A 72,089-nucleotide genomic window follows, 5' to 3' on the forward strand; every position below is an offset into this window, starting at 1 on the left:
ACTTTCATTTTAGAGTTGGTGGCTGGAACTGTTTAAAGACAGAAGTCTTTCTCTCTCTCTCTCCACAAAATCTCCCTGCAAACTTTCTCTGATACCTTCAGAACTTCCTTCACTAATATACAGCAAGTATGCCTGGATTTGCTAACAATATTTAAAATGGATTTAGATTTATGAAAAGACTGTTGCTTACTTGGAACTGAAATAGTGATAAGTTAGAAAGTGGAGATGTTTCTCTTCATGTTTAAAGATTGTTCAACCTTTAAAGAGTTAAACTGCTTCATTTTGTTTGAGTTATACTTAAATTGTGTTATGGGTAAAGCTTAGTTTGATAAAAGATCCTGAATTTTTCAGCAGAATTGCTCCTGGCGCGAAGCACCCTTTCCTCACATTTATGCCAAAATAGAAACATTGTTGGGGTCTAGTCTGGCTTCACAATACACCTTAGGGCTCGGCTGCAGGATCCTAACAAAAACTGGGGGCTCATTCAGGATCCTAACAGAACTGCCTCTAATGCTACTCCACCCCTCCCCAAGGAAGGGGACCAAAACTGTACACAATATTCAAAGTGCAGTCTCACCAATGCTTTGTACTGTAGCAGCAACATTTCACTATTTTTATATTCTATTCCTTTAGCAATAAAAGCCAAGATTCCATTTGCTTTCCTTATCACCTGCATAAGTTACCCCTAATCCCATCTGATCTAACCTTATGTATTAACCTTTTATGTGGCACCGAGTCAAATGCCTTCTGGAAGTCCAGATATACTACATCTATAGGATCCCCATTATCCACCTTGCCTGTTGCATCGAGCAAATTAGTCAAACATGACTTCCCCTTTATAAAACCATGCTGACTCGGATGGATTGCATTTTGATTTTCCAAATGCTCTGTCATTACGTCCTTAATAATGGATTCTAACAATTTCCCAATGAGATGTTAAACTAACTGGCCTATAGTTTCCTACATTTTGCTGCCAGGTGTATCCATCATTTAGGGGCTTTCAATATCTAATCAAGGGACCTCTCTACAGAGAGCCACCTCCTTGCCCTTGCTGTTATCACCTCATCCTCATTCCCCACCACCTCCACCCCGAGCCACTATTCCCAACATCACTCACCTGTGCTTTGGGATCCCAGACTTTGAGTGGGTGCAGCAGTCACCAACTCCCTGGTGGCACTGCTGAGTAAAGAAGTGATACTGGCCTCTGTTTGGTTGCCTGCTCTTGGTGGATGGGATGCACATGAAAGTGTCCTGGATCCTGAGGGAAGGGCCTGCTATTGGCCTGAAGAGTACCTGAGGGGCACAAGATGCAACGGGATTCCCTGAAAAGAGGCAACGGAGGGGGCTTACTGGCTCTCCAGCCGCTAGCTGAGAACACTTGACTCCAAAGGATTCTGTCTCTGGACCAGCGTTTGAACCCACAAACTTCAGATTCATCCACAGAAGTGAATGAATCAATCTACGTGTGAAGCCTTTATAATGTACAGCGTGCTAACCATCCACCTGGCAAGTCTAGTAGCAATACTGTTGTGTCGGAGCAGAGGGTTCAAGGTATCACTTGATGTTATATCCTTAGGGGTTCCATCAGTGTTGTCTTTATTACCTTGCTACATTGTGCAGCGCTTACACTGTCTCTGCTGCATTGCAATGAAAAAACATATGTTTTGAAAAATACACAATATAAAGAAAGTGACATATTTGACAGGAATTAATTCCATCTCATCACTCTGCTGACATTTATCTGCCACGCTGAGTCTTACTTCCTTGGTCTGTCATCAGCAACAGTCAGTCACATCGGTATCTGTCTCTGCTGGAATAACACTGAGTTTCCAAATATTCTGCATGTAATGTGGGGATTTTAGTAAGACACGCTTATTTTGAACCTTCTTTCAGGCTTAAAAATAGTGTAATGATGTGGAAAGTTGGATGTGCCGTGCCAACCAAATCCCAAAGGGAAACCTAACAAGCCACCACAACTATTTTCAATTTGTATTTTGTTACAAGAAGTTGCATATGCTGAAGTCAGAAGACAATTCCAACAACACCTTTGGAGGTTCTAAATGGTAAATTGAAGCATTATTAACAAAAAAAAACTTAAACACACACAATTACAGTTACACAGTAAAGATTTGACTTACAAACATTTCACCAAAAGGTTTTTACTTGGTTAGACACACAAACAAGCACCCCTTTTAGGCCACAGTCCTTATAAATGTTTAACCTGTGAAACATCCGTTAACTTTACTGCAAAGCACAACCCACCATTGCTGTAGGGGACGTATTTCACAGGGCTTCCTTCTCTCTCTCTCTCTCTCTCACACACACTCAACTGTGGAAATGCACGGCTTTCAACAAAACTCCGCTGTCTGGAACAAACAAACATTTCTCTTCTGGGTGGCTGAAGACTGTTTCACTTTGCTTCTTTTCACAGTTCTGTCCCAGCACAGCAGTTTCTTCAGGATCTTACATGGCCACTTGCCTCAACACAGCTTTCAACCTTTCCCTTAAACATATTTTTTCTTTTATATCTTCAAAACATTTCTCATAACATCTCTCTGAACTTAAATATCTTTAAAATATGAAGATCTTTCATGTTTTCTGTTGCCCCCACTCTTGGGCCAAATAATATTTAATGACCTTTCCAAAGTTAATTTCTAACCTTTCCTTAAGTTGTAAAACCTTTTAGCTCCGTTTGAAAGTTAACATCTAAAAATCCAACTCCTCACTTATCTCCTAATGCAAATTTCTAGTCATGTTATGTGTACTTGTAGCACATCTATCTTCGGTCATCTCCACTTCAAATACCTGCATTTATGCCTCCCTTCTTCGATGCTTTAAACCTTGCAGCGCAACTGACTTCAGTTTAATTAAATTAGCCACATACACACACACACACACACACAAACACACACCCACAGGGCACCCACAACCCTGTTTCACAGAATACCACAGAAATATTAAGAAAAACTAATATGTTCTTCATCACAATAGCGATGACAATCAGTTATAATTTTGCACTTTGCATATCAGCAAGCTGAAACCTATTCTCTCAAACATACACAGAATGGGTGGGTGTCCATTGTAGGTCAGCCTCGGTGATGGTATCTAATTAATTCTTTGGCTCCCACTTCCTGTTCTGCAGAAACTTTCTTATCACTTCTGAAGCTGCTTTTAGCTGATGAGAAAGATATGAGATGAGAGAAAGCCAAAATCATCCACAGAATAGAATCCATAGAATCCCTATAGTGCAGAAGGAGGCCATTTGGCCCATCGAGTCTGCACCGACCACAAACCCACCCATGTTCTGTCCCTATAACTCCCCTTATTTGTCCTGTTAGTTCCCCCTGACACCAAGGGGCAATTTATTCTGGCCAATCCACCTTACCCGCACATCTTTGGACTGTGGGAGGAAACCGGAGCACCCGGAGGAAACCACGCAGACATGAGGAGAACGTGCAGACTCCACACAGACAGTGACCCAAGCCGGAAATCAACCCGGGTCCCTGGAGTTGTGAGGCAGCAGTGCTAACCACTGTGCCACCTTGCTGGCATTTATACAGATGGGATCTTACAATGCTGCTGATAGTGTACCCCGGCCATGGGTATCCTGGTGACAAGGGGTGTGTTGATGCTTTAAACCTTGTGGCCCAACTGTCGTCAGATTAATTAAATTAGTCGCCCACACACACACGCACACACACACACAAACACATACACACACACACATACACACATACACATTCACACACACTCACACGCACACAAGCACACACAGACACACACACACACACACGCACACTCACACATGCACACACACACGCTCACACACTCACACAAAAACTCACACACACAACACACACACTCACACTCACACACAGACACACACACGCACACACGCACACACACCCACATGCACACACACACACACATACACTCACACACTCACACACTCAAACTCATACACTCACACATAAACACACACACACACATACACTCACACACTCAAACTCATACACTCACACATAAACACACACACACACATACACTCACACACTCACACACTCAAACTCATACACTCACACATAAACACACACACACACTCACTCACGCACACACAGACACACAACAAACACAACACACACACTCACACACGCTCACACACACACACTCACTCACCACACATGCACACACACACTTACACGCACACACACATACACAACACACACACACTCACACACACACTCATACACACTCACACACGCACACACAGACACACACACTCACACATGCACACACACACAACACACACACATGCACACACAGACACACACATGCACACACACTCACTCTCACACACTCACACATAAACACACACACACACACTCAGACATGCTCACACACACACACTCACGCACACACACACACACACAACACACACACTCACACACGCACACACAGACACACACGCACACTCACGCATGCACACACACATGCTCACACACTCACACAAACACTCACTCACACTCACATGCACACACAGACACACACGCACACACGCACACACACCCACATGCACACACACACACACACACACACACACACACATGCACACACACATGGCCACTTGCCTCAACACAGCTTTCAACCTTTCCCTTAAACATATTTTTTCTTTTATATCTTCAAAACATTTCTCATAACATCTCTCTGAACTTAAATATCTTTAAAATATGAAGATCTTTCATGTTTTCTGTTGCCCCCACTCTTGGGTCAAATAATATTTAATGACCTTTCCAAAGTTCATTTCTAACCTTTCCTTAAGTTGTAAAACCTTTTAGCTCCGTTTGAAAGTTAACATCTACAAATCCAACTCCTCACTTATCTCCTAATGCGAATTTCTAGTCATGTTATGTGTACTTGTAGCACATCTATCTTCGGTCATCTCCACTTCAAATACCTGCATTTAAGCCTACCCTCTTCGATGCTTTAAACCTTGCAGCCCAACTGTCTTCAGTTTAATTAAATTAGTCACATACACACACACAAACACACACCCACAGGGCACCCACAACCCTGTTTCACAGAATACCACAGAAATATTAAGAAAAACTAATATGTTCTTCATCACAATAGCAATGACAATCAGTTATAATTTTGCACTTTGCATATCAGCAAGCTGAAACCTATTCTCTCAAACATACACAGAATGGGTGGGTGTCCATTGTAGATCAGTCTTGGTGATGGTATCTAATTAATTCTTTGGCTCCCACTTCCTGTTCTACAGAAACTTTCTTATCACTTCTGAAGCTGCTTTTAGCTGATGAGAAAGATATGAGATGAGAGAAAGCCAAAATCATCCACAGAATAGAATCCATAGAATCCCTATAGTGCAGAAGGAGGCCATTTGGCCCATCGAGTCTGCACCGACCACAAACCCACCCATGTTCTGTCCCTATAACTCCCCTTATTTGTCCTGTTAGTTCCCCCTGACACCAAGGGGCAATCCACCTTACCCGCACATCTTTGGACTGTGGGAGGAAACCGGAGCACCCGGAGGAAACCACGCAGACACGAGGAGAACGTGCAGACTCCACACAGACAGTGACCCAAGCCGGAAATCGACCCGGGTCCCTGGAGTTGTGAGGCAGCAGTGCTAACCACTGTGCCACCTTGCTGGCATTTATACAGATGGGATCTTACAATGCTGCTGATAGTGTACCCCGGCCATGGGTATCCTGGTGACAAGGGGTGTGTTGATGCTTTAAACCTTGTGGCCCAACTGTCGTCAGATTAATTAAATTAGTCGCCCACACACACACGCACACACACACACAAACACATACACACACACACATACACATTCACACACACTCACACGCACACAAGCACACTCAGACACACGCACACTCACACATGCACACACACACGCTCACACACTCACACAAAAACTCACACACACAACACACACACTCACACTCACACACAGACACACACACGCACACACGCACACACACCCACATGCACACACACACACACATACACTCACACACTCACACACTCAAACTCATACACTCACACATAAACACACACACACACATACACTCACACACTCACACACTCAAACTCATACACTCACACATAAACACACACACACACTCACTCACGCACACACAGACACACAACAAACACAACACACACACTCACACACACACGCTCACACACACACACACTCACTCACCACACACGCACACACACACTTACACGCACACACACACACACAACACACACACACTCACACACACACACATACACATTCATACACACTCACACACGCACACACAGACACACACACTCACACATGCACACACACACACAAACACATGCACACACACACAACACACACACATGCACACACAGACACACACATGCACACACACTCACTCTCACACACTCACACATAAACACACACACACACACACTCAGACATGCTCACACACACACACTCACGCACACACACACACACACAACACACACACTCACACACGCACACACAGACACACACGCAACTCACGCATGCACACACACATGCTCACACACTCACACAAACACTCACTCACACTCACATGCACACACAGACACACACGCACACACGCACACACACCCACATGCACACACACACACATGCACACACACCCGCCCATACACACTCACACACGCACACACTCACACATAAACACACACACACTCACTCACGCACACACAGACACACAACAAACACAACACACACACTCACACACACACGCTCACACACACACACTCACTCACCACACACGCACACACACACACTTACACACACACACACACACACAACACACACACACTCACACACACACATACACATTCATACACACTCACACACGCACACACACACTCACACATGCACACACACACAAACACATGCACACACACAACACACACACATGCACACACAGACACACACATGCACACACACACACTCTCACACACTCACACATAAACACACACACACACTCACACATGCTCACACACGCTCACACACACACACTCACGCACACACACACACACACACACACACACACACGCACACACAGACACACACGCACACTCACGCATGCACACACACATGCTCACACACTCACACAAACACTCACTCACACTCACATGCACACACAGACACACACGCACACACGCACACACACCCACATGCACACACACCCGCCCATACACACACACACACACACACCCGCCCATACACACTCACACACTCACACTCACACATAAACACACACACATACTCACACATAAACACACATACACACTCACACACTCACACATAAACACACACACACACACTCACACACTCACACATAAACACACACACTCACACTCACGCACACACACACACATGCTCACACGCACTCACTCACGCACACACACACACACACACACACACACACAACAAACACAACACACTCACACACACAAACACATGCACACACACACGCACACACACTCACACGCTCACACTCACAAGCACACTCACAAGCACACACTCACATGCACACACACACTCACAAGCACACAGTCACATGCACACACACACTCACATGCACACACTCACATGCACACACTCACACGCACATATACACACACACACACACACACACGCACACACACACTCACACCCTCACACACACACTCACACCCTCACACACACATGCACTCTCACACATATACACACACACTCACACACACACACTCTCTCACACACACACTCTCACACACACTCACACACACACTCTTTCTCACACACACACACACACACACGCACACACACACACGCTCTCACACACGCTCACACACGCTGACACACACACTCACACACACTCACACATGCTCACTCACACACACACGCTCACACACACGCACACACACACACACTCACACACACGCTCACACACTTACACGCACACACTCACAGGCACACACTCACACACACTCACACATGCACACGCGCACACACACACTCACACACATGCACACACACCCGCCCATACACACTCACACACTCACACGCACACACTCACACATAAACACACACACATACTCACACGCACACATAAACACACATACACACTCACACACTCACACATAAACACACACACACACACACTCACACATAAACACACACACACTCACACACACGCACACACACACATGCTCACACGCACTCACTCACGCACACACACACACAGACACACAACAAACACAACACACTCACACACACAAACACATGCACACACACACACACACGCACACACACTCACACGCTCACACTCACAAGCACACTCACAAGCACACACTCACATACACACACTCACAAGCACACACTCACATGCACACACACTCACATGCACACACTCACATGCACACACTCACACGCACATATACACACACACACACACACGCACACACGCACACACACACTCACACCCTCACACACACACTCACACCCACATGCACTCTCACACATATACACACACATACTCACACACACACACTCTCTCACACACACACACTCACACACACACTCTTTCTCACACACACACACACACACACACACACGCTCTCACACACGCTCACACACGCTGACACACACACTCACACACACTCACACATGCTCACACACGCTCACTCACACACACACGCTCACACACACGCACACACACACACACACACACACACACACACGCTCACACACTTACAGGCACACACTCACACACACACACGCACACACACACACACGCTCACACACTTACACGCACACACTCACAGGCACACACTCACACACACACACGCACTCACACACGCACACACACACACCCACACACACTCACACACACGGAAAACCCTTTTGACAACGGTGGGACCATAAGATTCTGCCACCGGTCCCGCCCACTGCCTCCCGCTGCCGCGAAACACACTGCGGAGAGGGGGGAATTCCCACCCTGGAACTCTCTTAATTTTAATGTGTGATTTACGTTTCTTTGCTGCACCTTTAATTTCTTGGCCAGATTCTGTGCATTTTTTCAGGGGACCTCTTCTTGTTTTGTCCTCTTCCTTGAGATTTCATAGAATCCCCACAGTGCAGAATGAGGCCATTTGGCCCATCGAGTCTGCACCAACAACAATGCCACCCAGGCCCTATCCCTGTAACCCCACATATTTACCCTAGCTCGTCCCCCTGACACTAAGGGGCAATTTAGCATGGCCAATCCACCTAACCCGCACATCTTTGGAGTATGGGAGGAAACCGGAGCACCTGGAGGAAACCCACGCAGACACGGGGAGAATGTGCAAACTCCACACAGACAGTGACCCGAGGCTGGAATTGAATCCAGAGCCCTGGAACTGTGAGGCAGCAGTGCTAACCACTGTGCCACCCAGAAGAAAACGTTAAACTTTGTTTGATTATCAATTATAAACTCACTTTACTCATAAAGTCCTGGGGTGAGATTCGAACCCAGAGCCTCTGGCTCAGAAGCAAGTACTCTGACCCACCGCGTCACGAGATGGGACGAATTGGATGCTGGGGTACAAGCACCTTTGTGTCTCATTTTTATACAGTGGAAATGATAAATTAGACACAGAAGAGGCCAAGTTTCTGCCCTTTGCAGATGTTTAACTTACAGCTGTTATGTGGGAAGTGGGGTTGCCAATTCTGGTTGGCTGTCTGACCTCAAGATTCAACACATGTTCTGGTGCCCCCAACCCCTCACCCAAACATCCTACATTCCCTTCCCCAGTGTTTTGATTATCAACAACAACAAAACAATCAGAGATTTTTTTGACGCCCTTATCACTTTTCCCTGGTCTTCTTCCAACAGTGTCCTTTCAGTGGTGGATTCCGCAGAGGAATCATGGAGGGTTGGCAGAGATATTTTAACATTTCCCGATGACCATGGAACAATGAGAGAGCGAGGACACAGCAGAGCCTGAACACAAGTCACTTTTTGCCTTCACCTGTCTGCATCTCTGGGAAAAAAAAAACACAGAAAAGGAGGAATACTGAGACTCCTGTCCAGCTAATCGAGCAATGTCAGGTCCTTTATCAGCTGATTTCGAAGTAAAGCCCTCTCTGCTTTCACGTGGCAAAATGAAAAAGTGCTGCCGGCACAGTGGTTAGCACTGCCAGCTCGCAGCGCCAGGGACCCGGGTTCGATTCCGGCCTTGAGTGACTGTGTGGAATTTACACGTTCTCCCCACGTCTGTGTGGTTTTCCCTCCAGGTGCTCCGGTTTCCTCCCACAGTCCAAAGATGTGTAGGTTAGGTGGATTGGCCATGCTAAATTGCTCCTTCGTGTCCAAAGATGTGCAGGTTAGGTGGATTAGCCATGGTGAATGCATGGAGTTACGGGGATAGGGCGGACGGGGTGCTGTGGGTCTGGGTAAGATGCTCTTTCGGAGAGTCGGTCCAGGCTCGATGGGCCAAATGGCCTCCTTCTGCACTGCAGAGAATCTATGGATTCTTTGTCCTCAGGAGGGAAGAAGGTAGATAGAGAGGCAAAAAACAGGAACATCAGAGACAGACCGCACGGAGAACGAGAGAAAGGAAGGTGGAAGGCAGGAATGAGACTGAAGGCTGATAACGGCAGGAAAAGGAAGAGTGACAACTTGTGCGAGAGAGAAATCAAAAGGGGAGAAATGAGACTGCACAAATGGATTTCAAGTTCTAGTTCATAACAAGGCCTGGCAAAGATATTGACGGATTAAAGATCTTGTGAAAGGCATTCCTGGACGAGACATCGTGATACAATCTATCACTCAGCATTTCTGCAGCACAATATTTAAAACTTGCCATTGCTTATCTGCAGATGCAAAATCTATTATGAGCTTGCAGGGACTGAAAGGTTGATCACTCCCGCATTCACAGATAAGTCTGAAGATGATTTTCCAAACTGTATGCATATTCCTGCCATTATTAAACAGCGAGAAGGTTCCCTCCCAAAAATGTGTTCCATTTCGCACAGTGCACAAGGGATTAATGTGTCCTTGATACTTATTGTATCACAGGGTGCACAATGAGAATATTTCTGAAGGAGAACAGATGTGACTTTGATATAAAGCAACTTTTATTATATTCCTGTGTTCTTTATGGTTTTGATCTCGAAATCCCTAAACACGCCTCGTATAAAACTATGATAAAGGACCCCTTGTCATTCACTATGCTGCCATTCATAATTTTTCTGATGTGAACAGCATGCACTTATTTATCACCCTTAATATAGAAAAATGTACCAAATTATTTCACAGAGGCATGATCAAAATGGATGCTGATCTAAAGGTGTACGCATTAGCAAGAATGGCACAAACTAGATGTAAGACGTGAATTTTCACAGAATGTCTTCAGAGGAGAAAAAGGCGTTGGATTAGACATTTAATATAAAGAACAAAGAACAATACAGCGCAGGAATAGGTCCTTTGATCCACCAAGCCTGCATCAATTCCTATTCCTTATATAGACCCATTGCTTATTGCCGATATGCGGTTTCTATGCTTCAGTTTGCCTCCATTTCGTGTGTCTATCAGGATACATCTTGAACATTGCTAACATGCCTGCTTCCACTACCTCCACGGCAGTGCGTTCCAGGTGCCCACCACCCTCTGTGTGAAAGATTTTCCCCACACGTCTCCCCTAAACTTTCCCCCTCTCACCTTAAACCTGTGCCCTCTGTAGTCGATCCTTCCACCCTGGGAAAAAGCCTCCGACTATCCACCCTATCTATGCCTCTCATAATTTTGTAGACTTCTGTAAGGTCGCCCTTCACCCTTTGTCTTTCCAGTGAAAAAAAATCCAAGCTTATCCAACCTCTCCCCATACCCAAAACCCTCCAGACCAGGCAATATCCTGTTAAATCTTCTTTCTACCCTCTCCAAAGCACCAAATAGATCTGTAAAATTAAAGACCAGAGGGTAAAGTTTCTTTTTGTTTTCTTTGATGCAATTCACCTGACATTGGCATAGCCCGCACAAAGGTCTCAGGGTATTGAGGAAAAGGTGTGGTCCCTTCCATCTCCGCACGCCCACACACACACACACACACACACACACACACAGATCTAACGTCCACATACACACACACACACGCCCACACACACACCAACATGCCCACACATACATTCTACGTTAAAAACTGTATTATTCGTTCACGGGATGTCAATGTCTCTGGCTCGGCCAACATTTATTGCCCATCTCTAATTTCCCTTGAGACTGTGGTGGTGAGCTGCCGTCTTGAACTGCTGCAGTCCATGTGGTGTAGGTGCACCCTACTGAACTCCAGACTAAGGTCATGTTCCAGTTTCTTAACAGTGGCTCCTCCAAGTTGATCCTTAACACGGGATCTTCAATGCAGCAATGGCTCTCTGAGCATTCATTCTCCCTAACTAAGAAGTCTCCCAACACCAGGTTAAAGTCCAGCACTCACCTGAGGAAGGAGCAGTGCTCCGAAAGCTCGTGATTCCAAAAAATCCTGTTGGACTTTAACCGGGTGCTGTGAGACTTCTTACTGTGCCCACCCCAGTCCAACGCTGGCATCTCCACATCTCCCTAACTATACAGGGGTGAAACCAGGATCAGCGAGAGGACGAGGTTAGCCCAGTGAACTGGGGGTGTGCTGACGCCTGCGATGGTGGTTTGCCCAGGCTAGGGTAGAGTAAAGAATCAGGGTAGCCAATGAGGTCAAAATGAGGCTTTACCTGACGCAATTTTTCATAGTCATCTTGGCCTGTTGGCTAAGATGAAGCATCAGATCAAGCCCGGGAGGGGGTGCATGTCTCATCCTGTCAGCTTGGATCTTGTTTGATTAAGCCCAAGATGGGATGCAAAGTCTTGTCTTGTTAGCTTGGATCTGGCTTGTCCCTCATGTGGGGACCATGGTTGGGTTTAATTTGAATTGACTTTTTGATGAGGAATAAAGTACCGAGAGGCACCAATAAAACAAAAATTAGGTAAAAGCATGACATCTCTCGAACATTATTTTCATCGACATGTTGCACTCTGTTGGATGTATTCCAGGTGGTGTAGGTGTGTTATTGTACGCAAACAGGGTGATGTGTGGCACTGTGTTATTGTACGCAAACAGTGTGATGTGTGGCACTGTGTTACTGTACAGACGCTGCGACAACGGATGAATGAACACCGCTCGACAATCACCAGGCAAGACTGTTCTCTTCCTGTTGGGGAGCACTTCAGCGGTCACGGGCATTTGGCCTCTGATATTCGGGTAAGCGTTCTCCAAGGCGGCCTTCGCGACACACGACGGCGCAGAGTCGCTGAGCAGAAACTGATAGCCAAGTTCCGCACACACAAGGACGGCCTCAACCGGGATATTGGGTTCATGTCCCACTATTTGCAACCCCCACAGAGTTTCACTGGCTGTCTTGTCTGGAGACAATACACATCTTTTTAGCCTGTCTTGATGCTCTCTCCACTCATGCTGTTTTGTTTCTTAAAGACTTGATTAGTTGTAAGTATTCGCATTCCAACAATTATTCATGTAAATTGAGTTTGTGTCTTTATATGCTCTGTTTGTGAACAGAATTCCCACTCACCTGAAGAAGGGGCTTGCAGCTCCAAAAGCTTGTGTGGCTTTTGGTACGAAATAAACCTGTTGGACTTTAACCTGGTGTTGTTAAACTTCTTACTGGATGTATTTCAGCCAGAAATGAAAGACTCCATGCCTTTTCACACTGCACTGTTACTTCATATTATTTTTCTCCCAGATCATAGCTCTGCTGGAAGCCAACCTTTGATGTACGCGCTCATATGTACATATTACATTTCATATTGCCTGCTTCCACTCCACCCCATGCGGTCTCGAGGAACCTGGGTTTCGAAAGCTTCTGTGTGTCAGTAGCATTCACTGAGTGCAAAAGGCAAGCTTTACAAGAGCACAATTTAAAACTAACTCTTGCTGCATTGCCGTTCTATCTCTATGAGAGACAAACAGCGCCAGGGTCCCGAGTTCGATTCCCGGCTTGGGTCACTGTCTGTGTGGAGTTTGCACGTTCTCCCCGTGTCTGCGTGGGTTTCCTCTGGGTGCTCCGGTTTCCTCCCACACTCCAAAGATGTGCAGGTTAGGTGGATTGACCATGCTAAATTGCCCCTTAGTGTCAGAGGGGCCAGCTAGGGTGAACGCATGGGGTTACGAGAGTAGGGCCTGGGTGGGAATGTGGTCAGTGCAGACTCAATGGGTCGAATGGCCTCCTTCTGCACGGAAGGGATTCTATGATTCTGTGAAAAGCAACGTGAAATCACTTCGATGTCCATTAAGGAGGTGGAGAGATGGAAAGGTTGAAGGAGGACATTGGATCAGCAGATAAAAATGTACAAATTCTTTCAATTTGCAGCAATGAGTAATGGTTAAAATGAATTTTCCACCGCTGTCACTTCAGCTCTGGGGAGAAGGTCTGAACAGTGGAAGACAATTGGGAACTATCACCACCCACATCCCAAATCAGTTTCTGACACCTGCCAAACCACAACTAAGCAAAGACACTACAAAATGTTCATTCTAAATTCCACATTTTAGTCATCATTGCATCTCTTCTTCTGTGTTGGAATGGTTGCCTTTACCTTTCTGAATATTGACAGAGTTTTTGGACATTAATTACCAAATATGGGGGCGGCACGGTGGCACAGTGGTTAGCACTGCCGGCTTGGGTCACCGTCTGTGTGGGACTTGCACATTCTCCCTGTGTCTGCGTGGGTTTCCTTCGGGTGCTCCGGTTTCCTCCCACAATCCAAAGATGTGCGGGTTAGATAGATTGGCCATGGGTAGATCGGGTAAATACATGGGGTTATGGGGATAGGGCCAGGGTGGGATTGTGGTCGGTGCAGACTCGATGGGCTGAATGGCCTCCTTCTGCACTGTAGGATTCTATGATTCTATGAAATATCACTGGACAGTAAAGTACCAGTTGAGTAAAAATACCCTTGTTACAATCTCGATTAATTCTGCAAAATATCCCCCTTATCATAATTGCACATATCACACAAACATAGAAACGTAGAAACTAGAAGCAGGTGTAGGCCGTTCGGCCTTCGAGCCTGCTCCGCCATTCATTATGATCATGGCTGATCATCGCATTCAATATCCTGATACCACCTTCCTCCCATATCGCTTGATCCCTTTAGCCCCAAGAGCTAAATGTATTTTCTTCTTGAAATCAGGCAACCTTTTAGCCTCAACTACTTTCTGTGGCAGTGAATTCCAGTCTCTGAGTGAAGAAATTCCTCCTCGCCCTCAATCCTAAAAAGTCCTCGAACTGCGACCCCTAGTTCATGAGGCATTTTCATTAATATCTTTATTTGCGCATGGATGGGATAGTTTTCCCACTCCATGCCTATCCCCCTCTCCCCCCACTTTTCTCCGTGTCTCAGCTGGAATGTGTAATTGTCCAATATGGGACACAATGTGACCCAGGTCCCAGGTTCTCGTTCCTTGGCTTATACTGAGTTGACTGGTCGCAGTGAGGATGTTGGTCATTGTGGAATGGCACACGGGTCCCTCCCTCCAGAGCTATCCAGAGACTCCTGTTGGAAGGAGAATGTGGGTTCAAATTGCGTGAAGACTGCTCAGGGCTTGGTGTAATGCTCCCACGGTCAGATAGCCTGCTCACACACAAATGAAGGAATGAAGCAAAGCAGTAGAATACTGTGGAACCAAATCCCAGGAGGGAAAATTTGAAAAGTGGCAAATGTATCCGGTGCAAAGCCAAGACAAAGATTTTCATAGAAATCATAGAAATCATTGAAACACAGAAAGAGGCCATTCGGCCCATCGAGTCTGCACTGACCGCAATCCTACCCAGGCCCTACCCCCATATCCCTACATATTTACCCACTAATCCCTCTAACCTACGCATTTCAGGACACTAAGGGCAATTTTAGCATGTCCAATCAACCTAACCCGCACATCTTTGGACTCCATTTTGTTTGAATTAACTAATGGCTTCTCTGGACACATCCGTCCTCATGCTGTTAGATTTGTTTATATTCTTTCATGTAATGACAATTACAATTGCAGAATCTAAATTCTCCTAGTCCATCTTGTCATGGAGTAGTCAACTTCGATACAATCAACACTAGGCACTAAGAGTACTCAACCTTACAAAACTTAATACTTGCTAGCAAGCAGAACACACATTCAGTGCAATGCACTGCAAGGTGTTCTCCCGATTCATACAGACAATTAGCAGTTACAGTTAACTACAGCAAATGAGAAAGGAGCAACTTTCTCATTCTTCATTTGCATACATAGTCCACCAATCATGGCAGAGCTTTTTGCTCTTTCTTATCCAATAGAAAACTGTCTCCTTCATTACCGTAACATGTCAACATATCTTGTTTTTTTGTATTTGTCGTGGTAACTTGTCTTTGTTTCATCTTGTGGCCATGGCCTGGACTGCAGTGTTTATGAAACTGACACAAGGTTAGATTAGTCTCTTTCCTGAATGCACAACCGCTGATCTCAAATGAGGCCTTGTTTGATAAGTTTTTTTTCCATTCTCGCTGACAGAGTTGCCTTGTTGTTTTTGTAACTTAATTTCCATGCCAGCAAAAGCAATTATTAATTGCTTTTAACTAGAGTTTCACAAGTCCCAGCAACCCCATGGTGCTTTATTTGAAGTGAACATCCTTAATCTTGCTGAACAATGTGAATTAAATATTTGGCCATCGCTGGAATTACAACTTAATTTCCACAGAGTCATGAGTTATTATAACACAGAAGGGTACTACTTGGTACATCAAGTTTGTGCTAGCTCGCTGTGGAACATACCAATTCATCCCATTCTCCACTACAGTGCAACTATAGTACAAAAGAAAGGAATAATTTAATTAGTAGGAGCATTGGAGTAGGCCATTCAGCCTGTTGAGCCAACACCTTGGGGCTTACCATTGACCAAAGACCTAACAGTACATAGCTATATAAATACTGTGGCTACAAGAGCAAGTCAGAGACTTGAAATCCTGTGGCCTGTCCACCATCCATGAGAAATATTCTCCACCTGCCCGGATGCATACTGCTCCAAAAACACTCAAGAAGCTTGACACCACCCAGGGCAAAGCAGCCGACTTGATTGGTACCCCTTCCACAAACATTCACCCCCTCCATCACCGACATGTGTACCCTCTACCAGATGCACTGTAAGAACTTTAAGGTTCTTTAAGTAGCGTTATCCAAATCCATGCCCACTACCATCTCTGATGACAAGGGCAACAGATATGTGAGAACATCATCACCTGGAGATTCCCCTTCAAGTCACTTGCCATCCTGACTTGGAACTGTGTTGTTGTAGCTTCAATGTCTCTGGGTCAAAATCCTGGAACTGCCTCTAACAGCACTATGGCTGTACCTACACCTCATGGACCACAACAGTTCAAGAAGGAGGCTCACCACCATCTTCTCAAGGGCAATTGGGGATGGGCAATAAATGCTGGCCCAGCCAATGATGCCCACATCCCATAAATGAATAAGAGTTCATGGCTGATCTTCTACCTCAACACTACGTTGCTGCACTGCCCCCATATCCCTTTTATCCCATCACAAAGCTCTTCACGAACAGTGAAGTATTTTTAAAGTGCAATCAATGGCTTATGCAACATAGGCAAACTCTGCAACCAATTTTCATCCAATAAGGCCTTAAATGCAGCATTCAAGGACTGTTCTGTTTTCTTTGGGTAGCATTGGTTGAAGCAGAAACAGTAGCTGCAGCACTTTCTCTTCCTCAAGCAATGGCATGGAAATGTTTCCATTCCCTTGGTCAGGGTTGACATCGCAATTGTAAGGTAGAGCCTCCAACAATACTGCACTCCCTCAGCGCTGCACAGAAAGTCAGGCTAGAGTGTGTGCTGAGGTTTAAGAATGGGAGCTAATCCCATAACCTTCTGACTCAAGAGGTAAGGATTAGGTTGGCATTTCATAGAAAACTTCGGAATGGTGCCCAATGTCCAATGGTTAAAATAATATGGTTACTTAAGTCGATCAGGAATTAAGTTACCATATAATAGCCTGATTTGCATTAATAACAATGGTGGAAGTCTGAGAAGCTGATAGCACTTTTGGAGTCTACATGTGTGCAGATAAATGCAGAAACCCAGACGTTGTTGCCTTGAATCCTTAAGATTCCATACACTTTTTTATTCATTCGTGGGATTGGGATCAATGGCTGGCCAGCATTTATTGATAGACTGGGTTAAGCACAGTAAGAAGTCTCACAACACCAGGTTCAAGTCCAACAGGTTTATTTGGCAGCACAAGCTTTCGGAGTCTTGTTTCGGAGCGAGACTCCAAAAGCTTCTGCTGCCAAATCAACCTGTTGGACTTTAACCTGTTGTTGTGAGACAGCTTTTATTGCCCACCCCTTGTTTCCCCTGGAGGGCAGTTGCAAGTCAACCACATTGCTGTGGGCCTGGAGTCACATGTTGGCCAGACCGGGTAAGGACGGCAGATTTTCTTCCCAAAAGGTCATGAGTGAAACAGATGGGTTTTTTCCGACAATCGGCAATGGTTTCATGGCCATCACTCGATTCTTAATTCCAGATATGTTTTACTAAAAATCCAACTCCACCAGCTGCCAAGGCAGGATTCAAACCCAGGTCTTCAGAACATTAGCTGCATTTGTGGATTAATAGTCAAGTGATAATACCACGAGGCCATCACCTACACAATGCTGAGGTCCATCACTTCACCCCAACACTCCAATCAATTAGAAATCACTGAACAGACTTTTTCTTTTATTATTCTTGCTGCAAAACCATTGAAAGAATAGTGTTGAATGACGTAACTAGATTTTTTGAACTGCCTACTAAGTTGATAAACTTAAAAGCCTCACTGGCCGGAAGACACTAATTTTGTACTTGTAATCAGTCAAATATTTGCATCATTATCAAAAAACAAAGGTCAGAGTTGTATACCTCATTTTCAGGTAAGCTGCTGACCTTAAAGAACATGAAATTGCGCAAGAAGCCACCAGGCGTGCCAATGTCATCACGCACTCACACAGTCTTTTGGCCAGTGGGCGCACGTGGGAGTCGCAAGAGTGTCTGACCGACTATTAGTCAGCGAGTAAAGGCGATTAGTAATAAGGGCGATTGATTGGATTTTTATATCGATCTGCTGGTGAATGGGTGAGTAACTGGGCTAAGAGCATTCACAAAGGAATTCGGGCTGCACTGTGGTAGAGTAGTTAGCGCATAGCACCAGGCACACAGGTTCAATTCTGACCTCGGGTGACTGTCTGTGCAGAGTTTGCATGTTCTGCCTATGTCTGTGTGGGTTTCCTCCGGGTGCTCCGGTTTCCTCGCACACTCCAAAGATGTGCAGCTTAGGTGGATTGACCATGCTAAATTGTCCCTTAATGTCCCATGATGTGGAGGTTAGGGGAATTAGCTGGGTAAATACATGGGGTTACGGGGATAGGGCCTTGGTAAAGTTGCTCTGTCAGAGAGGGAGTGCAGACTCGAAGGGGCGAATAGCCTCCTTCTGCACAGCAGGGACTTCATGATCCATGAATTCAAGAAGAGATGAGGATAAATGTTTTTCTCAGCAATTTGCTACGATTTGGCAAACACCGTCTGAACAGGTGGTTGAAGCAGATTCAATAGGAGCTTTCAATGGAGTATTAGACAAATACATGAAAGGGAATGGGCAAAGATTGCTTTGTAAGTGAAAAGGGTGGGATTTGTTATAACAAAACTCCTGCCCTGGGATTGTTCACGCCATCTTCAGTTGTGAGGTTTTGCAAGACATTTTCTTCCTCACATATTCTCATTGCTTCAACGAAAACCTTCTTGTGAAGAATTCCCTCAGTCTGCTATTTCCCCTGCCTGTTTCGACTCGTTTGCAATCTCAGTCTCCCGTTCACTTTGATGTTTTTAGGTAGGATCAATGTTCCTCCAGCAATTAAAGCATTTGAGTGCGGTGTGAAATTCACAGTCTCTGAGCTATTATTTTTACTGCATATCTTAACTGCTGTTGCCATTTGAAAGCAATTTTATTTTTTTCTATTCATTCATGGCTCATGCTAAATTGTTGCACATGGTAATCTACAAAATGAAAGTCTATTTATACGGCAAGCCTATCTAATCAATGCATAATCTGCTTATGCAGGCTTTTCTTTTTAGGAGCATCAAACTTTCTTTTCTTAAAGTTTAAAAACACATCTGGAAGGTGGGGGTGGGTGTGGGACATCTCTCATAGAATCCCTACAGTGCAGAAGAGGCCATTTGGCTCATCGAGTCTGCACTGACTTTCTATCTGCTATCTTATCCAGGACATCTCCTCCATCCTTTCCCCGTAGCCACTTAGGGGCAATTTAACATGGCCAATCCACCTAATCCGCACATCTTTGGAGTGTGGGAGGAAACCCATGCACACACGGGGAGAACGTGCAAACTCTACACAGACAGTCACCCAAGGTCGCGAATTGAACCTGGGTCCCTGGTGCTGTGAGGTAGTAGTGTTTACCACTGTGCGGTTAACCATCCTCTCATTTTGCATTTCAGTGTGACACTGGCACCTGTCGTCCTTTTGCTAAATGGGGTCATTATATGTGCTGTAGAAATTTTCAGTAGAATAAGGGTTGCTTTACCCAGCATCCACGGTGTCAGAGAAACTGCCTTATCCCTTGGATAGAGCCATGAGTCCATTCAACCCCATAGTTAGCGCAGCGAATGCTGGCTGAAGACCTCCCCATTCCAACCATTCATAAGACAAGGGTGCCATTGGCAAGGCTAGTATTTGCTTCTAAAAGTTCTTGAAGGGACAGTGGCAATCTGCCTTCTGACTATTGTCCGTGTGATGTAGCTGCACCCACAGTTTGATAGGTGCTTCCATGATTTTGACCCAGGGACTATGGTGGAATGGCCAATATAGTTCCAAGTCAGGTTGTGTATTGGCCAGCCTACACTGACCTTGCAGGGACAGAAACAAAGCTAGCTGCTGGGGTTGGGGGGAAAATACAATTGATTCTGATCCTGATACAGAAGCTTTGCAATGGGCTGTGTCCCGTGCTTTAAGTCAAAGGACTTGGTGCAATGAACACAATCTGTGACTTGTAATTTGCGAGTGATTGTGGTTTCAGAATTTCACCATGCAAATGGTTTGGGCCTCTGAAGATATCCATGTTTTTCAGCTGTCTCTTTTTTAGGTGCACTGACCTATGTTTCCCATTAATGTCACTGAAGTAACTGAATGCATTCAAGAAAGAGATGGATAATTGTTTAGATTTTAATGGCATCAAGTGTAATGGGGAGAAAGCGAGAATGTGACATTGAGATTGAGGATCAGCCTTGGTCATATTGAATGATGGAGCAGGCTCGAAGGCCTACTCCTGCTTCTAGTTTCTATGTTTCCATGACATGTCTATTCTCTTCTGCATGAGTATCCTATTTGCACATTTATTAGCTGTTAACAAATTTATCTTTTTTTTATTTATTAGTGTCACAAGTAGGCTTACATTAACACATGTGAAAATCCTTTAGTGGCCACACTCTGGCGCCTGTTTGGGTACATTGAGGGAGAACTTAGCATGGCCATTCCACCTAATTAGCGTGTCTTTTGGACTGTGGGAGGAAGCCGGAGCACCCGGAGGAAACACATCTCTTCTGATTAACCATCTTGCTTCTACTGTGGTGCACTGTGAGGTGGGACGGCACGGTGGCACAGTGGTTGGCACTGCTGCCCCACAGCGGCAGGGACCCAGGTTCCATTCCCGGCTCGGGTCACTGTCTGTGTGGGGTCTGCGTGTTCTCCCCGTGTCCGTGTGTGTTTCCTCCGGGTGCTCCGGCTTCCTCCCACAGTCCAAAAGACACGCTAATTAGGTGGAATGGCCATGCTAAGTTCTCCCTCAATGTACCCAAACAGGCACCAGAGTGTGGCCACTAAAGGATTTTCACATGTGTTAATGTAAGCCTACTTGTGACACTAATAAATAAAAAAAAGATAAATTTGCTAACAGCTAATAAATGTGCAAATGGGATACTCATGAATATAGTGTTGCTAAGTATCAGGGTGGAGGTGTTGGTTATGATTTATGGACTAGATTAGCAACGCAAAGTTTATGAGTTCAAATATCAGCACAGAAAATCAATAAATCTGAAGGCGGCACCATGGTTAGCACTGCTACCTCACAGTGCCAGGGACCCAGGTTCAATTCTCGGCTTGGGTCACTGTCTGTTTGCATGTTCTCCCCCATGTCTGCGTGCGTTTCCTCCTACAGTCCAAAAGATGTGCTGGGTAGGTACATTGGCCGTGCTAAATTCTGCCTCAGGGTAGCCGGAGTGTGAATTTTTGCAGTAATTTCATTGCAGTGTTAATGTAAGCCTATTTGTGACACTAATGAATAAATTAAAACTGATAATTGATCAGCTTGCACCAGGTAAAAAGGTATCCATGGACAGGTGCCGTATGATGCAAATCAATTGTTCCTGGAAAGGAAGCTGACACTCTTGCCCAATTTAGACAACAGTCCCATATTTAGTGGTTGACATTTGAGGTAGCCCCACAGGTCACTCATTCCTTCAGCATTTGTCAGGAAAATGAGAGAGTTGCCAATGACGTCCACAGCCTGGGAACAAATACTAAAATGTTTTCACTCAAGAGGGGGGGGGAGCTTTCCTGTCCCGTCTGTCACGGGAATCGGAGCGGGGAGGGAGGGGAGGACGGACAATGCAAAGATCCGTTGACCTTGAGCGGGATTTCTTGGTTTTGGGGCGAGCGTGGCTGGAAAATCCCACCCAAAGTGTAATCAGAAAATCAAATGCAGCTATCGAAAATAGGGGCGGCACGGTAGCACAGTGGTTAGCACTGTTGCCTCACAGCACCAGGGACCCAGGTTCGATTCCCGGCTTGGGTCACCGTCTGTGTGGAGTTTGCACATTCTCCCCGTGTCTGCATGGGTTTCCTCCGGTTGCTCCGGTTTCCTCCCACACTCCAAAGATGTGTGGGTTGGGTTGATTGACCATGCTAAATTGACCCTTACTGTCCAGGGATGTGTAGGTTAGAGGGATTAGTGGGGTAAATGTGTGGGGTTGTGGGGACAGGGCCTGGGGTGGGATTGTTGTCAGTGCAGACTCGATGGGCCGAATGGCCTCCTTCTGCACTGCAGGGATTCTGTGAGGAAAACAAAACATCCGCATCACTTAATTAATAAACATCTGAAGAGGAATGAAACAAGTGATGGGACGAGAGTTAAAAACCCACATGTGGTACTCACAGTGAGACCAAATGGTATATTTTTGCACTGAAATTCCTGCCATTCTGTGGCTCAATTATTTGTCCAACCTCCCACGCATGGTGAAAGCAAATTACCGCGGATGCTGGAATCCAAAACAGAAACAAAGAAAAATGCTGGAAAATCACAGCAGGTTTGTCAGCATCTGTGGAGAGAGAATAGAGGTAATGTTCTAAAAATTCCAATTCTATAATTCTAAGAATAAAACCAACGATTCAAGCCTGGAGCTCCGAGACATCCAGCCTCGAAACGTTATCTCTATTCTTGGAATTACAGAATTAGAATTTTTAGAACGCTGGCTCTATTCTCTCTCCACAGATGCTGTCAGACCTGCTGTGATTTTCCAGCATTTTCTGTTTTTTGTTTCCACAGGTTGTATAATGCTTTGATTTTTTTTTTGGAATGCTGGTTTATCTATATCCAGACTTGAATTAGATAAATTTTTAAGGCAAGGACTAAAATAATTTGCATTTAAAGCACACTGCTTAGAAACACTCCAAATAACCTTCACAAACAAGCAATTATGCTGACATTCAGCCACTGTTACTACGGCAGCAAAGCAACCTGACACATAGCAAGGTGCTATAAACTGCAGCAAAATGAGTGACTGGTCTATTTCAGTAATGTGGGTTGTGGAAGTCACATTGGGCAGGACACTAGGTAAACCCACTTATATTCCACAAGTAGCGCTGGGAGTCCTTTAATATCTATTTGAATGTGTAAACGAGACCTCACTCTATCTGAAAGACAGCACTTGCGATAACGTAACACTCACTGCCATTTTGATTTGATTTGATTTATTATTGGCGCGTGTATCAGTATACAGTGAAAAGTATTGTTTCTTGCGCACTATACAGACAAAACATACCGTATCTGGAGAAGGAAAGGAGAGGGTACAGAATGTAGTGTTACAGTCATAGCCAGGGTGTAGAGAAACATCAACTTAATGTGAGGCAGGTCCATTCAAAGGTCTGACAGCAGCAAGGAAGAAGCTGTTCTTGAGTCAGTTGATACGTGATCCCAGACTTTTGTATCTTTTTCCCGATGGAAGAAGGTGGAAGAGAGAATGTCCGGGGTGCGTGGGGGTCCTTAATTATGCTGCCATGTGGATTATGATCTCGAGGACTTAACCCCGCAACCTGTCTGACCCAGGGGTGATGGTGCTATTAACTAAGACAAGTCGACATACAAGCAGAAAAGACCCTGTTAGGTTCCAGCTGGCTCTGCTGTTCCTCTTTGGGCGGATTTTGAGAAACCATAGCAGAAAGTGGAGAGATCGAATCTAAATTTAGCAAAATAATTAACATTTCAGTTAAACTGGCGTCATTGAATGCGGACTCTGTTTAGGTGTTCCGAAAGCCGATTAGAGCAAAAGATGTCGGTTCAGGTAAGAAATTGTGTTGTTTTTAAATTGTTAGATTTTGATTGCTAAATTATTGGCTTCAGTGACAATGCAGACTAGTATTTACCAGAATGATACCTAAAGTCTATTTATTAGTGCCACAAGTAGGCTTACGTTAACACTGCAAAGAAGTTACTGGGAAAATCCCCCAGTCGCCACACTCCGGCACCTGTTCAGGTACACTGAGGGAGAATTTAACATGGCCAATGCACCTAATCAGCACGTATTTTGGACTGTGGGAGGAAACTGGAGCACCCGGAGGAAACCGCCGTAGGCACAGGGAGAACATGCAGACTCCACACAGACAGTGACCCAAGTCAGGAATCGAACCTGGGTCCCTGTCGCTGTGAAGCAGCGGTGCTAACCACTGTGCCACCGTATCTGAACCTCTAGGGTTAGATTTCAAGCAGAAATTAGACAAATTCGGTTTGTGGTTCCTGAAATTTAACAGATTAAAGGGTGATTTGATTGAAGTTTTGAAGGGAATAGAAGGGATATATTGAGATGAACTATTTTGGCTGAATGGAAATTTTGTGCGAGGTTGAATAATCTAACTGGATAAAGAGGTCACTCAGTAGAGCGCATACCTCTGCTACATTTAGTTAACTCACCATTATTACCACTTCACCGCTTTCCCTTGAGGCTTTTCTCTGCCTGGTTGATGCTCTGTAACTACAAAGCTGAAAACATAATTATTTTTATTACGAGCTTTCATCTCACTGAGGTGACTTCAGAACATTCCACATCCAACAACCTGCTCTGAAAACTCTGTTCACATTTTGACAGCTGTTACAAATTCCACCAAAGCAGCTGCGAAATTCCGCAACATGCTAACACAATCAACAACATTCTAAATAAAATGACACACAACATTATTTACAGAAGTTTACAAAATTATGAGCGGCACGGATAGAATGGATAGTTGGAGTGTTTTTTCCCAGGGTGGAAATGTCAATTACTAGGGGATGTAGGTTTAATGTAAGAGGAACAAAGTTTAAAGGAGATGTGAGAGGCAAGTTTTTTTACACAGAGGGTGGTAAGTGTCTGGAATGCAGTGCCAGAGGAGGAGGCAGAAGCAGATACGATAGCAATGTTTAAGAAGCATCTTGACAGATACATGAATAGGCAGGGAGTAGAGGGATACGGACTGTGTATTGGAAAAAGGTCTTGAATTTAGAATGGTGCCTTGTGCCGCTGCAGGCTTGGTGGGCCGAAGGGACTGTTCCTGTGCTTTGTTTTGTATTATTATATTTAAACAAAGTTAAATCACCCTATGTCACAATGTTAACGGATCCTTTCAAACATTCCAGGATCCAGATCCACATCCTAGTCAAAAACTAAGCTATTTTTCCTTCGCCCATATCCTATCTGTGTACCAAGTTTCATTGAGATACATTTGTTAGTTTCTGGGATATATTATTTACAACAAACTAACAGGGGAAAACATTGGGTGGGATTTTCCAGCTGCGCTCACCCCAAAATCCCACTCGAGGTCAACGGACCAATGCAGGGTTCCCCACCACCTCCCCGCCGCTTCAATTCCCGTGGCGGGCGGGATGGGAAATTTCCCCCCATTATCTCTGCCCACCTTCAGGGGCTGAGGTAAAAATCAGGAGTGAAATTAGGAAGCATCACCACACAAAAGTCGGTAACGTTTCTAATTCTCATCCACAAATTACAATTGTTTGATCAATTGTCTCCACCACTGAAAGTGGATCAAGGCAATTTGTCTTTGCCTGTGTGTGTTAGTTTGTTAGTCTGGTCCAGTTTGTTGTCAACCCTGCCTGATCATCCAGCTGCATTAATCGTGCGGAATGATTAGCCTGGGTACGGCCAACACCAGCGGGAGCTGCTGAATATCGGCCAGTCGACCACGATTATGATGTGTTGGGTGGTTATGTTGAGTAACCAGAGCACAACATTTTTGTACACTACATCTTCTACAAGGAGGCAGCTGCCCATCACCTCCTTACTTCCGGAGGGGGAAAAGCTGCCTCCCAAGAGCAGAATACTGGAACTGGAGGAACAAGGAAAACCTCCTGACTAGACTGATGGTCTACGGAACCACCATTGCAACCATTGCCTTTAGGAGCTGAGTCATGGTGTCCCACACTCCTGCAGAAATAGGTGATCAACTTTGACCTTGGTAAGGTACCCCAAGGTTGAAAAACATCACATGGTAGACTTAATGTTGTACACGTTAATTATTCAATTTAATAGTGATCATAACATTCAAGGATATGGGATAAGTGCTCAAAAATGGGATTAGTGCAACTTTAGTTATAGTTATTGTTGGTGCAGACGCAATGGGCTGAAGGGTCTTATCTGCACTGTTTGACTCTATGGCCAGAATTTTATGGGGCGGGTGAGGCTCACAGAATGGAATTCTCCGTTTGCCTTGGGCAGGATTTTATGAGTCTCGCCCGAGCAAAGTGGTAAAATTCCACACAAAGACTCTATATTGTATTTATGGTCCCTAGATTTGATCTTCCAACAATTGGAGACGCCTTCTTCATGTCTATCCTATCAACCCTTTCATAATCTTAATGCAAAAGCCAAATGCTGTGGATGCTGGAAATCTGAAATGAAATTAAAAGGTTCTGGAAACACCCAGCAGGTCAAATGGCATCTCTGGAGAGAAACAGAGTTAACCTTTCAGATCAAGAGAAAGGTCATCTCAACCCGAAACATTAATTCATTCTCTCCACAGGTGCTGCCTGATCTGCTAAGTGTTTCTAGAATTTATTTGCTGTCCTTAATGGCCCCCAATCATGTCTGATACAATTTATTTCAAAAGTTTCATTCTTCTAAAAGTTAAGTTTATTTATTAGTCACAAGTAAGGCTTACATTCACACTACAATAAAGTTACTGAGAAATTCCCCTAGTCGCCACAGTCCGGAGCCTGTTCAGGTTAATACACCTAACCAACACGTCTTTCAGAATGTGGGAGGAAACCCACGCAGACACCGGGAGAACCAAGCTGAGACCCAAGTGACCCAAGCAGGGAATCAAACCCAAGTCCCTGGTGCTGTGAAGCAGCAGTGCTAACCACTGTGCTACCATGCTGCCCTATGGTATTAGTCACAAGTAAGGCTTACATTCACACTACAATAAAGTTACTGTGAAAATCCCTTAGTTGCGACACTCCAGCACCTGTTCAGGTACAATAAGGGAGAATTTAGCATGGCCAATGCACCTAACACCTTTTGGAACATGGGAGGAAACCGGAGTATCCGGAGAAAACCCACGCAGACACGGGGAGGATGTGCAAACTTCGCACAGACAGTGACCCAAGCCGCGAATCGAACCTGGCTCCCTGGCGCTGTGAGGCAGGGACTGTGCCACCGTGCATTCCTTGCAAGGTATGGGAAAAAGCAGAGATGCAACTGAACAAATGAAAGGATGAAAAGCCATGGAGAACGTAGGAATATCTCATTATATTCTCACGCATTGTGAGCTACTTACTGTCAAACTTAGTGCTGCCAGTAAAAGTAATGGTTCTGACAGCTAATAACAAAGTGCTTGCTCATATAGTGAGGTGGGATTCATTCGGCAATAAAGGACCCAGGGGTAAAACAAAACTTGAGGTCATCTCTCTCAATCAAGTTGCCTTAAGCACAACTTACTCGGAGACAAATGGGGGGTGTCTGCAGCCTGGAGAATCTTAAAAGCTATGGGGGAAATCCCAAAAGATATAATAATTTAAATTGTTGCATCTTAAACACAACACTGAATTCATGAATATTTTGGTTTTTCCACATGACGGAATGTGTTGGTTATATTGTGGATGTCTATTAATAACTAACTTTCATTGGTACAAAAGTGTTGTTATGAATGTGCTTCAGAGAGTACCTTTTAATTTAAACTAAGGCAGAATGTTCTGGAATGGCGATTGGTAATCATGCTGAGCACTGCCCGGAGACAGGCCCAGATGATTCAGTTGTCATGGGGATGGAGGCCCAGGTCAAAGTTCATAAAAAAGTCAAGTGCATATATTCACACCTTGGTCCACAAAAAGGGCAGCTGGTCTTTTTGGATACAGATTCCCGGGGCGGAACTTTCTCATCCCCCACTACGGAAATCGTAGTGGGCAGGACGCAGACCATACAAAGGTCTATTGACCTCGGGTGGAATTTTCCGTCCTTGAGGTGAGTGTGGCCTCCAGTATCAGAAAGATAGAAAGGAGACCGAAAACAGTGGCTGTTGAGCCAAACAGATAGAAAAATCTGTTTGTGTTCACCTCCAAGCAAAATGCTGGTGAAAACAGATTGCCTGCTTGAATGGATAGTACTTGGGTGGAATGGATAGTATCCTGTTCCCTTTGCTGATTCCTGGGCCTGAATCAGCCAGAGGAACAGGATACTCTGTTGCTGCAAGTCAGTTTGATTCTACCCAGGATGTTGAGTGAATGAACTTTTCAAAAGAACACGAGAAGACTTGCCCTTGTGTAACAGTGAGAAGGGAACCTGTTGGATAACCAAAAGGAATTTGAGACTTTACCTACAAGGTTACACATCTGCTGATAGTGTAAACTAATGTATTAATGCGGCATGGGGTTTTGATTGTTTTCATTACATAATGGGGAAAATACTTATTCTGTACTTTGGTGTATTAGTTACCTAGAAAATAATGCTTAGTCAATGTTGATTTTAGTTTGTTTGTTATATTAAAAGTCTTAACATGTGAAATCTTAATGTGTAATTATTTCCAATGGTCACTAGGAAATTTGTCACCCAGATCTTCTTGTCTCTGGATAGTCAGAGACGAGATGTACCACTCCCCAAGATGCGGTATGGGACCCCTTGGAAGTCCCAATGCAATGACTCTTGGAATTTCTCAGGGAGGTTGGACTTCTGAAGGGCAATTCTTCTGCTCCCCAGGACCCTCTGGAAGAGTCTCCAGCTCTGAGTTAGAATTGAAGAATTTGGAGAGTTCCAACTTACTTACCTGGATAATTACCCAGGAAATGTTAGACAGAAAATTCCTAGTCTAAATCCTGTGTTCGAGAATTCCTCCATAGATTTGAGCTCAAAGTCTGAGATTTAGTACATTATTGAGGGAGTGTTGCATTGTCAAAAGTACTGTCTTTTTGACAAGATCTTAAATGAAGGCCCCATTCACTCATTCCCATGTACAGAGATAAATAAAAGACCCGCATTTATTTGGTTTCCATCATGACAGTTAATGTCCCCAAGCACTTTATAACCGACAAAGTATTTTTAAAGGGCACTCACTGTTGTAACGTAAAAAGCACAGCAGCTAATTTGTGCACATAAAGATTCGACAGACAACAATCTAAATTGACCATATAACTAGTTTTTGTGATGTTGATTGAGGAATAAATGGCGACAGAGACCCAGGTCGAAATTCATAGTAACTCAAGATTTTGTTTTATTCATTCATGGGACGTGGGCATCACTGGCTGGCCAGCATCTATTGTCCATCCCCAGTGAAGGGGGCGACCTTTATTCTTAAGACGACTTTTATGCCTAACACCATGGACACTTTTACGCGTGTATATCAAATTTATTTTAAAATATTGTCAGCAGCTCACAGCAATGCGATGACTCATGGGCACCCCTTAATCACTTCAGACAGCCTAATCACTTTAGACTCCAAGCAGGGAAAACATAGGGGCCGATTTTACCAAATCGGCTCGAAGTGCCATAAGACCATAAGACCATAAGACATAGGAGCGGAAGTAAGGCCATTCGGCCCATCGAGTCCACTCCACCATTCAATCATGGTTGATTTCAACTCCATTTACCCGCTCTCTCCCCATAGCCCTTAATTCCTCGAGAAATCAAGAATTTATCAATTTCTGTCTTGAAGACGCTCAACGTCTCGGCCTCCACAGCCCTCTGTGGCAATGAATTCCACAGACCCACCACTCTCTGGCTGAAGAAATTTCTCCTCATCTCTGTTCTAAAGTGACTCCCTTTTATTCTAAGGCTGTGCCCCCGCGTCCTAGTCTCCCCTGTTAATGGAAACAACTTCCCTACGTCCATCCTATCTAAGCCGTTCATTATCTTGTAAGTTTCTATCAGATCTCCCCTCAACCTCCTAAACTCCAATGAATATAATCCCACGATCCTCAGACGTTCATCGTATGTCAGGCCTACCATTCCTGGGATCATCCGTGTGAATCTCCGCTGGACCCGCTCCAGTGCCAGTATGTCCTTCCTGAGGTGTGGGGCCCAAAATTGCTCACAGTACTCCAAATGGGGCCTAACCAGTGCTTTATAAAGCCTCAGAAGTACATCCCTGCTTTTGTATTCCAAGCCTCTTGAGATAAATGACAACATTACATTTGCCGGGTGCGGTCGTAAATCAGACCCGTGCCCGACAGCCGCTCTCTTCCAAATGCAAATGCATTTAAATCCGCCCGCTGGCCGATTCGGGCGCGCGCCGGATCGGTGCCCGGATCGGCCGTTGGTAAAGGCGCGATTGGCCTTGGGTCGGGTCTGGACCGCGTTTTAGGCCCGATGCCCAACTTTACCATGATTTCGCGCCCTAAAACGGGCGCAAAACTTTGGTAAAATCAGGCCCATAGACAATAGCTCAACTGATTAGATTATGCAAGAAGCTCAAAACACAAAGGGAACCCTCCGGAAAGGGATCAGCCCAGGGAAATGGGTTCACATCATCATCTGCCACAGATCAATTCCATCTATCTGTAATGGCTTTTTAATATCTTGCTATTGTGCCACTGCTTTGTGTTATTAGCAGGCACTGATCATGTAATGGGTAGTAAATGATGAGCCTATATGTTTGGCGCGAAGTTCAAAACCCTATAAATTGTAAAGCGCACAATGGCCTGGCAGAGCAGTTGACGAGCAGCTGTCTCTCCCCCAGGCCTGCGGTTTTTGTTATTTTAAACAGAGAATAAAGTTGTGTTGCCTTTTTGTACTGTACTCATGTCTGCTTGTCTTTTACGCTGGTAGGAAGCGAGAAACTTCCCCTTACACCGAGTTACCCTTGTTCAGAGGGCAGTTGAGAGTTAATCGCATTGCTGTGACTCTGGAGTCACTTGTAGACCAGACCAGGTAAGGATGAAAGATTGCCTTCCCCTAAAGGACATTAGTAAACCAGATGGGTATTTCTGACAATCGACAATGGTTTCACGGTTATCAGCGGACTCGTAATTCCAGATTTTTCTTTTATTGAATTCAAATTCTGCCATCTGTCGTGTTGGGATTTGAACCCGGGTCCCCAGAACATTAGCTGAGTTTCTGGATTAATAGTCCAGTGATAATACCACTGGACCATTGCCTCCACATTTAAAGTGCCATTAAGTATCAATGTTCACACTTTTAACAATACAAGAGCCAGCTGGTATTTTTGGATACAGACTTTCAGTCTCAGAGAGACCTGAAGAGGGAGACCAGAAACAACCCCAGGACACGTGGGGTAACTCCCCGACTCTTCTTCGAAATTGTGCCATGAGATCTTCTGGAAGAACAGACAAGAGCTCAGTTTAATGTCTCATCTTGTACACAACACCTCTGAGAATGCTGCACTCTCTCTGTATCCCACTGAATCATAGACTCCCTCCAGGGCAGAACGAGGTCATTTGGCCCATTGAGTCTGCACTGACTCTCCAACAGAGCATCTTACCCACACCCACTCCTTGCCCTATCTCCGTAATCCCACAAATCCCCATAACCTACACATCCTCAGACACTGTAGAATAGAATCATAAAATCCCTATAGTTCAGAAGGAGGCCATTTCGCCCATCGAGCCTGCACCGACAACAATCCCACCCAGGCTTTATCCCCGTAACCCCATGTATTTACCCTGCTAATCCCCCTGACACTAAGGGGCAATTTAGTATATCCAATAAACCTAACCCGCACATCTTTGGACTTTGGGAGGAAACCAGAGCACCCAGCGGAAACCCAGGGAGAATGTGCAAACTCCACACAGTCACCCAAGGCTGGAATTGAACCCAGGTGCATGATGAGGCAGCGGTGCTAACCGCTGTGCTATCGTGTCGGCCTTGATTGTTATGTGCACTGGAGCGGGACTTGAACTCAACATCCTGACTCAGAAAGGTGTTGCCAATGGAACTACGGCTGACACACTTGAGCCCAGAGCAATATTCAGAGAAGAACACGAGCTTCTCACTCCAAGGTTCAGATCAATATTTATCCCTCAGTCAACATTTTTAAAATCAGATTAACTAACTATCCATCTGATTAACTATTTATCTCATTGCTGTTTGCCTGATTTTGTTGTGAACAGACTGCCTGCTGAGTTTGTTTACATAATCAGTGGCTTATATTTCAGAAAAGTTTCAGTGGTTGTGAGCACTCTTTCCATGGATTTGAAAATTGGTCAAGTTACTGAGTGAAGGAGATCTGTTGACAAACAGGATGAGTTAACCCTTGCGTTGTTGAGGAGACCAACTGTCTAACCATAGGGTATAGGAACTAGGAGCAGAAGTAGGCAATTCAACCCTTCAAACCTGCTTCACCATTCAATTAGATCATGGCTGATCTCTTCCTGGTCTCAAATCCACCTCCCCACCTGTTCCCCATATAATTTTAACCCGCTTTTTGAATTAGAAATATATAAGATACATATAAAATACATAAATACAAAACTAACCATCAACATCATTGAGGTGGCTTTTTTAGTTATGGCTGGAATAATTAGATATAATAATTAGCTGTGCCATATTTAATATTCAGCAACACTGCAATGTGTAAGAATGGTGTAGTGAGTGAAGGATGCATTGTGAGAAATATTTGAGGAGGCATGGTGGCACAGTGGTTACAGCGCCAGGGACCCGAGTTCGATTCCCAGCTTGGGTCACTGTCTGTGTGGAGTTTGCACATTCTCCCTGTGTTTGTGTGGGTTTCCTCCGGGTGCTCCAGTTTCTTCCTACAGTCCGAAAGACGTGCTGGTTAGGGTGCATTGGCCGTGCTAAATTCTGCCGAACAGGCGCCAGAGTGTGGCGCTGATGGGATTTTCCCAATAACTTCATTGCAGTGTTAATGTACTTGTGACACCAGTAAATAAACTTTAAATATTCAAGGCAGGATTTACCAACTATGTGGAATGCATCCACCCATTCTCCAAAGTGTGGACAAGGAAACAAATGTTTCAAGGTCCAAGTCAGTAAAGTAACTGCATGGATGAGACCAAATGATGCCTGCTGATATCCTAAAAAAGAACTAAGCTATGATTCAGGGAATTATACAGCAGTTATCATGTAACATTAGTAAATGGATGAAATACTCTGGGGCATTTTAAAGGATGTCATAAATGCATTTGACTTTTTTTAAATGCAAAGATCATTAGAGGAAAGTGACGTGGATTGAAAAGCAGTATCTCAAGTGTGTTCTAATCCTCAGAGGAGAGCAGCTAAATGAGCTGCTGGAAACTTTCTGGCGAATATCATTTGGATTTTCAGAAGGCGTTCAATAAAGTTCCACATGGAAGACTTTGGTAGACAATAAAGATGGAATGCATTACTAGAAATAAGCTAGTTGGGCTGAAAGTTGACTAGACATAGAGTTAGGGAAGATAAATGGATTGTGTTTCTGCCCGGACACCTAGTCAAAGGATCTCTCAAAGGTTTGTTCTGAAATTATTTTCTGTCCGTGTGATTCATGAACAATGCAGAGGGCGCAGAGGAGATTTACTAAAAGATATCAGCGATGAAAGACTTCAGTTATGTGGCAAGGCTGGAGAAGCTGGGATTATGCTCCTTAGGGCAGAGAAGATTGAGGGGAGCATTAAAGAAACGTGCTCGGAATTATGAAGAGTTTTTGATAGTGTAAATAAAGAGAAAATCTTTCTTGTGGCAGGATGAGTTGGTAACTGGAAGACACATATTCAAGATAATTGCCAAAAGAACTATGGGGGAGATGGCATTTTGCTTTCGTTGCATGTTATATTGACCCGAATGCACTATCTTAAAGTTTGGTGGAATCAGAAAAGCCAAGTATACAGGGCTTTGGGAAAACAGCAGGGAGTCCGACAGATTGAATAGCTCCTTCAAAGAGCCAGCACAGACAAAATGGGCCAAATAGACTCCTTTGATGATTCAGGACATTTGGAGTTGAGTAGCTCTGTAGTATAAGCTTTGTAAATTACACAGCTTTTATAAGAAGAGAAAATAGCTGATGTTTCGAGTCCAGGTGTCAAAGCTTTGACAAAGGATCATCTAGACTCAAAACATCAGCTCTTTTCTCTCCTTACAGATGCTGCCAGACCTGCTGAGATTTTCCAGCATTTTCTCTTTTGGTTTCACATTCCAGCATCCGCAGTAATTTGCTTTTGCACAGCTTTTATGTCCAGATCATCACTTTCAAAGAGATTTAAACCAAATGGACGAAACTGCAGAAATGACCTTGAGAATGGCAGATGAAATACAATAAGGAAAAAAAAATTCATATTTGCTTGGAAAACATGAAAAGGATAGCCGTCCATTGTCAAAGATTGAAAATAAGGAAGATTTATCTGCAATTATCGATAATCCACTAAAAGTACCTAAACAATCTGAGGCTAATCGGATTCAGGAATAAATCTCAAGGGTATTTAATAACGTCAAAACAGGACATTTTAGTGCCTCTCAAAAATCATTCGGTGCCTTCTGAATATCATAGAAGAATAGAACAGAATCCCTGCAGTGCAGCAGGAGGCCACCAACACCAATCCCACCCAGGCCCTATCCCCCATAACCCCACATACTTACCCTGCTAATCCCCTCTAAGCAGCAATTTACCATGATCAATCAACCTAACCCGCACATCTTTGGAGTGTGGGAGGAAACTGGAGCACCCGGAGTAAACCCACGCAGAAACGGGGAGAACATGCCCACAGACAGTCACCCTAGGCCGGAATTGAATCCGGGTCTCTGGCATTGTGAAGCAGCAGTGCTAACCACTGTGCCACTGTGCCGCCACATCGTGTGGAGTATTGCACAATTCACCATTACGTGCTGTAAATACACTGGGAGCTTATTCTGGAAGGAGAAGGGTGACTGTCTGTGTGGAGTTTGCATGTTCTGCCTGTGGCTACGTGGGTTTCCTCCGGGTGCTCCGGTTTCCTCCCACAGTCCAAAAGGCATGCTGGGGGTTAGGTGCATTGGCCATGTTAAATTCTCCCTCAGTGTACCCGAATAGGCGCCGGAGTGTGGCGACCAGGGAATTTTCACAGTGACTTAATTGCAGTGCAAACTACTTGTGACAAGAATAAATAAAATAGAAACTTTGAACTTAAGGTGATGCAAGTTCTAATGTAGTTTAAAAAAATGAGTGTCCAATGGGGGAAAGAAAGAACATTTGAAAAGCAACACAGCCACACTCTGTAACATGTTGAATGGCAGAGATAAAGTCAATGCAAGGTTATTTTCATAATTGCATTTATTGCAGTGGTGAAAGATTTGTTTAACAATGGACATTGATTAATTGAATATGGTTAATCAGGTTATCTTTAGCGTGATATGCTCCGACATGTTTTGAGGTGAGAAGGTGTTATGGAAAGAAAACCTTTACTATTGAGCAGGTGATGATTGCAGAACACGACTATCGACTAGCCCCAAATGAGAGCACAAAACATCAGAAATGCTTTGTTTGGGATGCGGGCATCACCGACAATGCCAGAGTTTATTGTCTATCCATTTATCCCGTTGAGAAGATGGTGGTGAGCCGGCTTCATGAACCGCTGCAGTCCATCTGGTTAAACGTTTTGCTCAGTGCTGTCAAGTTGGAAGTTCAAGGAGTTTGACCGAGCGACGAAGAGTGAGAGGCGATATATTTCCAGATCAGCGTGGCGAATGAATATGGAACAACTTGCATGTGGTGGTGTCCTGAATTACTTCGTACCACTTGTCCTTCTTGGGGGTACCCAAGGTCCACAGGCTTGGAAACTGCTGCTGAGAAAGATATGGTGGGTTCTTGTAATGCATGCTGGAAGTAAATAGTACACATTGCCAAGGTGCGCTGGTGATGAGAGAGGAAGTGAATGTTTAAGGTTGTGGATGGGGTACCAGTCAAGTGGGGTGCCTCCTCCTCGATGGTTTTTACCTTCTTGAGTGTTGTTGGAGCTGCATTCATCCAGGCATTTGGAGAACATTCCTTCATGCTCCTGACGTGTGCTTTGTAGATGGTGGACATGCTTCAGGAAGCATGTCACTCACACAGAATATCACAATCTTTATGTGATAGTCCAATTATGTTCCTGGTCAATAGTGATCCTCAGTGATGTTGGGAGCTTCAACAATGGTCATATTATTGAAGATCAATGGGAGCTAGTTTAAATTCCTTCTGTCAAAAAATAGCCATATCCGGCACTTCAGTGGCACATATATTACCTGCCACTTACTGGCCCAAATTGAAAGTTGTCCAGAATGTGCTGCCCGCAGGGGGGATGGCCTAGTGATATTATCGCTGGACTATTAATATAGCAGTTCAGCTAATGTTCTGGGGACCCGGGTTTGAATCCCGCCACAGCAGATGGTGGAATTTGAATTCAATTTAAAAATCTGGAATTAAGAATTTACTGATGACCATGGAACCATTGTCGGAAAAACCCAACTGGTTCACTAATGTCCTTTGGGGAAGGAAATCTGCTGTCCTTAACTGGTCTGGCCTACATGGTGGGGCGGCACGGTGGCACAGTGGTTAGCACTGCTGCCTCACAGCGCCACAAACCCGGGTTCGATTCCTGGCTTGGGTCACTGACTGCACGTTCTCCCCGTGGGTTTCCTCCGGGTGCTCCGGTTTCCTCCCATAGTCTGAAAGACGTGCTGGTTAGGTGCAATGACCCGAAGAGGCACCAGAGTGTGGCGACTAGGGGAATTTCACAGTAACTTCATTGCAGTGTTAATGTGAGCCTTACTTGTGACCAATAAATAAACTTGAACTTTACATGTGAGTCCAGAGCAACAGCAATGTAGTTGACCCTCAATTGTCTTCAGGCAACTAGCGATGGGTAATAAATGCTGGCCAGCCAGCATTGTCCCACGAATGAATTAAAAAAAACTGCTGCTTTATTATCTAAGGAATTGGGAATGGAACTGAACACCTTGCAATCATGGGCAAGTATCCTCAGGTATGATGGAAGGAAGGTCACTTATGAAGCAGCTAAAGATGATAGGATTTAAGACACTGCCTTGAAGAACCGCGGCAACAATATCCTGGGACTGGGATGATTTATCGGCAACAATCACAATCATTTTCCTCTGTGCTGGAAATTACTCCAGTGAAGGAGAGTCTTTCCATTGACTTCAGTTTTACCAAGGTTCCTTGATGCTGCAGTAGGTCAAATAATGTCTTGACATCAAGGGCAGTCACTTGACCTCTACTTTGGGACAAGCTGTAATGCAGCCTGGAGATGAGTGGGCCTGGTGGAATCAAAATTTGGAATTGGTGAGCTGGGGGCGGCACGGTGGCACAGTGGTTAGCACGCCTGCCTCACAGCGTCAGAGACCTCGGTTCGATTCCCGGTCTCGGATCACTGTCTGTCTGGAGTTTGCACGTTCTCCCCATGTCTGCGAGGGTTTCCTCCAGGAACTCTGGTTTCCTCCCACAGTAAGAAGTTTAACAACACCAGGTTAAAGTCCAACAGGTTTATTTGGTAGCAAAAGCCACAGTCCAAAGATGCACAGGTTAGGTTGATTGGTTATGATAAAAATTGCCCCTTAGTATCAGGTAGACAGCGAGGGTAAATGCCTGGGGTTATGAGGATAGGGCCTGGATGGGATTATGGTCAGTCCAGACTCGATGGGCCCAATGGTCTCCTTCTGCACTGTAGGATTCTATGATTATGGGTGAGCTAAATGCTGCTCGATAGCACTTCTTACTGAACCAAGGCTACATGAAGACTGTGGGTGGAATTTTACCAGCACGTTGCCTGAGGTTCGTACGATCCCGCCCAAGGCCAACGGAGAATGCCATGATCTGAGCCTCGCCGGCCCCCGGAATTGGGGCGGGCGTGCCGGCAAAATTCCTGCCTATGTTTATCAAAAATCGTGGAATTTATTGTATTATTCCATAAGTTCAGAAATCAAATGCTTCACAAAAGGCTTGAGTTATGGTCTGAACTACTTATAGAATATAAATCCTTTAACTCAGGTCTTCATATGCATTACCCATATTGTACATTAGAGATTAATTGAGCCAAGAATTAGATAAAGTTAATTGGGTGAAAAGCTAAAAGGATGAGTTCACTGGTGCGCTATGTTTCTTTGTAATTTGATCGTGTTGTAGCTAAAGGTAGTGCAAATGCCAATTAGCCTATTGTTCTGTGGCATGGGTTTATAAGGCTTAAGCTTTGAAAGCTTTCTCTTAAAAAAAAATCTTTCAGAGGAATATATTTCAGGTAATCAGAATGCAACAGAATTGCATCTTCATGAAATATGAAGCATGTGGAACTGATAACACCACACATGGCATGACTGAAGAGTAGACTCTCAGCAAAAATCACTTAACATGGTGTTGAAGAACTTCCTTTACAAGATCACGAGTTAGTTGTGAATGAGGAAGGCTATTTATATGTATATATATATATCTCTCTCTCCTTCTTAGATTGACCACCTTAGCTCCTCCAGGGCCATCAGTACAACATTCAACCACTTCTTAATGGATTTCAAGGTCCTTGGCTCCTGTGCGGTTCAGGGAAGATGGTTAGAGAACAATGAATAATTTGTACCTTGTTAGACTGGGAGCTGTAAGGATTGGAGTAACCATAGATAATGGCATGCTTCTTCTAGTCATTTTGGAATGCTCTCTGTGTAAGATTAAGGTAAGCTGTAGCACACAGAGACCTTATTTTGTTTTATCACCTGGGGGAGTGTCAGAGACACTGCAAAGAGTTCCTTGTTCATATTCTTGAAAGGTTTACCTCTTGTTATTAAGCTCCCTGAGGGAACTCTGTACGGTGGTGCAAGTTCATGGACTGGACATTCTACATGCAACCAAGGAATACATCTAATGTGTTGCATGTCTCTACACATTCTACACTCCCTCTTCCTACAGATGGCACAGAACCAGCAATAGACCATTGCCAGCAATCTGTTCCTATGAAGAACAGAGTAAAAGTTGTGACATTGACCCATGAGGACAGAGCACTCATCATATACAGTAAAAATAGACCCACATTGGATGGAAAGGCAAGCCAACAGATGACCTAACAGCCTCTCCTTTAAACAATACAATAACCCCATTAAGAAACTGACGAACGGGTCAAAACTGACTCCTACACCTATTGCGCACATCAATGGCATGCTTTGCATGGCTCCACCTTGTGAGAAGCAGAGAAGCAGACTAATGGTATCTATGTATGAGGGCACAGGCTTTAAAACGGTTGCCCAGCGGATGAGGTGCACAGAAACTCCATTATGATGCCCACGTGAACAACTTTGAAACAAGTGAAAAGAATCAAAAGAATATTGCAAAGTGCCAACGGAATGCTGGCAAGGGTGGCAAATTGGGTGTGAAATGCACCCTGCCAAGCATCACTACTTAATTCTGGGCCCGTAACAACTTTCCAACATCAATTTTGCATAGAAAGTGATGGATGTATCCAAGCAAGATGAGTGAACTGATGCCATCCATACAGCATATCATTATTGCAAAAGCAAGCATGGATTTTAATAACACCAGTGCATTTGGCCAGAGAGGATGGAATCTTAAAAAAGGTAACTGAGAGGGTCACTGCTCGGTGTTCTATTATAAATCTTGCCACCCACACAGATAATGGAGAGAGAAACCCAGACCTATACGATGAATCCTTCTATACAATAAGCTTCTCCGGCCCAGAGGACTTGCACACTTCTTATTCAGAGTATCCTGTGAGTAGCTACAATAGGACTGCTCTCGGTCCAAAAGTAGTGTCGTGTAGATCCACTTATCCTTCACAGCTCACAAGCTACTATGATGTATAACCCAGTCCTACCATCCCACCCAACTATAATATGCCCTAATTCCACTTGATTCCTCCTTGCTGCTGCTTATACATAGCCAACTATGAGACTTCATCTAGGTACCCATCTCATGATTAGTTCTGATAATTTGGCTACCAGTCCAGGAGATTTATAAACTGTTTGCAGCAGCAATTTCAGAGCAGTTTAACAAGCATCTCTTGTTTGACACGCATGCAGCCCAGTTCCACCTGTCCACTTTCTTCCAAAGCCTTTCGTCAGTCTAAATTAAAATCCACCAGCCATTCCCAAATTGCTTGCTGTTTCATACCTTCACACTACCCCCTTTTGGGAATAGTGGGGAGGTATTGGCAGGGATTGTAGGCCGATTTTCAACCTGTTATGATCACAGACTCATTCTGTGGTCAAAAAGTTCTGAAGTGGGGCATGAACCTGAAGCTTCCAGTTGAAAGGCAGATGTGCTCCCTACTGCGTCACAGGTCCTCCAATCTCAGGAATCATAGAATCCCTACAATGCAGAAGGAGGCCATTCCCATTCAGCCCATCGAGTCTGCACCGACAACGATCCCAACAAGGCCCTATCTCCATAACCCCATGTATTTACCCTTGCACACCCCACCCCCACCACCACCACCCCCCCCCCCCCCCCCCCCCCCCCCCCCCCCACCACCCCCGCACCACCCCAGAACTAAGGGTCAATTTAGCATGGCCAATGTATCTAACCTGCACATCTTTGAGTGTGGGAGGAAATTGGAGCATCCGGAGGAGACCCATGCAGACTTGGAGAGAATGTGCAAACTCCAGACAGTCAGACAGTCACCCTGGTCCCTGGCACTGTGAGGCAGCAGTGCTAACCACTGAGCCTCCGTGCCAGACCAGGTGAGGACAGCAGATTTCCTTCCCTGAAGCACATTATTGAACCATATGGGTTTTTCTGACAATCAACAATGCTTTCATGATCATCAGTAGATTCTTAATTCCAGATATCTTTACTGAATTCTAACTTCACCCGGTGGGATTTGAACCCACATTCTCCCAGGCTATTAATCTGGGTCACAGGATTGCTAGATCAGTGGTAATACCATTACCCCATCACCTCTCCTATGATCCTTCAGGTTCTTCTCATTAACCAGTTCAAGAACATCCCCTTACTCCCCACCTAACCAACTCCAACCTCTTTGTTGAGAATAAACTCCCCTGTTGATGCGCTCTTCGTCAGCCTTTTGTTGACCATACCCTAGGAAACTTGCACCTGGGGGAGATTAGCCTCATCTTTATCCCTGTGGGATCTTGTTGATCAACTCAAACTGAGCTACTACATTTTAGCCATGTTACAGTACTCTCAGTGCTCCCCTTCCCTTCCCTTCCCTTCCCAATTATTACAAGGTTCAGTCAGATAACCAGCTCACAAGCTCACAGTTCTTTCCTTGGTGAAAAACATTTTCTCTGTCTCTCTCTCTCCAACACCCCCTTCCCCCCTTTGCCCCCTCCGCCTCCCCCACTCCATAAACAAGGAGCTCCTGTTGACTGGACCAGATTCAAGCTTCAGGTTTTTCGGTGTCCAGATCTTCTTCTTCCCCCCATGCTGACACTAAAGTTAAGAAAGCCCACCAACTTAACACCATACTTTCTCAGAAGACTAAGGAAATTTGGCAAGTCAGCTATGACTCACACCAACTTTTCGAGATGCACCATAGAAAGCATTCTTTCCGGTTGTATCACAGCTTGGTATGGCTCCTGCTCAACCCAAGACCGCAAGAAAATACAAAACGTCATGAATGTAGCCCAATCCATCACGCAAACCAATCTCCCATCCATTGACTCTGTCTACACTTCCTGCTGCCTCGGCAAAGCAGCCAGCATAATTAAGGACCCCACGCACCCTGGACATTCTCTCTTCCACCTTCTTCCTTTGGGAAAAATTTACAAAATTCTGAGGTCACGTACCAACTGACTCAAGAACAGCTTCTTCCCTGCTGCTGTCAGACTTTTGAATGGACCTACCTTGCATTAAGTTGATCTTTCTCTACACCCTAGCTATGACTGTAACACTACATTCTGCATTCTCTCCTTTCCTTCTCTATGAATGGTATGTTTTGTCTGTATAGCGTGCAATAAACAATACTTTTCACTGTATGTTAATATGTGTGACAATAATAAATCAAATCAAATCAAATCAAATCAAAATCAGGTTCTTCTCTCTCCCTGACATTGTCCTTTATCGAAGTCCCCACCTTTCGCTGGAACAAGTCACGTGCTCACTCCTGGGGAGAGACAGTCCTCCTGGGCATCCCAGGGAGCTAGAGAGAGTGAGAGAGGCCGGCATGGCGCCTGTCAGAGTGAATGAATGAGGAACTCCGGGCTGCGGAAGGCAGCAAGGGGTCTGATTGGAGATGCAGCCTGAGTTCTGCCAGCTTGCTGCAGGGTCAGTCCCGCCAAACGACCTGGACCCACTGGGCAAACACGGAATGCAACACTGGGGGGAAAGGGAATCACCCACACTGAAACAACAGGAAATCAGTGGGTGCAAACACACTTTAGGTAAGTTACACCCAGCTGCTCCAGAGTCAGGGGAAGTTTAAAGAAAAATTGCAAATCTTTAAATTTAATGACATGCAAATAACTTATGCAAATTGCCCCAGCCAGAATTTACACCACAATCAATAACAACACCTGGATGAAATATTGGGAAATGTTTTCTTGATGATGTCCATGTGTGGCTGCAGGGTCCACACGCTTAAAGTCACAGAGGACCATGTGGGCATTGTTACAGCAAGGCCAATATGTCCAGTGTTACAGCAATGTCCATGTGTCCAGTGTAACAGCAAGGCCAATGTGTCCAGTGTAACAGCAAGGCCAATGTGTCCAGTGTCACAGCAATGTCCGTGTGTCCAGTGTAACAGCAAGGCCAATGTGTCCAGTGTCACAGCAATGTCCGTGTGTCCAGTGTAACAGCAAGGCCAATATGTCCAGTGTAACAGCAAGGCCAATATGTCCAGTGTAACAGCAAGGCCAATATGTCCAGTGTAACAGCAAGGCCAATGTGTCCAGTGTTACAGCAATGTCCATGTGTCCAGTGTAACAGCAAGGCCAATGTGTCCAGTGTCACAGCAAGGCCAATATGTCCAGTGTTACAGCAATGTCCGTGTGTCCAGTGTAACAGCAAGGCCAATGTGTCCAGTATTACAGCAAGGCCAATATGTCCAGTGTAACAGCAAGGCCAATATGTCCAGTGTAACAGCAAGGCCAATATGTCCAGTGTAACAGCAAGGCCAATGTGTCCAGTGTTACAGCAATGTCCATGTGTCCAGTGTAACAGCAAGGCCAATGTGTCCAGTGTCACAGCAAGGCCAATATGTCCAGTGTTACAGCAATGTCCGTGTGTCCAGTGTAACAGCAAGGCCAATGTGTCCAGTGTCACAGCAAGGCCAATGTGTCCAGTGTCACAGCAAGGCCAATGTGTCCAGTGTAACAGCAAGGCCAATATGTCCAGTGTAACAGCAAGGCCAATATGTCCAGTGTAACAGCAAGGCCAATATGTCCAGTGTAACAGCAAGGCCAATGTGTCCTGTGTAACAGCAAGGCCAATATGTCCAGTGTCACAGCAAGGCCAATATGTCCAGTGTAACAGCAAGGCCAATATGTCCAGTGTCACAGCAAGGCCAATATGTCCAGTGTCACAGCAAGGCCAATATGTCCAGTGTAACAGCAAGGCCAATGTGTCCAGCGTAACAGCAAGGCCAATGTGTCCAGTGTCACAGCAAGGCCAATATGTCCAGTGTAACAGCAAGGCCAATGTGTCCAGTGTCACAGCAAGGCCAATATGTCCAGTGTAACAGCAAGGCCAATATGTCCAGTGTAACAGCAAGGCCAATGTGTCCAGTGTAACAGCAAGGCCAATGTGTCCAGTGTCACAGCAAGGCCAATATGTCCAGTGATACAGCAAGGCCAATGTGTCCAGTGTAACAGCAAGGCCAATATGTCCAGTGTAACAGCAAGGCCAATGTGTCCAGTGTCACAGCAAGGCCAATGTGTCCAGTGTCACAGCAAGGCCAATATGTCCAGTGTAACAGCAAGGCCAATGTGTCCAGTGTCACAGCAAGGCCAATGTGTCCAGTGTCACAGCAAGGCCAATATGTCCAGTGATACAGCAAGGTCAATGTGTCCAGTGATACAGCAATATCCGTGTGTCCAGTGTAACGGCAAAGCCAATGTGTCCAGTGTTACAGCAAGGCCAATGTGTCCAGTGTTACAGCAAGGCCAATATGTCCAGTGATACAGCAAGGCCAATGTGTCCAGTGTTACAGCAAGGTCAATGTGTCCAGTGTTACAGCAAGGTCAATGTGTCCAGTGTAACAGCAAGGTCAATGTGTCCAGTGTAACAGCAAAGCCAATGTGTCCAGTGATACAGCAATGTCAATGTGTCCAGTGTAACAGCAATGTCCGTGTGTCCAGTGTTACAGCAAGGCCAATGTGTCCAGTGTTACAGCAATGTCCGTGTGTCCAGTGTAACAGCAAGGCCAATGTGTTCAGTGATACAGCAAGGCCAATGTGTCCAGTGTTACAGTAAGATCAATGTATCCAGTGTTACATCAATGTCCGTGTGTCCAGTGATACGGCAAGACCAATGTTTCCAGTGTTACAGTAAGATCAATGTGTCCAGTGTTACAACAATGTCCGTGTGCCCAGTGTTACAGCAAAGCCAGTGTGTCCAGTGTAACAGCAATGTCCGTGTGTCCAGTGTAACAGCAATGTCCGTGTGTCCAGTGTAACAGCCGGACCAATCATAGAATCATAGAATCCCCACAGTGCAGAAGGAGGCCATTCGGCCCATCGAGTCTGCACCGACCACAATCCCACCCAGGCCCTACCCCCACATATTTACCCGCTAATCCCTCTAACCTACGCATCTCAGGACTCTAAGGGGCAATTTTTAACCTGGCCAATCAACCTAACCCACACATCTTTGGACTGTGGGAGGAAACCGGAGCACCCGGAGGAAACCCACGCAGACACGAGGAGAATGTGCAAACTCCACACAGACAGTGACCCGAGCCAGGAATTGAACCCGGGACCCTGGAGCTGTGAAGCAGCAGTGCTAACCACTGTGCTACCGTGCCGCAAGGCCAATGTTCCCAGTGTTACAGCAATGTCAATGTGTCCAGTGTTACAGTGAGGGGGATGTTTTGTAGTCCATACATAATTAAAGATTCGAATCAGGTGAGATTAATAAATGCGCGGTTATTACTCACTCACGCTTAGTTCAAAGCATGTTTTGTATATAATTGAAAGTACAATTAATTTGGGTAGATTGAAATTGCCTTTAAACACAAGGTGTGAGGTCAGAGGAGTTAACAAACGGAATGATGCACGGACTATAGATCAGACTGAGATTAAAACTCCTGTAAATGTGGACTGCGATGTTTTAATGTACCTTTCTATTCCATGTGTCTCCCGTGCGAACATTCACTGGTTTCTATCACCATCCGACTGCTGGTGGAATGAGCCACATCTTTTCCATGAACTGATTGCACTTTGACCAGTTCAGATCTTGACTTGAAACTGGGTAAGGGTGGGGAACTTCTCTGCTGTTCTGGGCTCTCAAATGTTAGCGAGAGCCCAGAGCAGAGAGTTGAGGGTTAACTAACTGGTGGGATTTCGCTTTCATTTACCCATGTAGATTTGTGCCACTTTCATAGCCGCTGGGCATGCTTTAGAAAGTGGGCAATCCTCCCTGAGGGATGAAGTTTGGGTGGGGAAAGATGCTTGTTGTTAAATTCCTCCCCCTCTCTGGGCAGCAGTCAGAATGATCGGTTCGCTTCACCGGTACTGCGGGTAGAAGCTCTCTCTCTCTCTCTCTCTGCTTCAGTGTAATGCAGATCTGTGCTCTCTGTGAACTCACTTTCTCTCCAGTGGTTTTACATGACTGGTGTAGCCCAGTCTCTCTCTCTCTCTGTCTCTGTGCATTCACTTTATTCCAGCGGTGCTGAGCTATCTCTGTGACTCCCGGCAGCTGGTGCAGGGCAGACGTGAATAAATACTGCTTAAGAAAAGGAAGAGGAGGAGGAGGCAGTGGGGAGGGGAGGGGAGGGGGTGGCGGCTGAAGAAGAGGAGAGAAACAAGAGGCAAAGGGACAGAAGGTGCTCAGACACGCGATGATATGGTGAAGAGAGTTACTGCCCTGATCTCCCTGTGTGTCTGCTTTGAAAATGGACTCTAACGCTGGCTTCCAGTTCTTGCTCACCTTGTGCCTTCCCTTCAGCCCGTGGCTTTGCACCGCTTATTCCCGTAAGTACAGCTTTTCGATTCTCTGGAGCTTAAATTCAGGGGAAAGTCTAGACCACGGTGTGTGTGCACGCTTTAATTTGGAGTAAGGTGAAGTTTATTGTGTTGAGAGTTATGTTGTGCATTCAGAGGCAGTCTCCCAACTCAATGCAGAGGAACTTCCTTCTCACTCCTCTCACTACTTGCCCATCTTCTGTGAGCCATGGTCCAGCCAGAGGTGATTCTGAAGCCAAGCCAGCTGTCTCTCCTGTTTGCTTGTGTGGTTTATACAGGACATCAATGCCCCTAATGCCCCTCTGGTCTGGCTATTGTTGCACATCTGGGCAACTGAGCCTTTGCAGTTCATTCGGGTTCCCAAGTTTGTGACATTGGCATGGACGAAGGTGCAAAATGGGCAACAGTTGCATTCACCCATCTCAATACCAAATCGAGTGGCATGGTGTGTGGGTTAGGTGGATTGGCCATGCTAAATTGCCCCTTAGTGTCCCAAGGTGTGTGAGTTAGGGGGATTAGTGGGGTAAATACATAGGGTCATAGGGATAGGGTCGGGTGTGAGTCTAGATAAGATGTTCAGTGGGAGAGTCGGTGCAGACTCGATGGGCCAAATGGCCCCCTTCTGCACCGTAGGGATTCTGTGGACAGGATCTTATGGCCTCATTCGTCCCGAAACCATAAAATCCCACCCGAGGTCAACGGACCTTCCTATGCCCTGCCCCTGGCCCGCTCCGATGCCCATGGCAGGCGTGCCGAAAAAATTCTGGCCATACATGATTCTCTGAATAGGTGGTATAATGGGATGGATACAACATTGCCTGTTTTGTGCCCCTTGTTCAAGACCAATTTCACCCCCAGCTTTCCTTCCTCAGCTGAAGCAATGTTGTTACCTGGAGCTCTGGAATGGACAAATACATTCAGAAACTGCACTGAGTGTGGACACTGTCTGACAGGGTAGACTCACTATTCAATGGTCCGTATGTCCCCCAGATGGGTTTCAGCAGTTGCTAAATGGTAATCATAGTATGCACGGCTGCTGAGGGGCAGTTAAAAGCTTTCCCTCACGTCCCATTGTTCTTTAAGTTACCCTGATTGTACTCAAGGGGGTAATAATTGGCACAACAACATTTCAGGGCACCTAGAAATCCATGTGTTCCATATGCAAGCCTTAGACCAATTAGTAGAAGCTGATTGCTTTGAATAGTTAAGAACTCCTTTCTCATTGTATCATGTAACTATCGGGAAGAAAGACATGCACTTACACAGCACCTTGTATGACCTTGGAGCATCCCAAAGCATTTTGTCGATATCAAATACTTGTGAAGTGTAGTCACTTGCAATGTGGCAGCTAATTTGCAAGCAGCCAGGTAGCCATGTGAAACTTGGGATCTTTTCCATTCGCCCAAGAGGGAAAACAAGACATCTGAAAGGTTCCCTTTAGTGTGCTCAAGACTGGCACTTCGACCCATAACCTCACGACTCGCACACAAGCAAGAGCGTTTATCCATGAAGCCATGACTGTGAAGCACCACTGTGAAAGAGACTGGCCGGAGATGTAGAAATTGATTTCCCTCCTACTCCAGACATGCAGTTGTAGTACAGAGAGACAGTTGGAGAATGCAACTTGGGTTCCTCTCATTAATCTTGAAGTGTCTTAGCTCACAGAAGGGTAATGTTTACAAGAATTGCAGCGTTACCTGAGCAAGGCTTATTTTAATTCAACAAACTGTCTGTCCTTCGTAATTGACCTTTTGTTGTATTCAAAATACCGGTGATGGATACTGTCTGCCCGTGCCCACTAGTTTATGGACATTATATGCAGCTTGTTGTGAAGAGATTTTGGAGGATTTTACAGAATGTCAGGAGTCAACTGTCTAGCTCTAAGTTCTGAAATTTGGCAGGATTTGAAGTGCTTCAGTAATTCTCAACATCCTGACCTGTGCGATATCCAATCCACTGAACCCTTGCGGCTACCAGCTAGAGTTATTTAATATATGTCAGAAACAGCTGGGCAATTTAGCAATAATTACAGAATGTTATGGTTAGCAAACCAATTGAGAATCAGTGTCTCCGTTCTGATTGCCTCTCAACTGAGCCAATGCACACTGTGTGAGAAATAAGCAGCTTACAATAAAGAAAGACCCGCCACTTCCGCCAATAAAGCTGGCTGATGGTCCTCGTATTATACTGAAACCCCTGAGGTTTTGGGTGGCACGGTGGCACAGTGGTTAGCACTGCTGCCTCACAACGCCAGGAACCCGGGGAGTTTGATTCCCGGCTTGGGTCACTGTCTGTCCGGAGTCCACACGTTCTCCCCGTCACTGTGTGGGTTTCCTCCGGATGCTCCGGTTTCCTCCCACAGTCCAAAGATGTGCGGGTTAGGTGGATTGGCCATGCTAAATTTCTCCTTAGTGTCAGGGGAACTAGCTCGGGTAAATACATGGGGTTATGGGGATAGGACCTGGGTGGGATTGTGGTTGGTGCAGTCTCGATGGGCTGAATGGCCTCTTTCTGCACTGTAGGATTGATTCTATGATATATGTGCAGGTATTTGATCTGATGCTAATCCCATTCAAATTGGCTAAAACACCTATCTTAAGTTCAACGCATCAATGAAATGAGAATCTGACAGCATCTGTGGGGAGAGTCTAGATGACTCTTCATTTGAGCTCTGACAAAGGGTCATCTAGACTCGAAACATTGGCTCTATTCTCTCTCCACAGATGCTGTCAGACCTGCTGAGATTTCCCTGCATTTTCTGTTTTTGTTTCAAATTCCAGCACATGCAGTATGTTCCTATATGAAATTACAGTGTCCCATTGCAGACTAATTGAGGTACCTTTCATGCTTTAAGCAATAACTGATGGATATCTGGAAGCTTTGTGGCATGGTGGATATTTGATTTGATTTATTATTGTAATGTTTATTAGTATACAGTGAAAAGTATTGTTTCTTGTGCGCTATACAGACAAAGCATACCATTCATAGAGAAGGAAAGGATAGAGTGCAGAATGTATTGCTACAGTCATAGCATTGTTAGGGAGCTTAAAAGAGTTTTAAAGCATAGGATGTGAGTAAAAGATGAAATTAGAGGGTACGCTGGGCACAGAGTGCAAGAAGCTGCCTCGCTCCGGTGCCTTCTTGAATTATCCCTTCATCTTTTGATTTGATTTGACTTATTATTGTCACATGTATTAGTATACAGTGAAAAGTGTTGTTTCTTGCATATTATTTCTCATCTGAATGAGAAGCACCAGGTTTGAGTCTCATCCAGCACTTGATAGTCAAGGAAAGTGCATTCTTAATGCCGCCAAACAGGTTGAGTATTAACCCGCAAAATGCTTCCGACGTACCATGATGGCTAAAAGTGCGCGAGATTCTTCGGTCGGCCATGTGTGTGGAAAGGAAGCTGCAACTCTGTCATCGCTATCCATAGCTCCAGACTAAAACATGCATGTAACATATGACAGCAAATGGTCTCCAAGTTACACACCACGTGAATATGTATGATCAAATTGGTTGGCCAAATGTGGGAGGCAATGCTGACATTGACTAGTTGGGCCGAATGGCCTGTTTACACATTGTAATGACTCAGCATTTGAGTGCATCTGCCAGGTCTCGAGAGCTGTTTCTGGAGATTTGCTGACAGATCGTCTAGGATTTCCCAAAGGATTCTGCAAAGGTTTTATGCATGGTCAACACTTCTGCTCCCAGGTCAATGCTCCAGGGCCCATCACCAGCCAAGCTGTAGAATAGGCTTCTTTCATACCCGTTACAGAGGCTGCTAATGGATCACTGTGGATCCTCCTCTCAAAGCTACTGCACTAGCTTCAAACTGTAACCTATTGATAGCTCACAAACGCATGAACACCATCATACAGAAGGCTAAGTGCAGCAGGTGCAGGGGAACAACACCACTGCCTAAAGGGAAAACTACTTCCACGAGTTGGAAAGTCTAAGGCTGGAGGCCACGGCCATAAAAAATAAGAGCTAGACATGTCAGAAATAAGGAATTGCTTCTTTATCAAGTGTTGGTAGAAGTTTGGAATAGAATCAAGTGTTAACTTTAAATCATGATGTGGATTACCTGAAAAGTCTCGCATTCCAACCATTATCTTGCAATTATGTCTTTGTCTATATATGCCATGTTTATGAAACCTATCTCTCCACTCACCTGATGAAGGAGCAGCGCTCCGAAAGCTCGTGATTCCAAATAAACCCGTTGGACTTTACCCTGGTGTTGTGAGACTTCTTACTGAACTTTAAATCAGAGATTGATAAGATTAACCAAAGCTAAAAAGGTATTTGGGGAAAGAGGTGAGGTTTGGAGTTTCTTTGTATATTAGCTATTGTCCCGTTCAGTAGTGAAATGAGCTTGAAGGGCTAAACAGTCTATGTATGTTTCTGTGTTCCTTAGTTTTTAGGTTTCCCAGCAAGTAACACACCATCTCAACTTGTGGACAAATATCACCTGCTGTCCCTTCATTGTTCTGAACAAAATCCTGGCACTCTATCTGGCAACTATGTTGAGCTTTCTTAACCACCTACGCTGGTTCAAGAAGGTGGTTCACTACCACTTTCTCAAGGGCACAAATGATGGGCAAGAAATGTTGGCCTTTTCAATGATGCCACAGCTTGCAAATTAATTTAAGTAAAACTGTACAACTGACAAATAATCCACCTCACCATCATCCACAATCTTTTATGAGTAATGTGAATGGTTTGTCTTTTTAAAATTATTTCATGGAATGTGGATGTTGCTGGCTAGGCCAGCATTCATTACCCTTCCCTCATTATCCTTCAGAAGGTAGTGGTGAGCTGCTTTCTTGAACTCGCTGCAGTCCATTGGTGGCAAAGTGGACAGTGAAGAAGGTTATCTTAGATTGCAACGGGACCTTGATCAATTGGGCCAGTGGGCTGACGAATGGCAGATGGAGTTTAATTTAGACAAATGCGAGGTGATGCATTTTGGTAGATTGAACCAGGGCAGGACTTACTCAGTTAATGGTAGGGCATTGGGGAGAGTTACAGAACAAAGAGATCAAGGGGTACATGCTCATAGCTCCTTGAAAGCGGAGTCACAGGTGGACAGAGTGGTGAAGAAGGCAGTCGGCATGCTTGGTTTCATTAGTCAGAACATTGAATACAGGAGCTGGGACATCTTGTTGAAGTTATACAAGACATTGGTAAGGCCGCACTTGGAATACTGTGTACAGTTCTGGTCACCCTATTATAGAAAGGATATTATTAAACTAGAAAGAGTGCAGAAAAGATTTACTAGGATGCTACTGGGACTTGATGGTTTGAGTTATAAGGAGAGACTGGATAGACTGGGATCTTTTTCTCTGGAGCGTAGAAGACTGAGGGGTGATCTTATAGAGGTCTATAAAATAATGAGGGGCATAGGTCATCTAGATAGTCAATATCTTTTCCCAAAGTTAGGGAACGCTAAAAGTAGAGGGCATAGGTTTAAGGTGAGAGGGGAGAGATACAAAAGGGTCCAGAGGGGCAATTTTTCCACACAGAAGGTGGTGAGTGTCTGGAACAAGCTGCCAGAGGTAGTAGTAGAGGCGGGTACAATTTTGTCTTTTAAAAAGCGTTTAGCCAGTTACATGGGTGCGATGGGTATCGGGAGAGATGGGCCAAATGCGGGCAATTGGGAGTAGCTTCGGGGTTTAAAAAAAAGGGTGGCATGGACAAGTTGGGCTGAAGGGCCTGTTTCCATGCTGTAAACCTCTATGACTCTAGACGGTTAGGTACATCCACACTGCTGTTAAGGAGGGAGTTCCAGGATTTCGATTGGTGACATTGAATGAATAGCTTATATAGTTCCAAATCAGGATAGTGAGTGGTGTGGAGGCGAACTTGCAGGTGTGGTGTTCCCATGTATCTGCTGTCCTTGTCCTTCTGGGTCGCGTGTTTGGAAAGTGATATCAAAGGAGCCCTGGTGAGTTTCAGTGGATGGGTACACCCTGCTGCCACTGTGCATTGGTCCTGGAGGAATTGACTTTTGAAGGAGGTGGATGAGATCCCAGTCAAGCCGGCTGCTTCGACCTGGAAGGTGTTGAGCTTCTTGAGTGTTGCTGGAGCTGCACTCATCCAGGCAAGTGGAGAATATTTGGTCGCACTCCTGACGTGGACGTTGCAGCCTTTTGCTCAGCTTCATACATTTTTTAGATTTGCCTGGGAAAGGCATGGTTATGTTATGCACATGTATCTATAATGGGAACATAGGAACTGCAAGATGAGAAAGGACTAAGGTTCATCAGTGTTATTTGTCATGTTTAGCTCAGTTAGTTGCATTCTCACTTTTAAGTCACAATGTTGTGGGTTCAAGTCCCACTCCAGAACCTGAGCATTCAATCTGGGCTGATACTCCAGTCTGCTATTGAGGGAGTGCACTGCTGGAGGTGCCATCTTCCGGATTAAATGTTAAACCCATGCCCTGTCTGACCCCTCAAGTGGACAGCCCTTGACACTATTTTGAAGAAGAGCAGAGTTGTTATCCCTGATGTCCTGAGCAGCAAATATCTCTCAGCCAACATCACTGAAGACATAGCGTGGGAATTTCTGGCTGCGCTCGCACCAAAACCAGAAAATCCCGTCCGAGGTCAATGGACCTTCCCATGGGCTGCCCCTAGCCCGCTCTGATCCCTGTGGCAGGCAGAATGGGAAAATTCACCCCATATTATCTGGTCATTATTACATTGCTTGTGGGATCTTGCTGTGCGCAAATTGGCTGCTGTGTTCCCTACATTGCAACAGCGACTGCACTTCAAGAAGTATTTCATTGGCTGTAGGGTGCTTTGGGATAACTGATGGTCCTGAATATAAATTCAAGTCCTTTTTCTAATCTTATTGAAACTTACAGGATACTGCGAGGCCTGGATAGAATGAACATGGAGAGGATGTTTCCACGAGTAGGAAAAACTAGAACCAGAGGGCACAACCTCAGGCTAAAGGGACGATCCTTTAAAATAGAGATGAGGAGGAATTTCTTCAGCCAGAGAGTGGTGAATCTGTGGAACTCTTTGCCGCAGAAGGCTGTGGAGGCCAGGTCATGGAGTGTCTTTAAGACAGAGATAGATAGGTTCTTGGTTAATAAGGGGATCAGGGGTTTTGGGAAAAGGCAGGAGAATGGGGATGAGAAAATTATCAGCCATGATTGAATGGCAGAGCAGACTCGATGGGCCGAATGGCCTAATTCTGCTCCTATATCTTATGGTCTAACACCCTGTTGTATAATATAACAATAATCGAGTTGTGGGCTAATCATTGGCAATCTCTAACAATTAAGCTTGGTTCTTCAATGCCCCCTAAAATAGCCTAGCAAGCCATTCAGTTCAAGGGCAATTAGGGATGAACTGGAATGCAGAGGAATGCTGGCCCAGCCAGTGACACCCACGACCTGTGAATGAATTTTTAAAATTGTAACAGTCTTAGGCATAATGCAATCAAAACCCAATGGTAGAGAGATTTGGAAACCATAGGTTCCTCCTGAGAATGTTCTTCTTGTCAAGTTACAGACTAAAATTATTATTTTCTGAATAAAATCCATCTTATTTGGATTTGAAGCCAACTGTTTCCACTGGCTCCACATGTAATACATACACATGCACAATAATCTTTGGCACTCCAGTATTGGAAAAAGATCTGCTGAGTTGCCTGTGGCATGGTCCAATGTGTTGCCTGGGCCAATGTTTTGTGAGGGGTGATGTCTAGTTGGCAACTTCATCTGTCTCTTGTAAAGCCACCACTCAAATTACCCCTGCAGGGGCTGGTCTTATGAGATGAATTCTGCTCATTCTGGCTGCCAGTTGGTTAGAGGGCAGTTGCAGCTCTCATGGTTTTAGTTCCAGGTCGGAAGAATCTGTATCTGTAATAAAATGTGGCGTTTCAAAGGGCCCTCTGCAAGATCTTCTGCAGCCACTCACAGATCATCTGTGACCATGTTTAAAGTAACGTGGAGCTGTGAAAAACAACACTTTATCAGGTGGCGTGTGGTGGCATGAGAGGTACACTTACCATTGTGATGACACTGTGCCTTTAAGAAATATATTCATATCATGTTTCTTGTAAGGGGTATGTTTAGAATTCAGATCTGTTTTGCAGGGTGCTGATTTGTCTAGGAAAAGTTTTAAATTGATAGCTGGGAGAACAGGGTAAGTACATAAAGTGTTTGCTTGGGCAGGGCTAATGCCTTTGTGTTTACTTGGTTTTCCCTGGGGTTTCAGAGCAGAATTTTGATTAGGTTGATTGATGAGGACAGAGTCATGTGCTTAATGGGAGGAGCTAAGCTTGCAGGGAAAACACAGTTTCTCTTTCATTTTTTGAAAACAAGCAGTTACATGTCTGGTTCTGAAAGAATGAGACGTGTCTCTCTGTCTCTTTCTCTAATGGTTGTCTGAAAGCTCCAAAGCTGACAACCTAAGCACAAGCAAGTAAGCCTGTGTTTTGCTAACTAAGTTCAAAGAGGGGTTTTAAGTCGATAAGAGGAATATTGCTTGAATTGGAACTCATAGGGATAGTTTACATGGGTAAGATGAGTATAGAGGGATATGGGCCAAATGCAGGCAATTGGGATGAGCTTAGGGGTTTAAGAAAAAGGGCGGCATGGACAGGTTGGGCTGAAGGACCTGTTTCCATGCTATAAACCTCTATGACTCTATAGGTGAGCAGTTAAAATTGTATTTTGTCATGTTTAAGCATTATTCAATTGTTAAATGTTAAGCTAATTCATTTGTTATAGTTAAACTGTGTTGTTAAGTAAAATTTGTTTTGATAAAAGCTCCTTAGTTTGTCAGTAGAATCAAGCCTGGAGTGAAACACTTTTTCCTCCCATTAATGTCAAAGTAGCAATTTGTTGGTGTCTAGTCTGACTTGGTAATATACCTTGGGGTTTCTGATCTGATACCCCAACATCATTGAGTACCTCATTATCTACTGCTTAACTGTCCGAATGTAACGTTCAAAATCTTATCCATTCATGCATCTATTCTGCTGTCATAAACTTACTCTTTAAATTTCCTGCCAGCCTCATTAACAAATGCCAAAATGCACAAGTTGAGAGAAGTGCCAAATCACTACTCCTTTAAGGATTAAAAAATGACCAAGCCAGCCACCCATCGTTCATGCACATCAGTGTCAGCATGTTTAAGAATATGCAATTGTGGTAGCTTTTTAATTTTTAATGTGACTCATACTGATGTCGTCAAAGTGCACTCAAAGAAACATAAAGTATCGAGCAGGTCTCATCGAGGATAAATTATCGCAAAATGGCTTCCATATTAGGAACAGTAGAAATTAGTGATGTAAGGGACACCCAAACATTCTTAGATGTCCAGGGCCCCCTGATGATTCTTAATCTGATGTCTGTCATTCTAAAATATTGTATAGTCTAATTTATCAGGAGTGATAACACTTGGGGGTTTCTTTCATTGAATTGACGTACATGCCTCACTTCAGGTTACCATGCTCCGCACCTTCAAACCCTTCATCGGGCACCTAATATGCCAGTGAAGAATAGGTACTTTTATATATCGTGGGTAAAGGCAGTTTGGTCAGCAAGTGGAACCTATTACTCTAAATGTGATGGGATAATGTGAACGTTGACAGCTGAGCAAATACAGCCAGTTCTGGAGTTCTCTCATGCATCATATTCCACTGTCACTGGTGTACCATTGCCTGTAGACCCTGAATTGTGATTAGTCGGCATGTGGTGTTCCTTGTGGTTTGGTGGGTGGAATGCTTGTAAAACTACAGTGCCTTGCACCTAAAATTGATTTGTTTTAATGCTCACTAGCGTGTGATAACACTTTGGTTTATGCAATTACACATATATTCATAAAATAGAGCTTAGACTTTACTAATTGATGGAAAGTTTCAACGTCAATAATCCGTTAGCTACTCAGAATTCTCCAAATGTTGCACTCAAGAACAAAACGTGATTGGCGCAGAACTCCAAATAGTATTTTGATTTGATTTATTATTGTCACGTGTACTGGGATACAGTGAAAGTATTGTCTCTTGCACGCCATACAGACAAAACGTACCATTCACAGCGTACACAGGGGAGAAGGAAAGGAGAGGGTGCAGAATATAAATTTGAGGGTATGCCGGGGACAGCTCGCAAGGAGCTACGCTCCAGCGCCACAGTGAATGATACACTTTGTGTTTTGACTATCCAAATGCTGGTATGAAGCTGTCTCGGGTTAGGGCCGGAGTTTTACTGGCACACCTGCCCTGATTCCGGGAGCGGGAGAGGCTTGGAGAAAGGCATTCTCCGTTGGCCTCGGGTGGGATTGTACAAGGCTCGGGCGGACGTGACGGTAAAATTTCGCCCTAGATGTCCAATGGCTGTCGTAAAGTTCCTTCCATTTTGGCTCAACACTTGATCGTCCATCTTCCGAGTGTGTTCCAGATTTCCCTTTCGGGTTGATGTGAGTGATTCCAATTGCACTATTTGAAGAGGAATGGAAGAGTTTCCCCCCGTGTCCAGGCCAATAATTGTTCCCCAAACAACTTCACTAAAATGGATCATCCAATCATTTATCACACTGCCATTTGTGGGACCTCATTGCTGGGCAACTAAGTTTTTTTAATAAGTTTAATTATTAGTGTCATAAGTAGGCTTACATTAACACTGCAATGAAGTTACTGTGAAAATCCCCTAGTTGCCACACTCCCGTGCCGGTTCGGATACACTGAGGGAGAATTTAGCACGGCCAATGCACCTAACCAGCACGTCTTTCGGACTGTGGGAGGAAACCGGAGCACCCGGAGGAACCCACACAGACACTGGGAGAACGTGCCGACTCCACACAGACAGTGACCCAAGCCGGGAATTGAACCCGGTCCCTGGCGCTGTGAGGCAGCAGCGCTAACCACTGTGCTACTCTGGAAGTGCTTTGGGGCATCCTGCGGTTGAGAAAGGCACCATGAAAATGCACATTCTTTCTGCTGCTAGGGAGGAACAGCCACTGTCTGCACTGCACATTTCTAATGTGCGGTGATGTTAGAAGTTGATTTTGACATTTGAGACCTTCCCAGTTATAAACAGGCAGACGTTTTCAACACATTTTTGTGTTGGCTCTGCCTTTTATGGTCTGTTGTTGCAACAACAACAGCTTGCATGAATATAGCACCTTTTAGTGTAGTAACACACCCCAAGGCACTCGATCGCGTTCTCAAACAGTATTTGACACCAGGCTGTAAAGGCGATGGTAGAGCAGGTGGTCACAGAAGTAGGACTTAAGGATTGTCTTAAAGGGGAAGAAAGAGGTTCAGCGAAGAATTCCAGAATTTGGGATTTAGGTGAGGCATAGTGGAGCATGAAAATGGCAGATATCCAATGTTTGATTTGATTTATTATTGTCACATGTATTAGTAAACAGTGAAAAGTATTGTTTCTTGAGTGCTATACAGACAAAGCATACCATTCATAGGGAAGGGAAGGACAGAGTGCAGAATGTAGTGTTACAGTCATAGTGAGAGTGTAGCAAAAGATCAACTTAATGCAAGTAAGTCCATTCAAAAGTCTGATGGCAGCAGAGAAGAAATTATTTTTGAGTCAGTTGGTACGTGATCTCAGACTTTTGTATCTTTTACCTGATGGAAGAAGGTGGAAGAGAGTATGTCCAGGTGATCTGGACACCTAAAAGCTTGAAGCTCTCGACCATTTCTACTTTGTCCCCATTGATGTATACAGGGGTATGTCCTCCATTATGCTTCCTAAAGTCGATGACTACCTCCTTCGTTTTGTTGACATTGTGGGAGAGATTATTGTCGTCACACCAGTTCATTAGAATTCCCTATCTCTTTCCTATACTGTGTCCCATCATTGTTTGAGATCCGACCCACAACTGTGGTGTCATCAGCAAACTTAAAAATCGAGTTGGAGGGGAATTTGACCACACAGTCAGAGGTGTATAAGGAGTATAGGAAGGAGCTGAGGATCACCGGTATTGACGATGATCGTGGGGGAGGTGTTGTTGCCTATCCTTACTGATTGTGATCTGTGAGTTAGGAAGTCTAGGATCCAGCCGCAGAGGGAGAAGCCGAATCCCAGGCCATGAAGTTTGGAGATGGGTCTCGTGGGTGTTAAAGGATGAGCTGTAGTCTATGAATAGGAGTTTGACAGAGGTGTCTTTATTATCTAGATGTTCCAGGGTTGAGTGTAGGGCCAGGGAGATGGACCTGTTGCAGTGATAGATGAACTGTAGTGGATCCGGGCAATCTGGGAGACCAGAATTGATTTGTGCCATGACTAACCTTTTGAAGCACTTCATAATGATGGATGTCAGAGCCACCGGATGATAGCCATTCAGCACACTGCCAGGCCTTTCTTTGGTGCTGGGATGATGGTCACCTTCTTGAAGCAGAAAGGGACCTCAGATTGGTGTAGAGTTCTTCAACTCTCATTGTCTGCGAACATCCCCGCCAGCTGGTCTACGCAGGACCTGAGTGCTCGTCCGGGTACCCCATCTGGGCCAGGTGCTTTCCTTGGGTTGACTTTTGAGAAAGCTGCTCTGACATCGGCAATGGTGACCTCGGATACAGGTTCATCCAAGGCTTCTGGGATGGAGAGCGTGCTCTCACTGACCTCTTGCTCAAAACGGGCAGAGAATGTGTTGAGCTCATCGAGGAGTAGTGCATTGGAGCCGACGATTTTATCTGCCTTCATCTTAAGCTTAAGTTTTATTTATTAGTCACAAGTAGGCTTACATTAACACTGCAATGAAGTTACTGTGAAAACCCCCTGGTTGCCATATTCCGGCACCTGTTCGGGCACACTGAGGGAGAATTTAGCACGGCCAATGCACCTGACCAGCACATCTTTCGGACTGTGGGAGGAAACCGGAGCACCCAGAAGAAACCCACCCAGAGACGGGGAGAACGTGCAAACTCCGCACCGAATCAAACCCAAGTCCCTGGCGCTGTGAGGCAGCAGTGCTAACCACTGTGCTACCGTGCTGTCCTTGTAGCCTGTCATGTCTCGCGGACCTTGCCATAACCAACGGGAGTCCGTATGGCTAGCCTGGGATTCTAGCTTGGTCCGATACTGTAGTTTGGTATCTTTGATGGATCTCCGTAGATCATATCGGGATACGTCAGAGATGACAAAGGGTGTAAGATTGAAGGAGATTACCGAGACCGGGAGGGCGCAAGGTCACAGGGATTTGAAAAACAGGATTAGAATTTTAAAATTGAGACGTTTGACAGAGAGATCAAAGGGACAGATCACTTACCTCATTTAGAAGCTGCGAGTGTCAGTTGAGACTGTCTTGAATTGACAGCCACCTGCCCACCAGCACCTTCCCTGCTCTGAAGCAGGAAGTTAATGAGCGAACGGCAAGACATGTCAATTTGGCTGGCTGTGCCCTTTCAATTTGAATATCTAGCCTCGATTATACAAGACATCCAGCTCAATCTTCCCGAACAATAAAAGAAAGTGTGCTAAAACCCCCACATCGTTACCACTAATCAGGCTTTTTGATGGGTAATGAGACCTTGAGTTGGGAAGCAGATGTAGCCATAATAAGGTGTTAATTTCAGCTGAAGTCCTGTTGTCATACACTGCTGCAGTTTTAGAAAAATTAAATGCGCTTCATCTTTAAGCGTACGAGGGAGGGAAACTGTGAACATAAAATATGATAAAAATTTCAATCGCACCAATTTGTATTCAGCCAAACATGAACTTGACTCTTTCTTTATTAATATGGGGCTGATTATTTGTGACCTGAAGTGCAGAGGTGAGATGATGGCTATTATCACTCTCAATTAGAGTTCTAATGAGATACAGCTGAGGCAAAGTATTGTGCAGTGTTCATTCAGCACACAGAATGAGTACAGATTGCCACGTTTTTCGTGATTAACAGCATGCCATTTTGCAATGTCTGAGTGTGTAGAATTCCTTCATTATCCCCATTCACTGGGATGTCACAGAGTCACAGGGTGGGATTTTTCCAGCCGCACTCGCCCCAAGACCGGAAAACCTGGCCCGAGTGCAATAGATCTTTGCATTGTTCTGTCCTGCCCGTTACGATTCCCATCACAGGTGGGACGGGAATATTCCGCCATAGTACAGAAAAGGCCCTTCAGCCCACTGACAATAGCTACCCTTAAAGTCGCGCTAATCCCATTCGTCCCCTATCCTTGAATGTTATGATATTTCAAGTGCTCATCCAAATATTTTTTAAACATTGCAAGTTTTCCAGCCTCCACTACCTTCCCAGGCAGCGCATTCCAGATTCCCACCAGCTTCTGAGTGAAAAGGGTTTTTTCTCAAATCCCCTCTGAATCTCCTGCCCCTCACCCTAAAACTATGCCCCCTCGTGATTGACCCCTCAACCAAAGGGAGCAGCCGCTTCCTACTCACCTTGTCCATACCCCTCATAATCTTATACATCTCAATCATGTCCCCCCTCCACCTTCTCTGCTCTAAAGAAAACAAGATGTGGAGATGCCGGCATTGGACTGGGGTGAACACAGTAAGAGTTTTAACAACACCAGGTTAAAGTCCAACTGTTTGCTACCAAATAAACCTGTTGGACTTTAACCTGGTGTTGTTAAAACTCTTACTAAAGAAAACAATCCAAATCTATCCAGTCACTCCTTATAGCTCAAATGCTCCATCCTAGACAACATCCTGGTGAATCTCCTCTGTAACCCCTCTCATGCTATCACATCCTTCCTTATAGTGAAGTGACCAGGACTGAACACAGTTCTCCAGCTGTGGCCTAACCATGCTCTGTACAACTCCAACATTACCTCCCTACTCTTATACTTAGCATAAGGTTCCAATGTTCATTTGCAATCACTACTTTGTTTTGTTTTAAGTATTTATTCTCTCGGTGTGCGTGTCATTGGCATGGCCAGCATTTATTGCCCATTCCTAATTACCCTGGAGAAGGTGGCGGTGAGCCATCTTCTTGAACTATTACAGCCTGGGGAACAGATACACCTACGGCTCTGTTAGCGAGGGAGTTCTCGGATGTTTGACTCAGTGATAATGAAGGAATAGAGATATAGTTCCGTGCTAGGATGGCCTGTGGCCAAGAGGGAAATTTGGAGCTGCTAGTGTTACCATGTGCCTACTGCCCTTCTAGGTGGTAAAGGTCATGGATCTGGGGGGTGCTGTCAAGGAAGCTTTAGTGAGTTGCTGCAGTGCATCTTGTAAATGGTGCACATGAAAGGGTAAAGAGGGAGTGAATGTTTAAAGTGAAATGGGGTGCCAATCAAGTGGGCAGCTTTACTGGACTTCTTAAGTGCTGGTAGTGCTTTACTCATCCAGGCAGGTGGAGAATATTCCATCACACTCCTGACTTGTGCCTTGTAAATGGTGGCAGAGCTTTGGCGAGCATGGTGGCACAGTGGTTAGCACTGCTGCCTCACAGCGCCAGGAACCTGGGTTCGATTCCGGCCTCAGGTGACTGTCTGTGTGCAGTTTGCATGTTCTCTCCATGTCAGCGCGGGTTTCCTCCGGGTGCTCCGGTTTCCTCCCACAGTCCAAAGATGTGCAGGTGAGGTGGATTGGTCATGCTAAATTGCCCTGTAGTGTCAGGGGGAGTAGCAGGGTTAATACATAGAGTTACAGGGATAGGGCCTGCGTGAGGTTGTTGTCAGCGCAGGCTCGATGGGCCAAATGGCCTCCTTCTGCACTGTAGGGATTCTATGGGTGAAGTGGTCGGTTGCTAGCTCCAGATTGCCTAACCTCTGACCCATTCTTGTATTCACAGTATTTATATGGTTAGTTCAGTTAAGTTTCAGTTAAGCCTGGGGAACAGATACACCTACGGCTCTGTTAGCGAGGGAGTTCTCGGATGTTTGACTCAGTGATAATGAAGGAATAGAGATATAGTTCCGTGCTAGGATGGCCTGTGGCCAAGAGGGAAATTTGGAGCTGCTAGTGTTACCATGTGCCTACTGCACATGGTAACACTAGCAGTTCAGTTCAGTTAAGTTTCAGTTAAGTTAGTTCAGTTAAGTTTCAGTTAAGCCTGGGGAACAGATACACCTACGGCTCTGTTAGCGAGGGAGTTCTCGGATGTTTGACTCAGTGATAATGAAGGAATAGAGATATAGTTCCGTGCTAGGATGGCCTGTGGCCAAGAGGGAAATTTGGAGCTGCTAGTGTTACCATGTGCCTACTGCCCTTCTAGGTGGTAAAGGTCATGGATCTGGGGGGTGCTGTCAAGGAAGCTTTAGTGAGTTGCTGCAGTGCATCTTGTAAATGGTGCACATGAAAGGGTAAAGAGGGAGTGAATGTTTAAAGTGAAATGGGGTGCCAATCAAGTGGGCAGCTTTACTGGACTTCTTAAGTGCTGGTAGTGCTTTACTCATCCAGGCAGGTGGAGAATATTCCATCACACTCCTGACTTGTGCCTTGTAAATGGTGGCAGAGCTTTGGCGAGCATGGTGGCACAGTGGTTAGCACTGCTGCCTCACAGCGCCAGGAACCTGGGTTCGATTCCGGCCTCAGGTGACTGTCTGTGTGCAGTTTGCATGTTCTCTCCATGTCAGCGCGGGTTTCCTCCGGGTGCTCCGGTTTCCTCCCACAGTCCAAAGATGTGCAGGTGAGGTGGATTGGTCATGCTAAATTGCCCTGTAGTGTCAGGGGGAGTAGCAGGGTTAATACATAGAGTTACAGGGATAGGGCCTGCGTGAGGTTGTTGTCAGCGCAGGCTCGATGGGCCAAATGGCCTCCTTCTGCACTGTAGGGATTCTATGGGTGAAGTGGTCGGTTGCTAGCTCCAGATTGCCTAACCTCTGACCCATTCTTGTATTCACAGTATTTATATGGTTAGTTCAGTTAAGTTTCTAATTAAAAAGTGACCCCAGATTGTTGATTGTGTGGGATTTAATTATGGTAATGCCATTGGTTGTCAAGAGGAAGTGGTTAGATTTTCTCTTTATGGAGATGGTCATTGCTGGGTATTTGTGTGGTGTAACTATTACTTACCAATTTGAGCCTTGTAAGAGAAAATTGATTGCTTCAGTGTGGGGAGTTGCAAATGATTCTGAAAGCTGTGTACTCATCAGCAAACACACCACTTTTGCCCTTCTGATAGAGGGAAGGTTCATCGATGGAGCAGGTGAAGATGGTTGGGCCTAGGACACTGCCCTGAGAAGCTCCCGTCTTTGAGATGACTAACCTCCAACGACCACAGTCTTTGTGCCCACGGCATGATGAATGTGTGGAATTCACTACCACACAATAAAGTTGGAGCCAAAGCGTTGTCTGATTTCAAGAAGAAATTAGATATAGCTCTTGGGGCTGAAGGGATCAAGGGGTATGGAGGAAAGGGGGATCAGGATATTGAATTTGATGATCAGCCATGATCAAAATAAATGGTGCAGCAGGCTTGAAGGGCCAAATCACCTACTCCTGCTCCTAGTTTCTGTGAGTTTCCCCTCATTCCCATTGACATCCATTTCATTAGGGCTGCTTGATGCCACTCTCTTGTCAACTGCAACCTTGATGTCAAGGCTAGTCACTCTCACCCCACTTATAGAATCTTACAGAGCAGAAGGAGGCCATTTGACCCATCGAGTCTGCACCGAACACAATCCCACCCAGACCGTATCCCCATAATCCCATCTATTTACCCTTGCTCATCCCCCTGACACTGAGGGCAATTTAGCATGACCAATCAACCTAACCCGCAAACCAGAGCACCCAGACAAAACCCATGCAGACATGGGGAGACGTGCAAACTCCACACAGACAGTGACCCAAGGCCGGAATTGAACCCGGGTCCCTGGCGCTGTGAGGCAGCAATGCTAACCAGTGTGCCACCGTGCCATCCTTCTAGATCTTGGTATTTCCCCATGCAATTGAAATGTTGAACCTGAACAGCCAGACCACAGTATTGTTTGTTCGCCTCTCGACCATTGTTTTTCCATAAAGCCTTTGACACAATTCATGGATTTAATGTTGTAAATGGGTAAAAAAGATGATTTGAACCAGTCCACTGCTTCACAAACTAGCTCGCATGCTACCTGAACGCAGTGATGAATCAATAGCATTAAATACGGAGGACACTAGAGGTCAGTCTTGCAATTATGCAGTGCAAATATTAAGAACTCCAAGTGAAGTCATTATATAAACATTTATTCCCTGTTTTTACTTTGCTTCAGAATGATATTTAGCCTTGAATGGGACTTGATAAAAACTGTACTCACTGTGCTGATAATATGCCAGTGTTTGTGAAAAGAATACCTTTCTACTTTTTGCCTGCGTGTATCAGTATCAAGCTATATCCATTAAAGATTCACATGAGGTGCAATCATTGCTACTGTTTCACCTGAACAATGCTCTCAAATCTTCCCAAGACAGCCTCGCGCTGTAATAGTCACTGTATATTTTGAGCACTAACCATCCTTGTGGCTTCATGATTATTTTTTTTTATTCATTCGTGAGACATGGGCGTCGCTGGCTGGCCAGCACTTATTGCCCATCCCTAGTTGCCCCAGGGCAGTTGAGAATCAACCACATTGCTGTGGCTCTAAAGGCACATGTAGGTTAGACCGGGCAAGGACGGCAGATTTCTTCACTCGGAGGGTGGTGAATGCGTGGAATTCACGACCACAGAAAGTAGTTGAGGCCAAAATGTTGTCTGACTTCAAGAAGAAATTAGATATAGTTCTTGGGGCTAAAGGCATCAAGGGATATGGGAGGGGCGGGGGAAGGGGGGAATTTGATTTGATTTGATTTTGATTTGATTTATTATTGTCACATGTATTAACATACAGTGAAAAGTATTGTTTCTTGCGCGTTATACAGACAAAACATACCGTTCATAGGGAAGGAAACGAGAGAGTGCAGAATGTAGTGTTACAGTCATAGCTAGGGTGTAGAGAAAGATCAACTTAATGCAAGGTAAGTCCATTCAAAAGTCTGACAGTAGCAGGGAAGAAGCTGTTCTTGAGTTGGTTGGTACGTGATAGGATATTGGTACGTTGCAGGACATTGAATTCGATGATCAGACCATGATCAAAATGAATGGCGGAGCAGGCTCAAAGGGCCGAATGGCCTACTCCTGCTTCTCGTTTCTTTGTTTCTATTTCCTTACTATATTCAGCCCCACAAATCTCCAAGACCTCTGTGTTCTTCCGTGTCAGTTCTCCAATATGTCCCCTGTACAGGTCTAAATGGAGGAATCTGTGCCATTGAGCAATCCCAATATCTGAGGAGATAGTCAGTCAGGACAAGCGAGCACGCCTCAAAACCAGTGCCTTCACCCTTCCCTACGACAGTAACTTCATTTGTAATATTTGCAGTCAGATCTGCAAATCAGGATTTGGTTGAATATCACACGGGAGGCAATGGCAACCGAGACAATGAACAACTGGTTTCCTCGTTGAACATGGCTGTCAGGATATTGATTGTTACAAATGTACCTCTTGGACTAAGCTATCATCTACCTGAACATGGATTGGGATGGCACGGTGGCACAGTGGTTCGCACTGCTGCTTCACAGCACCAGGGACCGGGGTTTGATTCCGGTCTTGGACCACTGTCTGTGGCGGAGCTTGCATGTTCTCCCCATGTCTGTGTGGGTTTCCTCCGGGTGCTACTCCCACACTCCAAAGATGTGTGGGTTAGGTGGATTGGCCATGCTGATTTGCCCCTTAGTGTCAGGGAGGTTAGCAGGGCCCAGGCTTGATGGGCTGAATGGCCTCTTTCTGCACTGTCGGGATTCTAAAATTCTATGAACCTCTGTGGGTGTCTCATGTCAGTTCTTGCTTGTTAAAGAAGCTATGTACATAACGGTTGTTGCAGTTAAATTACTAGCTAGTGGCCAATTGTGCATGTTTGAGTCCATTAGAACTAGGCTAGAGCTATGCATCCTAATTTCACTGTGAATGCTTTTCAGAGAAAAGGAGGAACTTCCAATTTAGATCTGAGAGGATAAAGGCCACTTCTGTTGTGATCATACCACACTCACCATCCCTTATTTTGCCTTTAGAACCTTTTTCTGGCTGAATTATTTCAATTCAACTTTTCTCTCCATCTCTCCTACCTGCATTTAGTCCTGGCGGGAGTCTATGTGTATAAATGTGCTGGCTATCACCCGCAGTGTTGCCCAGATAGTCGTCATTCAAATCAACAGCATGGCAGCATTGGCGAGCTTTCCAAACGGAATTCGAAGGACATGATTCACAACTCCATTTGGGCCAACCCTCAGCACTGCCGGCTGAGGCTGCGAGGTCGGGTTACAGGTTGGGAAACCTGACCATTTTGTCATCCAACAACCCAAATGCCAATTCTCCTGTTCACCAACCTAATCAGGATCAAGGAACTCAGCTTAGGACTCTACTAAAACAAGCTCAGGCCTGAATTGTTCATTCCGAACTCCAAATCAATTGAGCGAAATGATGTTGGGTGGGCATCCCAAAGTCATTGTGCATGTGTGCAATATTGAGGTTGGTGGGCGCGCATGGCAGTCGGAGCTCAGGTCACCAACAGGGCCATTAAAGGCCATTAAAGGCCTTATTGACTGAGATTTGACATTGCCAGTGGCATTTTGCCCTCGTCACCCGGGCTAAGGGGGCAGGTGAGCATTACGTTTTTTAAATCAATTTGTCATCCAAGGACAGGATAAAAGGCTCCCAGAGCACAAAAACCTTATTTTTGTTTCTGATGTTGCTGCTGTCATATTTCTGAGCTTTGCCAGATTTCCTTCTGATCGCGCCAACTTTCTAATCTGGTTCAAAGATAAATCTAAGCTAGAGTCCAAACAAAATATATCAGTCGGCACAAATCCAGGGGAACATTGATGTTTAAAAATGATTTCCTTTCCTGAAGCACATTGGTGGACATTCTCTCTTCCATTTTCCTCCGTCGGGAAAAAGAGACAAAAGTCTGAGGACATGTACTAACCGACTCGAGAACAGCTTCTTCCCTGCTGCCATCAGACTTCTGAACAGACCTAGCTTATACAGTCATAGAGTCATAGAAGTTTACAGCATGGAAACAGGTCCTTCAGCCCAATTTGTCCATGTCGCCCTTTTTTTTTTAAACCCCTAAGCGAATCCCAATTGCCCGCATTTGGCCCATATCCCTCTATACCCATCGTACCCATGTAACTATCGAAATGCTTTTTAAAAGATAAAATTGTACCCGCCTCTACTACTACTCTGGCAGCTTGTTCCAGACACTCACCACCCTCTGTGTGAAAAAATTGCTCCTCTGGACACTTTTGTATCTCTCCCCTCTCACCTTAAACCTATGCCCTCTAGTTTTAGACTCCTTTACCTTTGGGAAAAGATATTGACTATCTAGCTGATCTGTACCCCTCATTATTTTATAGACCTCTATAAGATCACCCCTCAGCCTCCTACGCTCCAGAGAAAAAAGTCCCAGTCTATCCAGCCTCTCCTTATAACTCAATCCATCAAGTCCCGGTAGCATCCTAGTAAATCTTTTCTGCACTCTTTCTAGTTTAATAATATCCCTTCTATAATAGGGTGACCAGAATTGCACACAGTATTCCAAGTGTGGCCTTACCAAGGTCTTGTACAACTTCAACAAAACCTTCCAACTCCTGTATTCAATGTTCTGACCGATGAAACCAAGCATGCCGAATGCCTTCTTCTCCACTCTGTCCACCTGTGACTCCACTTTCAAGGAGCTATGGACATGTACCCCTAGATCTCTTTGTTCTGTAACTCTCCCCAATGCCCTACCATTAACTGAGTAAGCCCTGCCCTGGTTCAATCTACCAAAATGCATCACCTCGCATTTATCTAAATTAAACTCCATCTGCCATTCGTCAGTCCACTGGCCCAGTTGATCAAGATCCCGTTGCAATTGGAGATAACTTTCTTCACTATCCACTATGCCACCAATCTTAGCGTCATCTTCAAACTTACTAACCATGCCTCCTATATTCTCATCCAAATCATTAATATAAATGACAAATAACAGTGGACCCAGCGCTGATCCCTGAGGCACACTGCTGGTCACAGGCCTCCAGTTTGAAAAACAACTCTCTACAACCACCCTCTGGCTTCTGTCAAGAAGCCAATTTTGTATTCATTTAGATACCTCACCCTAGATCCTGTGAGATTTAATCTTTTGCAACAACCTACCATGCAGTACCTTGTCAAAGGCCTTGCTAAAGTCCATGTAGACAACATCATCTGCACTGCTCTCATCTACCTTCTTGGTTACCCCTTCAAAAAACTCAATCAAATTTGTGAGATATGATTTTCCACTCACAAAGCCATGCTGACTGTCCCTAATCAGTTCTTGCGTCTCTAAATGCCTGTAGACTCTGTCTCTCAAAATACCTTCCAACAATTTACCCACCACAGCTGTGAGGCTCACTGGCCTGTAGTTCCCAGGCTTTTCCCTGCAGCCCTTTTTAAACAAAGGCACAACATTTGCCTCCAATCTTCAGGCACCTCACCCGTGACGATCGATGATTCAAATATCTCGGCTAGGGGACCCGCAATTTCCTCCCTAGCCTCCCACAATGTCCTGGGATACACTTCATCAGGTCCCGGGGATTTATCTACCTTGATGTGCTTTAAGACTTCCAGCACCTCCTTCTCTGTAGTATGTACATTCCTCAAGACATCACTATTTATTTCCCCAAGTTCCCGAACATCCATGCTTTTCTCAACAGTAAATACTGATGAGAAATATTCATTTAGGATCTCACCCATCTCACCCATATATTAAGCTGATCTTTCTCTACACCCTAGCTATAACTGTAACAGTACATTCTGCACTCTCTCCTTTCCTTCTCCCCATGTACTCCATGAAAGGTATGCTTTGTCTGTACAGTGCGCAAGAAACAATACTTTTCACTGTAGCCCAATACAGTTGACAAAAAAAAATCAAATCAAATCAGAAGGTGCATGAGGTTGGGAGTGGGCACACTTTGGAAACAGTATTCCCCAAAGGTTTACCAGTGTCCCAATGTCATTGGAACCTACTGCCACAGAAGGCTGTGGAGGCCGGGTCATTGAGTGTCTTTAAGACAGAGATAGATAGGTTCTTGATTAATAAGGGGATCAGGGGTTATGGAAAAAAGGCAGGAGAATGGGGATGAGAAAAATATCAGCCATGATTGAATGGCGGAGCAGACTCGATGGGCCGAGTGGCCTAATTCTACTCCCATGTCTTCTGGTCTTATGGTCTGTCTTCAAAGTGAGGGTCGTGTGAGTAGCTGGCAAGCTGCTTGCCTCCTGTCAAATGCCTGTTAAGCCATTGGAGGAGCTTATTAACAGGCTGGGGAGAGTCCATAAGACCATAAGACATAGGAGCGGAAGTAAGGCCATTCGGCCCATCGAGTCCACTCCACCATTCAATCATGGTTGATTTCAACTCCATTTACCCGCTCTCTCCCCATAGCCCTTAATTCCTCGAGAAATCAAGAATTTATCAATTTCTGTCTTGAAGACGCTCAACGTCTCGGCCTCCACAGCCCTCTGTGGCAATGAATTCCACAGACCCACCACTCTCTGGCTGAAGAAATTTCTCCTCAGAAGACAATTTTAAATCGTAGGTTGGCAAACTGGAACAGTCCGATGCACATTTGCAGTCTCGTTCTGGCTGAAGAAAGAACTTTGGAATAAAGGGTTGCCCTCTCAGGACTGGTCTTCCTACTTATTTGTGCACAGTTAAGAAGTCTCACAACACCAGGTTAAAGTCCAACAGGTTTATTTGGAATCACGAGCTTTCGGAGCGCTGCTCCTTCATCACTCACCTGATTAAGAAGTAATGCTCTGAGAGCCCGTGATTCCAAATAAACCTGTTGGACTTTAACCTGGTGTTGTGAGACTTCTCACTGTGCCCACCCCAGTCCAATGCTGCCATCTCCACTTCATACCTATTTGTGGGCTGTTTTGCTCCTTCCTTGCACTGTGAGGCTGCTGGCCCTCTGATCTCCTGCCTTTCCATTCCTATTCCTCAAGGCAGCTGCACCCACAGTCATGGCTGTTGTCTACGTTTTGAGGACTGTATTCCTGCTCCCCCCCCCCATTTCAACCCAAGTAAGGGATCTGCATTTCAAGGTAACGTCACAGGGGTGAGGACCTGGAAACGTTGCAGGCTTCGGGATCCTGACCCTGGTTTGAAAATCTGGCCCAATATTCTTCAGGCTGTACGACAAAGAACAGTACTTTTCACACAGCTCTGCAATTAGATTTTCTCCTTGGAGTGAATAAGACTCGGAACGGAAAGGTTGACTAATGCAGTGAGAAATGGGATTTAGTAGAATTGTTCAGGTCAATGCATATAATGAGATTTATCTTTTTAAACCTATGCAGCTCACTGGATTGTGGAATGAGTCAGTGTCTGTGGACAATCGAATCCATTTTATTTTTCCCTTTTAGATCCAAATACTACACATCACTTAAGCTGTGTGTTTTCGTTTTGATGTTTAAATTATTTTTATCCATGCATGTGATATAGGTGCTACTGACAGGGCCAGCCTTTATTACCCACCTCTAACTATCCTTGCAAAAGAGATGGCGAACACTACCTTCTTGAACTGTTACAGATAATATAGCGTAGGTGCTCCCACGGTGCTGTCGATGTGCAGTTCCAGGATTTTGACTGAAGGACATTGACAGAATGGCAACACAGTGGCACAGTGGTTAGCACTGCTGCCCCTCAGCGACAGGGACCCAGGTTCACAATTCCTGGCTTGGGTCACTTTCTGTGCAGAGTCGGGTTTCCTCCGGGTGCTCCAGTTTCCTCCCACAGTCCGAAAGACGCGCTGGTTAGGTGCATTGGCCAAGCTAAATTTTCACTCAGTGTACCCGAGCAGGCGCTGGAGTGTGGCGAATAGGGGATTTTCACAGTGACTTCATGGCCGTGTTAATGTAAACTGGCTTGTGACACTAATAAATAAACTTTAGATGCGCATAAAAACTACTTCCATTAACTGCTGCTGTCATTTGGTCTGGGCGACCGGTGATAATGAGCAGGCTTCAGTATGTCGATGAATAACATGCCTCGCCCATCGAGTGGTTTTGTCAGGTGATGTGCTTTTATAACGTTTGAGAGGCAAGGAGAGCACAACAATCGTTGCCCGAGTGGTTCCAATATATGACAGCAACATCAATGTCCCATTTTATCTTGCAACTACTGTAGATAAAGATGTCAATGTACTAGATCTTCTCATGACCAGCATCTGAGGTGCCTCTAAATTGTTGGTTTTA

This window comes from Mustelus asterias, chromosome 14, assembly GCF_964213995.1.
Source record: "Mustelus asterias chromosome 14, sMusAst1.hap1.1, whole genome shotgun sequence".
Taxonomy (NCBI): domain Eukaryota; kingdom Metazoa; phylum Chordata; class Chondrichthyes; order Carcharhiniformes; family Triakidae; genus Mustelus; species Mustelus asterias.